Raw genomic sequence first — 72,089 nt, 5'->3', positions numbered from 1 at the left:
AGGAATTGGAAATTGGAGCAGTGTTCCTTAAGAAAGGTGAGAAATTCTTAAACCAAGGTCTTTTTTTTTTTTTTGAAAGGCACTATAATATTACTTCAAACACTCAGAAGTAACTGGGTTATGTGTACCGTATGCATCAAAAGAAATTGCCCTATTTTACTGTTGGATGTAGAAGGATGGTACATTCTTCAGGAAGCTGTAACTTGTTTGTTCATGCCAAATTTAAAAGGCAAGATCAAGAAAAACCTCTAAATAGATCTGTGCCTCCAGGAAAGAGTTCTGAGTTGTTTATAGACAACTGGCAATAGTTGGTTATGTCAAATATCTTGGGCAACTCTAAAAGAAAGGCTATATGTCTTTGGTAGGCTCCACAACTTTCCATGTTGAGGTTTTCCAGTGTGTGTGTGTGCTCATATAACATGAAAAGTTGTTGCAGTATATAATATCAGTCTAACCCATCAATCATAATCCCCTGAGCTGCCAGAGTCATGTAACTGCTTAAAGAGCTCAGCAGCCCTCTACTATTTATAAAGGGAGATTCCCCCTCCTCATCTAATTAATCACGGGTGAAACTGCTTGGCCATCCTCCAAAAACCCTTGGAAGACCTGCCAAGCTTTGATGCTAATTTTCTTTCTAAATAACCCCCTAAAGAAATTTACGATTAAGTAATTAAAGTGATGAATAAAGAAATGCTTAGTAAATGGGAAAAGGATGGAAAGGAAGGGAAGAAAAAAAAGTTCAATCCATTTTATCTTCTCAAATAAAAGCCCATTCTTCTTTTTAAAGTATATCTTATATATGTAAAATAATTACTAATACAAAGTTTAGTAGCCTGTTTTGGTCAGTATGCTGCAGGATGCATTTAAACAAATGGTCAAAAATACCATATTTTTCGGTATATAAGATGCACTTGCCCCCCCAAAAAAATTAAGTGAGTGGAAATGTCTGTGCATCTTATACAGTGAATGTTGCCGAAGCTCCGCTCATCCGCCAGCCCCCACCCTTTGGCCTCTGCCTCCCAGCAATTTACCTCCCTGCAGCAAACAGCAAAAAGTCTGGTCAGCTTCAGCATAGCCTGATTTAGCACAAGCAGCTGATTGGCAGTTGGATTGGCGTCCTGGAAAACCGACTATCAGCTGTTCCAGGCTTCAGGGATCGCCACCACCCATCGCCGCCATCGCTGCCCATCACTACTGCCACCTATTGCTGCCTCTGCTGGCCCCATTTTCAGTATCTGCGCATCCCATTTTTGGCCCATTCCAGGCAGCGGGGATAGGCAGCTGCAGCGATCCCCACCACCTGGAACAGGTCAAAACCAAGACACTGAGGCCAAAAACGGGATGCACAGAGGCAAAAAATGGGGCACCTGGAGGCGGTGATAGGCAGCAGTAGCGATGGGTGGCAATGGGGGCGATGGGTGGTGGCAATCCCTGCAGCCTGGAACAGCTGATAGGTGGTATTCCAGGAAGCCAATCCAACCGCCAATCAGCTGCTTGTGCTAAATCAGGCTGTGTTGAAGTTGACCAGACTGTTTGCTGTTTGCTGCAAGGAGGTAAATTGCTGGGAAGTAGAGGCAGATTTTTTCCCCTTTGTTTTCCTCCCCAAAAGCTAGGTGCGTCTTATATTTTGGAGTGACTTATAGTCCAAAAAATATGGTACACAGTGGCCAAAACAAGGAACTGAGAGAAGCCACATCAGAATTACATTTGTTTTTCAAGATGTGTTTGATTCATCCAGTGACTTCATATACATGACCATCGCAATAGAGAGCTGATATATCATTGCTTTTTTTTTATGTATTGTTATCATCCTAGTGTAATTTGTAGGCCAGGGAATTTCTGATTTCTTCATGAAATATGATCTGGCTTACTTTTTCCAAGGTTAGATGTTGCCACTTAGACCTATCAAAATATTTTTTTATGTATCAAGGATAGTCCTTCCCTCTTTTTAAAAATCTTCAGCTGGTAAATTTTCAGCTGGTAACTGGGCTTTCTTAGTTTTTTTCTTGAAAACATTTCACTTCTCATCCAAAAAGCTTCTTCAGTTCAGAACTGAAGAAGTGTCTTGGATGAGAAGTGAAATATTTTCAAGGAAAAAAAAACTAAGGAAGTCCAGTTACCTTTTGAAAAGCATCTTTGGGACAACCATGTTTGAGAATCTCCATAGACAGTTTGCCTTTGAAGAATTTTGAAATACAAAAGAAAATACAATGGAAAAAGAAGCAGGCTGAAAATAGACAGTCGGTTCCTATGCAGAAGGTTAAGATTTAACACCTTACATTTGATGTTGGTTAGCAGGCAGATGTGACATGGGAGATTACGTTCAGTTTAGAGCTTGAGAACCTTGGTAAGAATTTGCTAAGGTCATACTTCTTAACTCAAGGATAGTTATATTGCAGACATGCCCAAAACTACAAAGAAACTTCTGTCAAATTATTGTTTACTTCAAAAACATAACTGAATTGAGGTCTGGAAACATGTAAAATTGAAATGGACAATTTTAATTGTTTGTTCAGTGGAGTTAGCATCATTTTTCTAGTGAGCCCTTTATTTCAGAAAACATGAATTTAGGGTTCTGGTTACCTTCCTTTCTGTAAGCTTATAGAAATACTATTGCAAAGTAAGGGAGGCAGTTGACAGCTTCCATATTTTTAGAATATACCATATTTTTCGGAGTATAAGACGCATCAGAGTATAAGACGCACCTTAGTTTTTGGGGAGGAAAAAAGCTGATTGGTGGGTTGATCAGCCTCCCGGAATACCCCCAATCAGCTGTTCCCAGAGGTGAATTTTAGCAACAGGTTCATTGGTTGTGAGCTCTGTGCCTTGCTTTTTTTTCTGCCTCTGAAACTTCTGAAACTCCTGAAACTCTGTTTCAGAAAAAACTTTTTTTTCTACCTCTTAAAGCCTCCAAAACAGAGCTTCAGAAAAAAAGGCTTTTTTTCTGAAGCTCTGTTTGGAGGCTTTTTTCTGAAGCTTTTTTCCGAGGCTTTTATTCTGAAGGACTATCTGTACCCCGTTCAATCTCCTTTCTTTGGTATTGGTATATAGATCTGGTGGTTATTGTGTCATTCTCCAGATTTGTTAGCATAGTTTGGTTAGAACCTTTACTGATTCTTCTTTTGTAGCTTGCCATATTATTTTAGATAAAAGCCTTTCAGAGGCTTTTTTTTCTGAAGCTCTGTTTGGAGGCTTTTTTTCTGAAGCTTTTTTCAGAGGCTTGTTTCAGCCTCTGAAATCTCCATTTGCGAGGCTGGGTGGGGCTACATTCAGAGTATAAAACACACCCAGATTTTCACCCTCTTTTTTGGGGAGAAAAGGTGCGTCTTATACGCCGAAAAAATATGGTCTCCCCAAGATATAGCTTAAATCATAGATCGTGGGAACTGTATGCCAAAGAATTCTTAACAGGGACCTTATTAGAATGATAAGGATGGAAACAGGTGAAGTCCTATGCCAAGGGAAGGCTTTTTCATGTCAGAAAATGAGAACCATAATTTTGGTATGCAAATAAATTCAGACTGTCAATATTTTCAGCTTCAACAAATAAGTGTTTATTTTTCTTAAATATTTCTTTTATCTGCCACCTATTGCGATTTGCAAAAGTACAAACTTCAAGAAAGAATTAGAAAGGGAAAAGTAATTATGAGAATGTATGGCAATCGTATGCTTCTTTACATACAAACAACAGAAAGAGCTGATATGTAAAACCTATCAATCACAATTTAATTTTTAAAAAGTTTATTTTGCAGAGAAGAATTAGATTCTACTGTAAGTCAAGGTTCCTTCAATTTTATTGGAAAAATGGTGCTATAAATCAACCAGGATTATCTGATAACATTAATTTAACATCCATAACTTGCAGACTACACTAGTCCTGTGGAGACAATCTAGGTTGACTATGATCATTTTGCCCTAAATGAAATTTCAAAAATGAAAAGAATAAAACCAGGTGCTCTAAACATTCTTGCTTTGTTTACACATATGTTACTTTTTTCGTAGTAATTGATGGTTTTTACTCAAGGATTGTCCATTGTTATGAAACCAGCCAGCTTTTTTACAAATAAATGCAAAAGTATTTTCATATCAACAGTTCACTTTCATGGATTCTTGAAAAGCAGATGATTCACCAAAGGAGTATTATATAGCCTAACATCCTTTATTCTCGAAGGGAAGGAGGATGTCAACCCGTTTCTTTAATTGTTCCTTGAAATTTACCCTCTACCTAAAACAAAATACACTTTTTCTTTCAAAGGGACCTTGGCTTGCCTTTGTAGCCAATGAATGGAACAGCAGTGAAATTTCTGTGCATCGCTTCTGCCATACCTTGTTCTATAGAGTAATTGTGAAATAAGTGAACTCAACCTGTTATATTTCTCTATAACAGGACCAGCAAAACAGAAGTGCCACACCATTATGAGACAGTAGAAAACTTTTAATTCTTTTCCCATCTCCCTGAAAAGCCAAAAAAGTTCAAGAATAACTGGCCTGAAGTCTGATCAACTCATAGAGTTTTTCCAAACTGTTTTTTATTTAAACAAGCAGCATGCTGGTTTGACTTCTGTACTTCACATCAATTTTGTTATCTCCCCAACTGGTGCCTTCCAGATGTGCTGGAATTACAACTGCCAGAGTTCCCTAGCCCGATGTCAGCCCTTCAGAATAATCCAAGCAAGAAGTACAACCAGAAGTACTGGCTCTATTTTTATCGTTAACTTAACATTAATAGAATCTTGCAAGACTGAAAGCATTCATCCTATGTTTTCCTTTTACTCTCTGGAAAACTTGGGAGGGTCCCTTCTGAAACATTTCTCATGCCCTTTCTCCTTTTGGGGTTGAGATAAATTTTATACATCAGTGGCCCAGTCTGAGTTTCTTTCTCCTGTCTCCTGAGGTCATTCTCACAGACTATTACATCCTATGACCAAAAACCTCTGGGAACTGTATCCCTCCATTTCTACAGGGTACCATGCTGGGATGACTACAGTACTACTGAAGCCAACATTGCACTATTCTGTATTTTATTTTTCCATTTAGTTTTTTTTTTTAAAAAAAAAAAAACCCACTGGAAATTTCTTTGTTCCCTCCATCTAAAACTCAGGGATGCAATTCATTGCATTCTGCACAAATTATTCAGGTTGCTATCTATTGCTTCCCTCTAGTTCTTTAGAGATGTTACTATCGAATATATCACCCAATATTAAAAATATAATGCAATTGGTTAGTGGATTCCACATATTACATTCTGAATACAACATTCAGATAAGTTTGAATAATTTGCCAAATGGCCTTTTTGCTTAAGTTTGCTATAACTGTTGCTGATAGGCATGAAATAATGTTAAAATAAACTCTGCTTAAAGTTCAGCTGGGTTTCTGGTCTTCACAGTCATAACATGGAAGAAATTTACTCTTGTCTTCTGGGAATTTTTTTTCCAATTTCCAAGCCTAGGGTTCAGACTTGGGATTCTTTGATGCCTCCTATTGAAGTTCTAATCTGATCCAAATCTGCTTAGTTTTTTGACATTAGATATATTAAACATGGCTGCAGAAATCTGATGAATCCAAATGTACAAACATAGATATATAGATGATAGAAGATAGATAGATAGATAGATAGATAGATAGATAGATAGATAGATAGATAGACAGACAGACAGACAGACAGACAGACTGAGTGACTGACAAAACACTCTCTCTCTCTCTCTCTCTCTCTCACACACACACACACACACACACACACATATATTTTTGACAGTTGCCAGATTCAAACTAACTTGACTCATCTTGGCCACTGTTCTTTCTGATGAAGACTAAAGGAGTTGTATTCCACAATATCAAATGGCCCACTCCTACTTTTTGACCATATCAATTGAGGTCTTCTATATCATGATTATTTGTTTTCCTAATTCCTTTTGTGTTATCACAATCACCTGGCTGTACTTAGAACACTCTACCTATTCCTAAATAGTAACATAAAATGATACTCAAAGTAAGGCTGTCCAGATTTAATGGACTGTTTGACCCCTGGAGGTGATATTTCTTACCATGTTGAGGTAGTAAGGTTTTTGGGGTGGGGGGCAGGAATAGTGAGAGAACTGAAAACAGCGATAAAAATATTAGAGGAGCAAAGGTTGGGTTTTATTTTGAAGTTCTCCTGATTTTTAATGGCCATATACTTTATAGTTTTAATAACAGCAATTATAATCAGAATGGGTCATTTCTGGGGTCTTAACTGTAGCACAAGATAAAGAACAGTATAAGGCACTTGCTTCCCTGCTAATGAAACTGTACCCCATGCTTGTGAAACCCAGCAAGCTACAAGATCCTTGAACAGGGTCAATTAGCTCTTGGACTGATCATATCACCTTGGGGAAGGATTTAGAAAAAGCAGGGATTTAAATTTTCTTCCTGCACAAACACTTTTTCTGCCTTTGTCCAGTTTTCTCTCTCCTCCCTTCCCCTTTTAATGATTCCTTTCAGATGAATTTGATCCTTTGTGAGCCATGCTCATCAAGGAAAAAAAAACAGCTTATATGCATTAGTGCTTTTGATGCACACCTTGGTTTATCAACAAAAGCAGGGTGGGCAAGATTCTAGGAGACACAGCAAAGGGGAATTTGTTAGATCGGCACAGGAAAGGAAGACGCGACCAGCGTTGGTCTATTCAGTACCTTTATTTCAGCTCTGAATGAAGGTGGACGGCTGTGCTGCTGGAGCTCTTTTATACGCTACGGCAGACTCAGCCATCCAATGACAGTTGTTTGAATTTTCCGCCGGTGGATTAGCCAATCCCTGGCAGATGTCCTTATAAGGACATAACAGAATTAAAGACAAACGTATTCAGAGTTTTAGGTCTGGGGTTAAACTAAGTAAAAAGAAATGGCATTTCTTCCTTGTATTTGGCCGGAAATTGTACTGCAATGGATCTCTGTTGAAAGTCAGGGCAAGAAGCAATGGATAAGAAATTAATCAAGGAGAGAAGCAAACTAGAACTAAGGAGAAATTTCCTGACAGTGAAAACAATTAACCAGTGGAATAGCTTACCTCCAGAAGTTGTGGGTGCTCCACCACTGGAGGATTTTAAGAAGAGATTGGACAACCATTTGTCTGAAATGGTAGAGGTTCTCCTGCTTGAGCAGTGGGTTGCACTAGCAGACCTCCAAGGTTTCTTCCAATTCTGTTATTCTATAAATTGGCCAGAACAAATCTATACCAATTTGTAAGTTTATCTTCAGAAAAATTCCACAAGTCTGATAGGGATTTTAGTTTTTCTCTAAAATTTGTAAGATGTCTGTGAGTCTCATGTATATTTGTTGTTTACTTTTCAAAAGCCCAACATGTTTATACCACATCATAAGTTTATTCCTTATTGTTCTGACCTAGGCTTCCTGATATAGTAAAAAGCACACAATTAGGCCCCAAAACCCTTTTTTTATTTTAACGACTGTGAATTCCTTTCATTCACAGCACGTGCTGAATCACCAAGAGTTTATAAATAGTCCAACAGAACTCTGCCACAGTCCTTCGGATAAGGCTGGTAAACACCCACCTTTATCTTCTTTGACAAGCTGCCAAAGACCTAATTGGCAATTATCTTGGCAAGGTTACACAGAAACAAAGAGTCAAAAATGGAGCTTCAAAGTACAAACCAACACCATCCACAATGTTGCTTCCTGCAAAAGCCCACATGCCTTTGCTCTTCCTTTATGTCTTATGGGAGGGGCCAATCATCTCCAAGTCTTACTCCCAAGTCATCCCTTTTGTTTTAACTGTTCTTGCCTTCTGGCAGCTCTGTGCATGTGTGCACTAGGAACAGACTCCCCCTGCTCCTCTGGCTCTCTGATGTCCGATTCTGGAGGTTCCAGAGTCCGTACATAACTCCCAGATGGCCCTGGCCCTATCTCTGCCTCTGACACAGAGCCCTCGTCTGAGCCTTCCCCAGGCTCCAGGACTGGCCCATGTTCCTCCCCAGCCTCCTCACTGTCCAACTCTGCTGCCAGCTCCACAGGCTGCTGGCGGACCACAACACTTATTAGGAATGGGTGGCGAGATGTTACAGGGTTCAAAAGGAATTGTTTTATGAACCATACACAATTACATAAAGTCATCCATGTCTGATGATGACAAGCAAGGATGAAAATGGTCAAATGGTTCCTCCTGGTGGTCAATGTAATTAAAAATACCACATGGGATTATACACTGTAAAAATGAAGAATTTCCTCCTCATTCAGGGAAGCATGTGTGGAAGTCATTTAAAACCTGTAGATAGGGGAGGACATCCAGGGTGACATCATGGTGGTGCAGTACAGGAGAACGGGGCTCTGCTCTCTTTGTACAAATTTTGTGTCTGGAGGCCGGTAGAGGCAAAGCTAGACCCTGGAGGGGTTGGTGTTATAGAGGGGACACTCTGGGGGTGACAGGGAGAAGAGTGATCCCTATTGCAGCAGGAGGAACCCTTCGAATCCGGTGCAGAAGAGACTGGCTGCTATGGCCTGGTCCAGAGGTGTGACAGCCTGATCAAATGGCAGAGGAAACAAAGAGTGAGAAACAGCGATGAATATCGGTGGAGAGTGACAAGGCAGAGTGAGTTACCGGGTTGTTTTTCTAAGCTGGTGAAACCTACAAGTTGGTAGACAAGAGAGCCTCTAAGGTGGGAAAAGTGGCGCCTTAGCGGTGAGACCAAAATCATGAGAAGACAGAATTAGTATATATAGCAGAAGGAGAGGAGGGTGTGATTGACAATTCAAACAAGCGCTGGGCCGGGGAATTATATATTTTGACTGAATATTGAGACTGAATCTGGCTAATTATTTGGACAGACCGGCTACTGTGGTGAGTGGTTCAGGAAAGGACTATTTACAAAAAAAAGAGAGCTTCTGATAGAGATGGAGACGTGGATGTTCTATGAATGAAGAGAAGTGACCGGGACTGTGCAAATTAGAGGGTTGCTGACATCTTGGATTTGAAGAATGGAGAACGTGCAGAAGAAACAGTGAGATTTAGGAGTAAAGAACTTTGGTGAAAACTTTGAAGTACTTTGGATTGGATATACCAGCAACCGTGAATATTTAAATATAGCTATTATTTAATTTACTTACTGTATTGATTATATAACTACATATAACTATATACATATATACATATATATACTGGATATATTTATAAATATTTTTTTTAAATAGATTAAGAGATAATATTATTGTGATCTTTGTACAGAACTTTAAGTTTTATATAGTTAACATAGCTTCCTAAGTTTGTAAAATTTGGAATATATACTTAACACATATTTAATTGATATAATTAAGTGATATAATTTATATTTAATATAACCTATATGATTGCATATATGTAAATGTACTTAGATTAAGAATTGTGGATGTATAATATTAACTATTAACTAATTATTAATTTTAGAGTATATTTGTATTGTACTATGAAGTAATTTATAAAGGTTTAAAACAGGATAATTCAGAGTATTGTAGCTATTCTTCTTGAAATAATAATGGACATATGACAAATGTGTAGAGTAGGAGAAACTTTTATAAGAGCAGAGGACATCTGAGAAAGTAAAGAATAGGTGATTTATAGTACTGTGGAAGAAGTTGTTTAAGGGTTTAACTATGACAAGCACAACGACGATTACAAAAACTGCAAAGAAAAGTACGCTGATAACACCCTCCCCATCAGGGCAGAGATCAATAGGAGATATGCTGGGGGGTAAGAAAGCAGGATCCTCACTAAGCTTACAGACTATGCAATTGATGTTGAATATGATCCAAGAAGTGATGTTGAAATCTCTGTATTTCCCACACTTTCTGGAAGTTCCACTATAAAATGCATGGTGATTTCCTCCCAAGGCCGGCTGGAAATGGCTACTTGCTGGAGGAGCCCAGGAGATCTCCCTGATCTCATTTTCATGATTGAACAAGTGGCACAGCTTTTTACACAATCCTCTACATCAGCTTTCATCTTTGGCCACCAAAACTGTCTCCTGGCCAGATGCAGAGTTTTCAAGAACCCAAAGTGGCCGGCCAGTCGTGAGTTGTGGCTGTAGTACTTCCAGCTTCAAACTGGCAGGGACATACAAGTTGGAGCCCATCCAAACCAGCCCATCCCTCGAGGTCAAGACATCTTTATCTGTGAGCCATGGGTTTGTGGGGAGCACTGTTTTCAGTGCTGCTGTCAGTTTGTCTCATCCAGAATTGGGTAGCCGTCTGGCTTGGCCTCTGGTGGTGACTTGTACAGCTGATTGTGAGGGGGGGGGATGATAGCGTGGACAACTTCTTTCCTACAGCTATCAAATTGCGGTTTTCTCAATATGGTATTGGCTAGTGGGTTTTTCCTCCTGGAATGTATTTCAGTTCGAAGTTGAACTGCCTAAAGTATTGCACCCAGTGGATTAGTTTGGGAGATAGTTTTCTGGGGGTTTTCAGGGCTTCAAGGTTTTTGTGATCAGTCCAGACCTCAAAAGGCACTTTGCCCCCTTCAAAGAAATGTCTCCAGGAGAGGAGGGTCCAGCAGACTATGTAGGCTTCCTTCTCCCAGAGTGCCAACCTCCTCTCCATGTTGGTGAGCTTCTTGGGCACATAGGCGCAGAGCAGGAGTCATCCTTATTGGGTGCTGGAGGATCAGCTCCTCAGCAAAGAGCTGTTTTAATTTCTCAAAGGCTTTTTAGCAGTCCATCGACCAGGTGAGCGGCTGACTTGGTCGTGGTTTTGCGGGAGGAGGCCCTGTTTTAAACAGTTCTGTTAAGGACAAGGTGATTTCTGCAAATGCTGGGATGAATTGCCTATAAAAGTTTGCAAAATCCAGGAAGCTTTGGAGCTGTTTGTGGGTGCATGGGGGTTTCCAGTCTAGCACCTCTTTCACTTTCCCTGGGTCCATTTCTACCCCTCTGCTCAATATTCGGTAGCCTAGGTAATCTAGGGAGGTTTTGTGGAATTCACATTTTGACAGCTTTGCATAGAGCTTCACGGCCAGGAGTTTCCCGCACTAGCTTTACATGTTCCTTGAGAGTTTCGCTGAATATACTGTAAGAATGTAATCTAGGTAAACTAGGACTCTTTTGTATAGGTGCTCATGTAGCACCTTATTTATCATCTGTATGAAAACTGTGGGGGCCTGTTGTAGGCCAAATAGCGTGACTTTGAATTGAAAGCTGACAAGTGGACAGGGAAAGGCGGACTTCCATTTATCTCCTTCTTTGATCCGTATGCAGTAATAGGCTTCCCTCAAGTTCAGCTTGGTGAACACCTTGCCTTTGACTAAATGACTTAGCATGTCCTTCATGAGGGGAAGGGCGAGGTGTTTTCCATGCACACGGCATTAATTCTATGAAAATCCATGCAAAGCTTCATCGCCCCATCTTTTTTTTTTCTTGAAATAGCACAGGGGCTGCCACTCTGGATTTTGTGAGCTGGATAAAACCCCTTGCTAAGTTGGCATCGATGTACTTCCTTACTTTCTATTGGTGTCATGGAGTACATCTTTGGTTTAGGCAGCTTGGCTCCTGGTACAAATTCGATCATGCAGACTGTTGGGTGGAGAGGGGGGAAGAAGTTGCAATCTTCCTCACTGAAGACTCCCGACAGGTCTCAGTACTCCCTTGGCACCTGTGGGCTACCGGGTGGTCTATCTACAGTGAGGGCTGCAGTTTCAGGCTTGCTAAGGCTGCTGGGGTTTGTGGCCTTTTGACAATGGTGTGGCTTGATGGGCAGTAGTGGTCCAATGCCTATCCTTAGTTTTTGGTAGCCATCTTCCCATGTGATGGTCAGTCCCCATTTGTCTAACCAAGCGAGGCCCAATATAATTGATTCAGTCATTTTTGGAGCTATGATCAGTGGTGGGTTCCTCCCGGTTCGGTCCGGTTCGGCCGAGCCAGTAGCGGTGACGATATGACATCACCGAACAGGTTCCCCCCCCGCCCTCCCCCCCACCCACCCACATTATTCTTACCTTTTATTTGGTCCCACCCCCAATCTATTGCTGCCTCCTGAGTCCCAGCTGATGTCTAGAGGGAAAAAAACTGTTTAAACTCTTGCTGCGGGGCTTCAAAGGGCCGTCCTACAGCTGATCAGTGTTAAAAGCAAACAAATGAGTTGGGTCATAAGTGCGAGGACTGGTCGTAAGTGCAAGGACCTTCCAGAAATGACTCTGACCAGCTAGCCACACCCATCTAGTCACATGACCTCCAAGCCACACCCACAAAATAAGCCACGCCCACAGAACCGGTAGTAAAAAAAAATTAGAACCCACCCCTGGCTATGATGAATAGGATGAGTTCTCAGTGGCGGCCTATCTCCAGACTAACAAGTTCTGTGACCAACATGGCAGGGGCTCTGCCTATTAGTGTCCCATCAATCTGCTTAAAGCAGATGGGACACTCCAGGGTTCTTGTGCCTATCCCTAGCTGTTGAATTATGGGGAGGCTGATTAGACATCTGGTGCAGCCCGTGTCTATGATGGCTTCTACCTCCTCCTGGGCCCCCGTTTCTGGCACTACAATCTGGGTTTTGATAGTGAAGGGGTGGATGGCTTCACTTACCATTGGGTCGTCTTCACTGCTGCTCCCCTTGGCAGAGCCTGGAGGGGTTTCTCTGGGTGGAGTTTCCTTGTTCCCAGTTGGGAGAAGAGAAACTTCAACAGCCTGCTTGGTGATTTTCCCTTTATCCAGTGGCTCCTGCAGGGTTCTCGTTGCCCGGGGTGTGGAAGGGGTCCAGACTTGAGGGATTGGGGCAGGGGCCAGGCATTTGGATGCTCTGTGCCTGTGCTGGCCATACTGATAGCACTTGATCATCCCAGATGGTGTAGGTTACAGCACATCAGGTGGCTTAGCCCAGGGGTCTTCTTGCTGGTTTTTCTGCAGTCGGTTTCCTATGGGAGGTGGATTTCCAGGTCCATGGCCACCGCTGTGTTGTACCAGGCTTGTATACGCTCTGGAACTCCCCTGATGCCACAAGCTTGTCTGAGGTCTAGGTCCAATCAATTCCCTGTCCCAACTGGAGAAGCCTCTCAGTCATCTCCAGTTGCAGGGCAGGATGTCCTTGACTCTCAAAGAAAAGAATGTAATTATGGCTAGGTATCTCTCCACTCCATACATTCTCCCTTCCCAGCTTCCTACAGCACTAAATGTGGCAGCCCTGAAGATCGAAAGTAAAAGATGTCTTCCAGGACTGACAGAGAGAAGGCAGCAAGGAAGAAGCAGGCAGCAGAGAGAAAGAAGAGCTACTTAACTCATTCTTTGCATTGGTCTTCACGCAAAGTATAGTCCAACCTATCAAAAACGTAACTGTAAATGACAGACTAGAAATAAAAGTTAAAATAAGCAAAAAAAAAATCGTAAGAGAACACCTGTCTGATTTTGATGAATAGAAATCACTGGGACCTGATGGATTACATCCCAGAGTTCTGAGAACCACTGTACCACATCTTTCAAAAATCCTGGAGCACCAGGGAACTACTAGAGCACTGGAAAAGAGCTGATGTGGTTCCCATCTTCAAAAAAAAAAAAAAAAAAAAAGTGGGAGGGAAACAAACCCAGGAAACTACAGACAAATCAGCCTAACATCAATACCTGGGAAGATACCGGAAAAAGTAATAAAAAAATAGATCTGTCAACATCTAGAAACGAGTAAAGTAATAACTAGAAGTCAGCACAAGTTTGTTAAAAACAGATCATGCCAAACCAATCTTATTTCATTCTTCAACACAGTAACTAAATTACTAGACCAGTAAAATACTGTGGACATAATAGACTTCAGCAAGAAATTCGACAAAGTAGACCACAACCTATTTCTTGATAAGATAGAAAAAAGTGGGATAGATAGTATCACCATCAGATGGATTTGTAACTGGCTGACAAACCATACCAAATGAATAGTCCTTAATGTTACTATGTCTACACGGAGGGAAGTAAGCAGTGGGGTACCACAAGGTTCTGTCTTAGGCCCAGTACTCTTTAATATCTTCATAAACGATTTAGATGAGGGACTAGAAGGGGAATTTACTGTATTTGCAGATGATACTAAACTGGCAGTAATAACCAACATCCTAGATGATAGGCTCAAGATCCAGATGAATGTTGACAGACTTGAACACTAGACAAGAAAAACCAAAAGGACACATATAGACTGGGATCTTGGAGTCTTAGTGGACAATCAATTAAATATGAGCCAACAGTGTGTGGTGGCAGCCAAAAAAGCTAATGCAATCCTAAATTGCATTAACAGAGGGATACAATCAAGATCAAGTAATACCACTAATACCACTCCTAAACAGGCACAATGGGCCCAACACTTTTGTCACTTTAACTTTACCTTGCACTACTTGCCAGGAGGAAAAAAAGTTCCTGGCTGATGCTTTGTGAAGGATGCCTCAGTACAACAGCTTTAAAGTAGAAGTAGTCAGACCTATGCTCCAATTGTGCCAGCCCAAGCGACCATAAGAGCACATGGAAAAGAAAAATCTCCTGTCGATGGGGCCACAGAAGCTGCTTTTAAGGTCACTCTAAAGGATGACACCTGGTTTAATACCCATAAAAATTTTTGTTCCATTCAGGATGGGCTGTCTTGGGTAGGGGCCAAACCAGGGGTGAAATGCTCCCGGTTCGGACCGACTCGGGCGAGTAGATAGCGATGGCGGCGGGCAGTTTGGAGAACTGGTAGCAAAAATCCCTCCCCCCGCCCCCAGCCTCCAGCTTGCTTACCTTCACTCTTTGGACTGAATCCTGAGCCGCTGGTTGCAACGCCTGCCTTGCTTCGCTTGCTGTAATCCCTGCAATCCATTGCATCAGCAAGCAATTGAATCTCCCTGCCTGCAATCAAGCTCATCGGTGAGCAGCTCTATCTGCCTGTCTGCCTGTAAGATTTTTTCCCCTTCGGGAGCTTTAAAAAAATAGTTAATTGGGGTTTTTTTTAGTTGTTCTTTTTTTAGACCTAGCCATTTAAAGTTTAGGAAGTTTTAAATTTAGCTGCTTTTATATAAAAATAAAATAAAATAAAACAATATTTGTGCAGCTTTCTGAGATTTTGTGTGTTTCTGTAGTGTTTCACTCTAACTACACAAACACACAAAATCTTACAAAGCTGTATGTGGAATTTTGTGTGTGTAAAGTGTGAAAGTTGGTTTTTTGGGCTTTTTGTGGCTGTGTGAGGTTCCTGCTTGTTGCAGGGGCCATTTTGGGTCTAGCACAGCTGCTTTTACATTGTGGGTGAGCCAGTTGTGTTGTGTTGTGTTTTGTGTGTGTAAAGTGTGAAAGTTGGTTTTTTTGGGCTTTTTGTGGCTGTGTGAGGTTCCTGCTTGTTGCAGGGGCCATTTTGGGTCTAGCACAGCTGCTTTTACATTGTGGGTGAACCAGTTGTGTTGTGTTGTGTTATGTGTGTATAAAGTGTGAAAGTTGGTTTTTTGGGCTTTTTGTGGCTGTGTGAGGTTCCTGCTTGTTGCAGGGGCCATTTTGGGTCTAGTACAGCTGCTTTTACATTGTGGGTGAGCCAGTTGTGTTGTGTTGTGTTGTGTTGTGTGTGTGTAAAGTGTGAAAGTTGGTTTTTTGGGCTTTTTGTGGCTGTGTGAGGTTCCTGCTTGTTGCAGGGACCATTTTGGGTCTAGCACAGCTGCTTTTACATTGTGGGTGAGCCAGTTGTGTTGTGTTATGTTTTGTAGATTAAAAAAGGGCAAAGAAGTGACGTTGACTTGACCACGCCCACCTGACCAACAAGCCACGCCCACCCAGTCACCTGACCACCAAGCCCCACCCACTAATTAAGTCACGCCCGCAGAACGGTAGCGAAAATTTTTAGATTTCGCCCCTGGGCCAAACTATATGTGCCTGCCAGTCAAAGACTTAAAGTTATTCCAGCATGCACGATGCCAAACAGGCGGGACATTTCGGGTTTGTAAAATATTTACACCTCATAAAAAGACAATGTTGGTGGCCTTCCCTCAAAAAGGACATTGAAAGCTTTGTCTCCAGCTGCCCTATTTGTGTGTCAGCAAAGTGAGGGCAAGGGAAAACACCAGGCTATCCCAAGTCCTGTCCAGAACCCACATGTCCATCACATGGTCCAATCAAAGCACTGTCCCAACTGGAGATGCATCCCAGTAACATCCCTCCAGGTACAGGGCAAGAAGTCTTTGACTTTCTGAGAAAGGAATGTTATTATGACTATATATCATCCCTGCTCCATACAATCCCCCCTCCCAGTTTCCCACAGCATTAAATGTGGTCCTGGATCACAGCTTGAGAACCACTGTTCTAAAACTTTTATCTAGGGAAGAAAAAAACAGGTAGTCCTCAACTTATGACCATAATTGAGCCCCAAACTTCTGTTGCTGAATGAGAAATTTAAGTGAGTTTTTCCCCCTTTTACAACTGTTCTTATTACATTTGTTAAGGGAATCACTGCAGTTGCTAAATTAGCAACATGGTTGTTAAGTGAATCTGGTTTTCCCATTGACTTTGCTTGTCAGAAGGTCATAAAAGGGGATCACACTGCCACCATCATAAATATGAGTTAATTGTCAAGTAGTTGAATGTAAATTATGTGACCATGGAGATGCAATGACCATTTTTCACATTTTTCACATGACCACTGCAGCATCTCCATGGTCATGTGATTAAAATTCATTTGGGATTTGGGGTGCGGTGCCATCTATACGCTGATACTCAGCTGTACATCTCCACCCCAGACCACCCGAACGATGCCCTTGAAGTGATGTCCCAGTGCCTAGAGGCCATGTGGGTCTGGATGGGGAGGAACAGGCTCCGACTCAACCCCTCCAAGATCTAGTGGCTGTGGCTGCCGGTGTCCCGATATAGCCAGCTGGTGCCATCGCTGACTATTGGGGGCGAGTCATTGGCCCCCACAGAGAGGGCTCATAACTTGGGCATCCTCCTGGATGCACAGTCTTTAGAAGAACATATGACGGCCGTGGCCAGGGGGGCTTTCTATCAGGTTCGCCTGATACGCCAGTTGTGTCCCTTTCTGGATCGGGACTCCTTATGCACGGTCACTCACGCCCTTGTCACTTCTCGCCTGGACTACTATAATGCTCTCTACATGGGGCTCCCCTTGAGGAGTACCTGGAGGCTCCAGCTGGTCCAGAATGCAGCCGCGCGGGTTATTATGGGGGCAACATGGCGCTCCCATGTAACACCTCTCCTGCGCAAGCTGCACTGACTCCCGGTGGTCTTCTGGGTGTGCTTCAAGGTATTGGTTCTCATCTTTAAAGCGCTCCATGGCTTAGGGCCCGGGTATTTATGAGACCACCTTCTGCCACCGATAACCTCCCACCAGCCAATCCGCTCCCACAGAGAGGGTCTCCTCAGGGTGCCGTTGGCCAAGCTATGTCGACTGACGACCCCCCAGGGGGAGAGGCCTTCTCTGTGGGGGCACCCGCCCTCTGGAATGAGCTACCCCCAGGAATACGACTGATCCCGGACCTCCGTACTTTCCATCGAGCTTTGAAGACCTTCCTATTCCAGCAAGCCGGGCTGGCTTAAAATTTTAATGGGTTATTTTATGGGCAAAGGGTTTTAAATTTTGGGAAGCCAATTTAATTTAATTCTGTTTTAATTTATTTTAATTTTTATATTGCATGTATTTTAATCTTGGCTGTTCACCACCCTGAGTCCTTCGGGAGAAGGGCGGTATACAAATTTAATAAACCTAAACCTAAACCTAATGAGAAGGAAGAACTCACTGGAGAAGAGCCTAACATGGTATGGTTTGTGTATGGTTTGCCAATTGCACATGGCAGATAGGACAGCACTCCAGAGGTTCAACGTCATTGACCAGAGAATCATTGGTTGTCCTCTTTCCTCTTTGGAAGAGCTGGAATGCTGCATCCAGTTTTGGTCACCACCACTATAAAAAAGATGTTGAGGCTCTAAAGAAAGTACAGAGGAGAGCAACCAGGATGATTAGGGGACTGGAGACTAAAATATATGAAGAACTGTTATATGAACTGGGCATGGCTAGTCTAGTGAAGAGAAGGACCAGGGGAGACATGATAGCAGTGTTCCAATATTTGAGGGGCTGCCCCAGAGAGCAGGGGGCCAAGCTGTTTTCCAAAGCACCTGAAGGCCAGACAAGGAATAATGGATGGAAACTGACCAAGGAGAGATTCAATCTAGAAATGAGGAGGAACTTTCTGACAGTGAGAACAATCAAGCAATTGAACAGCTTGCTTTCGGAAGTTGTGGGAGCTTCATCACTTGAGACTTTCAAGAAAAGATTGGACTGCCATTTGTCAGAAATGATATAGGGTCTCCTGCTTGAATGGGGGTTGGACTAGATGACCTATAAGGTCCCTTCCAACTCTGTTAAACTGTTATCTGTTATCAGCTTTATACCTCCTGCTGCCTTAAGAAAGTTCAAAACATTCTTAAAGACCCATCTCATTCTGGGTACCCTTTTTTTGAACTATTACCATCTGGCAGATGGTACAGGATAATAAAAACAAGGACAAATAAGCTGAAAAACAGCTTCTATCCCAGGGCAATAACCATATTGAATTCTACAGTATAGTGCAATATTGGGTTTTCAATTTCAATTATATAGAATGTAAAGTATGTATGTTTGTGTTTTTACTTTTATAGTTATAATGTACACTGAAGATGGCATTTAATTTCATTGTACCATGTACAATGACAATAAAGTAAACTAACTAACTAATACTGGGAACGACTGAGGGCAAAAGAAGAAGGGGACGACAGAGAATAAGATGGATGGATGGAGCCACTAAAGCAGAAGGCGTGAGCTTAAATGGACTCCATGGAATGGTAGAGGACAGGAAGGCCTCGAGGAACATTGTCCATGGGGTTGCAATGGGTTGGACACGACTTTGCGAATAACAACAACAAAACAGGGATGTCAAACTCAATGTCCACAGGCCTGATCAGGACCTGTGGGCTGCTTAGATCTGGCCTTTGGGGCTGCCCTGGAAACAGCAGACTGGCTTGCGGTACATCTGCCAGTGAAAACAAAGCTCAGGAGGGCCACAATAGCCACCTGCGGTCCCTTGCCAATGAAAACTGAGTTTGGGGAGACTGTATGTGGCCCACCAGGGCTCCATTTTCAGCCACAACAGCCTCTTGCAGCCCTTTGCCAGCAAAAATGGAGTCCAGGGAGGCTGCATTTTCCTTGGCAGAGGGCTGCAGGAGGCCATCATGGCTGAAAACAGAACCTCAACAAGTGACATTGAGCTGGCCACACCCACCCTGGTCACGCCCATTCTGTCTGCACCCTTCCGGCCTCTTGAGGTCAAACACAACCTTGACACGGCCCTCAATGAAATCAAGTTTGACATCCCTGGACTAAAACATCCATGGTAAGGGGAGAACAGTTAAAGATGCCAAGATTGTTAGCTGGAAATCTGACTGCCTTGGTTTTTGAGACCTGAGTGCCATGCAATAGGGTGAGTTCCCATTACTTGCCCCAGCTCTTGCCCATCTAACAGTTTTAAAGCATTCAAATGTGAGTAGATAAATAGTACCACTTTGGTGGGAAGGTAACAGCTTCCGTGCGCCTTTGGCTACATGAACATGGAAAATGTCTTCAGATGACTTCCGGTGGCACCGTAGGAGTTGATGGTCACTCCCTTTGGAGCGCTAGCCCCACGATCGCATTAAAGCTGCTAGAACAGCGTTAATCAGCTGTCTAGCGGCTTGGAAACTTTCCCCTCAAGAAAAGGGGGAAAGAGAGCAGCCGGGCATGGGTAGAGCTCCCCAAGAGCCCCAGGAGTAATTCTGGGGCTTAAAGGGTGAGAGTTCCCTGGAAGCCCGACAGAGCTCCGGATCTGGGACGCTTCTGCTTTAAGCAGAAAAAGATGCCGCGACTACCCCTGCAACAATCTTTCAAAATACTGGATACAAATACTGGATACAAAAGCAGGCAGAGCAAAGGCAGGAGTGATCATAATTGCAAGTACCAAACTTTAACTCTGAATGTGTATTATATACTTCCTTCTGGATTATTAAGGGAAGAAAGAGAAAGGAAATGGCGCCGGAGCCTTAATGGGGCGTGAAAGTGAAAGTTAAGAACAAAGTATCATCTAGCGCTGACAGCCCCTGTTTAAAATTATTGGATTTTACTTTAAAAGAATGAAGATTTAAAATTAACTTCAGACGAATCAAAAATTTACTGAGGACTGGAAATTAACTTGATTTAGTGGACTTATTGTTTTGGCTGTTGCAAAAGTTTAAAATTAAAATTAAAAATTAGAAAATGGCTTCAAGGCAAATAAAAACTGTTGCAGCTAAAAGTGCTGGGGGATCACCAGCCCACCTACCTAAATTGCAATCTTTGTCAGTTCCAACGGAACCACAAATATTAACACTGGAAGTTTTGCAGGAAGCTTTAAAGACACAAGCCTCTGTTTTAGAGGAAAAAATTACTTCTGTCTTTGAAGATGGATTGACAGCTGTTTATTATAAAAATTTGCAGTTAGAAATGGTGGAACCACTTAAGGAATTATTTATTAAAATACAATCTGGAGGAGATGTACCCTCATCTTGGAGAACAGCATTTATTTCTTTGATTCCAGAAGAGGATCAAGACCATAGTCAGCCAAAGAACTATAGGCCTATATCGCTTTTAAATATAGATTACAAGATTTTTGCTAAAATACTAGCAAATAGGTTAATGCTAGTTATGCAACAAACAATTCATAATGATCAAACTGGTTTTATAAATGGGAGACAAATGAAAAGTAACATAAGGCAAATAGTTAACATATTGGAATATTTGGGGAAGAACAACCAAGTCCCTGCGGCGCTTATATTTTTGGATGCGGAGAAGGCATTTGATCGATTGAATTGGAATTTTTTATTGAAAATAATAGAAAAAATGCAGTTTGGAGAGTATTTTACACAATCTATTAAGGCAATATACCAGAAACAAACAGCACAAATAATAATTAATGGTAGTTTAACAGAAACTTTTAATATCGAAAAAGGAACAAGACAAGGATGTCCTTTGTCTCCATTACTGTTTATTTTGACTTTGGATTTTTTGCTGAATAAAATACGTGGTTCAAATAAAATAAAGGGAATTAAAATTAGGCATTATGATTATAGATTACGAGCATTTGCAGATGACTTGGTTGTTACTTTAACCCAACCAGTGCAATCGGTTATAGGTTTAATGGATATAATTAATCAATATGGACATGTATTGGATTTAAAATAAATGCAGAGAAAACAAAGATAATAACTAAAAATATGACTATAAATCAAAAAGAAGAAATAGAAAGAGTAACAGGATTTGAAATAGTAAAGAAGGTTAAATATTTAGGACTTCAAATGCAAAATTATACAAGTATAATTACGAACCGTTGTGGCAAAAAATACAGAAAGAGATGGAAAATTGGAAAAAACTACAACTGTCTTTGTTGGGAAGAATAGCAGCGGTAAAAATGAATGTTTTACCAAAGTTTTTTATTTCTTTTTCAAATGATACCAATACTTAAAAAAGATGCAAATCTGAAGGAATGGCAGAAGGGTATCAGTAACTTTGTTTGGGCAGGAAAGAGACCGAGAATAAAGCAAAAAATAATGCAAGATATATGTGAGAGAGGAGGCTAGGACTAGGTCTCCTGGTTTCTAGCCTGATGCCTTCCCCACTAAACCAAAGTGGCTCTCAGCTAAATTATAACCATCTTCAAATGGAGTGCTCCATCTTTTTGTTGAAAGATCAATGGGAAATTAGTGAGGCCTTTGCTACACATTACTGCTACAAATATCTTACACAGTTCAGCTTCCCAGTATAATGGAAGATACAGCTGCATCTCTGTCTGGTCAGCAACAAGCTTCCAATGAATTTATGGCACTGGTGTTCTAGTTTGCAATAAAGTTCTCAGCAGCTGCATCCGGCACCCTCTGGCACCTAGCATATCCACTCATCTTCCCTTTTGCTTTGTTCTGCTTACGCATAATGTCAACTCATAAACCTTTCATCAAGTCAACCAGGTGGAAAAAACCCATTACTGAAAGAAGTGTTCTTTCAGGTTTGGGGGCAGAGAAAGATGGGGCCAAAGGAGGCTGAGAAAGCTCCCTGGTGGTTTAAAAAAATAGCTGTGTGTGCTCTTAGCTGAAAAGCTGGCTTTGCTATGCCCCCCTCAGGTGCTGCCGAGCTTCTGAGAAGCTTGACACATCAGTCATGCTAGTGACAGGACCTGGAATGTGCTATGTACATAGCTAAAGAGGCAGCATTTTCAGCTTAATATGTGGTGATGAAAGAAAGATTTCAGCATGAGTAGGAATGCCAGTAAGAGCACAAACACTTGTCCCTTTATGGGGAAGCATCGTGATTTGGGGAGGGTTCATCCTGCTCTGCAAAAAAAAAAAAGAAGTGTTCCCATGTTTCTGGCTCCAGCAAACCTGTTGACAGATACCTAGGTTAGTCTATTTAAGCAGGTTCTGATAAATGAGCAAGGTGCGAAATATGAAGATCAGATTTTAGCCAAACTTTCCAACTGTTCCTATTTACCAAAGAGAATCTGTTTTTAGGTACAGTGCCCAATCAATCCTTGTCCTCATTTGCCTTTTTCAAGATGAATGTTTTTAAGTAACAGCACAAACTTTCCAATAGATTAGGAAAAAGTAACCGCTATGGTTACTATTTATTAAATATATAGGATGAGAGTACAGTCAGTTTTATAATGGTTAAGGCATCAGGATAGAAACCAGGAGACTATGGATTCTAGTTTCCCCTTAGGCAAGAAAGAAAACTACTAGCCAGGCAAGAGGGGGGATCAAGTGGCTTTGAGTCATTGTGCAGCTGCAGGAGACATAGGGATGATCCTCCTGAGTCCCATAGGAGTCATCTATTTGTTCCCAAGAGAAAGCAAGCAGTCTGAGGAGATTCCTAAATTATGGGCAGAATGCAATAAAGTAGTTAGCTGGAGCCCTACATGCGTGGATATGATTCCTTGCACTCAATATAAGCCATCTGGGTGACCTTGGGCCACTCACTGTCTCTCTGCTCTAGGAAGCAGGCAGTGGAAAACCACTTCTGAAATCTTGCCAAGAAAACTTCTGGGTCTTGTCCAGCAGTCTCTCAAAATTGGACATGATTTAATGGAAGGGGGGAAAGGGTGAGGTTCAGATCATTGGTTCATTTGGCCAAATATTGGTAGTGGTATTTTTCTCTTACACACCTCTCCAACATGATAGAGCTCCCCATTATATCCTCATGTCTTCCGCTAAGATTTAAGTAAAGTGGCTGAATTTCAAAAGGCTGAAAACCATGGAAAAGAAGTTGACACAATATTATGTATATCATTTAGACAAAAGACAAAGTGTTGCTTGTTTTTGAGTATCTTTCATCCAGGAGGCAGTTTTATCGTGTTCCACTGGGTTTCCCCACAGTTGTTTCCAAAAGTTCAAACTTTTTTCTTTACATGGATGAACGTTAGTATGGTCTCGACTGTTGGTTCTGCCTGGTAGTAACATTTGATGATTTCTCAATTTTCTTCGGTTGTCCAAGTTTTGCACTTTTGTCCCAGTTGCTTTACAGTTGCATGCCCTGGTTCCCCAGCAGTAGCAACTGAGCCATGTTGTCTCTTTTCTGATAGATGTCCAGGAGCCATAGCATGATGTGGTCCTTGTTGACCTGGGCGATGACCGATCCGGTATGGAATTTTGTTGATTTCTTCTCATCATTGGTGATGGTAGGTGCCTGGGTTGGTTCCCAGTGGCTAAGCCATTACCAATCCAAAGACCGGCAGTCCCATAACCATAGGGACCACACCTGATAGCCATCCAGGCCCAGCTACGGGATGATGATGATGATGATGATGATGATTTACTTTATTCATTAAACATGAAACTCAATCAACTGAACATTAAAAAATGCATCACAAATACCATTGACTGGTGCTAATGGTTGATACAGGTTGCTGCCAGCATCCTAGGTATCAACCAAGTACCTTCTTAAGATGTACAATGTTCCAAGTAGCGCAGTTTTTTGCAGTTCCACCGGTGTTATTGCAGGAAACTGCAATTTGTTGATGTATCTTATAAATTTCTTGGACATGGTACTAAGTGCCCCAATGACAATGGGTATCACGGTTTCATCCATAGCCGTGTAGTTTCAGTAGCCAGGTCACGATATTTCATGATTTTTTCCAGTTCTTTTTCGTCGACTCTGGCATCTCCTGGTACCACGATCTCAATAAAGTGTACGTTTCGGTTTTCGACAACTGTGATATCTGGCGTGTTGTGTTCTAAATGACTATCCATCTGTATTCAAAAGTCCCACAAAATCTTCACCTTCTCATTTTCAACAACTATTTCTACTTTATGTTCCCATGACTTTTTGGATACAGGTGTCGTATTATATTATTATTATTATTATTATTATTATTATTATTATTATTATTATTTAATCTTTAGTGAGATTCACAGCCTTTGAGGCTGGTTAATAGCTCAGCAGCTCGAGTCCTAACCAAGGACCTAGGAACTGTTAAGGTATCGTTGGAGGATGTAAGCTGTTCCGGGTAAGGTGGTTTTTTGTAGAGTCAAAATGTTCAAGTCCGGCAAATGTAGAATTTCTAAATAGCGGGGTAGCCCTTTGGGTATTGCTCCAAGAGCTCAAATTACAATTGGGACAACACACAATTTCTTTTTCCACAGTCGCTCAACTTCAATTTGCAAGTCCCGGTACTTTGTGATTTTTTCTTGCTGCTTATCTTCAATCCGTGCATCACCAGGTATTGCAATGTCAATGAACCATATTTTTTCTTTTCAACTATTGTTATGTCAGGTGTGTTGTGGACCAAGTGCCTGTCAGTCTGAATCCTAAAGTCCCACAAGATCTTGAGTTTCTCATTCTCTAAAACTTTCTCAACCTGATGTTCCCAATGGTTTTTGCTGTATTCAAATCCAAACTTCTGGCACAATTTCCAGTGAATGATCTTAGCAACACGGTCATGGCGTTGTAGGTAGTCAGTTTGTGAAATTTTGCTGCACCCACTGATCAGGTGGTCGACTGTCTCATCTTTCTCATTGCAGAGGCGGCATTTGCTATTGGTGGTAACATGTTGAATTTTTGCCTTCATGCAGTTTGTGGCTACAGCTTGTTCTTGAGCTGCCAAAATAAAGCTTTCTGTTTCTTTTTTCAGTACTCCTGATCTTAACCAGTTCCAAGTTAATTTCTGGTCAGCTTTGCCTTCAATACTTTTCAAGTGTTGGCCATGCAGAGCTTTGCTTTTCCAATTTTCAGCTCGCTGCTCAATTACTTCTTTCTTATATTCTGCTTTTGTTTTAGTTGTGTTTAAAAGGCCTCCTTTATTTACTTCCTTAATCATTGGTTCTTCATTTTTCTGGATGTAATCATTCAAGCTGTGTTTTTCTTCTTCCACAGTCTGCTTTACTTGTAGGAGTCCTCGACCACCCTCTGCTCTTGGTAAATATAATCGGTCAACATCACTTTTAGGGTGCAAGGCATGATTCATTGTCCTAAACTTCCTTGTTTTTCTGTCCAAATTGTCTAACTCCATCTGGGTCCAGTCAATTATTCCTGCAGAGTATCTAATCACAGGTATAGCCCAGGTATTTATGGCTTTTATGATGTTTCCTCCACTCAATTTGGACATTAATATCTTACGAATTCACCGAATGTACTTGGCTGAAGTTAATTCCTTGACTTTATTATGCATTAAGTCAGAGGCTTCTAAAATCCCCAAGTACTTGTAGCCTTCTTCTGATTTTACTGTCTTTATCATTTTTTCATTCTCTAGTTCTATTATTTCTCTAGTTCTTATTCTCTAGTTGTTGTTGTTGTTGTTGTTGTTGTTGTTATTATTATTATTATTATTATTATTATTATTATTATTATTATTATTATTTACTTTATTCATTAAACATGTAACTCAGTCAATTGGACATTCAAAAATGCATCACATATACCATTGACTGGTGCTAATGGTTGATACGGGTTGCTGCCAGCGTCCTAGGTATCAACCAAGTACATTATGTCAGATTATTCATGAACTGGCAGAGACATGGTAACAAGGTCAGCCAATGAATAGGCATAGCAACTAAGTCAGCCAATTGGGAGCTGAGACAGACTGGAGCCAGGGCATGTCTTAGTCTGCAGTGTGCAGAGAATTGAAACTGAAACTAGGCAGTTGTTGTGGCCCCGCCCTCTGAGCCTGTCCCATTGGAGGAAGAAAGCTCCGATCATGAGGAAGAGGAGTCAGCCAGGCCTCCCTCTCCAGGCCCCTCCCCTCTGGCATTGTCTCAAGTGCCGGTCGAGGGAGAGGAGACAGCTGATTCGAATCAAAGTGATAATGAAACATCATTCCTGGACGCACGCCTCCGAAGGCGTGATAAACGTTTGCAGCAGCTTGGGAGGCGTGCTAGGGATTAGAACTGAGTCACTGGACCACACCCCAGAGACTATATAATAGAGGGTGGTGGTCAAGGATCTTTTGTGACGAACAAAGTAAACCTTGGACAGTCACTAAAGCCTCGTCCGGAACTGCTGGGAGGAATATTATTTCTGTTTGGACTTTCTTGAACGTTCGTATCTTATCTGTCTGTTTGTGAAAATAAAGTCCCTTGGCAGACGGTGTGTCTATCGCTGCCAAGAGGGAGATAAGAACTGGGTGCGTTCCAAAGTGTTTCCTTAACCCTCGGCTGGCTGTGTTGTGTGTGTGTGGGGACGGGGACAGATCAGCAGTCTGTGCATGCTGTCTGCTCTGCTGAAATGAAACTAACTGTTCTCTCCTGCCTTGTGTTTTGCTTGTAAAAAGAATTTATATTGGTATTGTAAAATTTACTTCATCTGTTATTATGTATATAAAGAGAAGTTAATGAATCCTGCTCAATCAGTTAGCTGTGTGTGCTTTCTGGATTTGATTTTTGCAAGAAACTTTGACAGGTTATGGGCCCAGAGCACACAGAAAGACTGAATCGTGATTAAGATGAGAGATTGCCTATGTGAGAAACCAGTCAGAGATTGCAGGATGGCTGCTGTTAAATTAAAGGAGACTTATCTGCCTCGTTTGGGACAGAAGAACTATATAATTTGGACTGCAAAGATGGAATGTTTCCTGAAGGCAAAGGAGCTCTGGGATATTGTTAATCCACCACAGGTGCAATTAGCTGCACCAGATCAGAGGCAACATGATAAAGCAATGGTTTATATCATCTTGAGTTTAGAAGATGAACAGTTTCTCAATGTAGCTGATTTAAAGACTGCAAATGAAGTCTGGCTAAAATTAAGAAACGTGCATGTGAGTGTGTCTGCATGCAATATTGTACAATTATCAAGACAATTATACAGAGCCTGTTTGCAACCAGGTGAATCTGTGGAACAACATTTTGTACAAATGCAAACTTTGTTTGTGGAGTTAGAGCAGTGTGGGATGCAGTTTCTTGAGTTTTAAAAGGTACTGCTAGTGTTAAACAGCCTTGATGAAACATGAGACATTTCTGCAGTATTTGAATACAAACCAGAGCAGGAGTTGCATTTGGAGACTTTAAAGGCTTGTTTGATTGATGAAGAGCAGAAACACTATTATAGAAAGAGCCACGAGGAGGAATTCCTGAGGTGGGGGCCCAAGGAGCAGAGTGAAAAGAGTGGAAAGTTCCACAGACTGGCTAGCTGCAGAGAGGAGAAAACAGCAGAAGATATCAGATTACAGCCCAGCAAAGACTTTGCAAGCAAAAAGCCCAGCAACAGAGGCGGTGTATTCTTTGTGGTGAAAAAACACATTTAAAGAAGGACTGTTTGCAAAGGAAATGCTGTTTGGAAGGAAGAAATTATTTGCAAGGAAAATTGCAAGATGAACAGGTTTCTGTTGTAAACATTGGCTATTGCAATAGCAGAAACAAATGGTTACAAGACAGTGGGGCAAGTCAAACAATTGTTAATAATTTTAAATTGTTTTACAAGTTGGATCCAGCAGCTGGAAATAAAGTATCCTTGGCAAATGGCCAGAAGGCTAAAGTCATTGGAAGATGCAGTGTGCAAATTTTATATTTTGAAACAAGGTTTAATGATATATTACGTCAGTGGTGGGTTGCTCCCGGTTTGCACCGGTTCGCAAGAACTGATAGTAAAAATTTGTAGTAGTTCGGAGAACCGATAATAACATTGGCTGGCCACACCCCCAAATCGGTCCCCGGCCCGGTTGCCACTCACTTACCCCACCCACCTCATCAGAGGCTTTTTTTTAAAAAACTTTTAAAAGCATTTTTTCTACAACCTCTTCGGCCAAAGAGGCTGTAGAAAAAAAATGCCTTTAAAAGCCTCTGACGATCCCAGCTGAGTTGCCTGATCTTCAGAGGCTTCTAAAAGCATTTTTTTCTGCAGCCTCTTAAGGTTGTAGAAAAAATGCTTTTAAAAGAAAAAAAAAGTTGGCCATGTCCACCCAATCACATTACCCCCCACCAAGCCACACCCACAAAATAAGCCACGCCCACAGAACCAGCAGTAAAAAATTTTAGAACCCACCCCTGTATTACGTGTCCCTGAAATAGAGCATAATTTGCTGAGTGTCTCTATTTTAGACAAGCAAGGATTTGAGATGACATTTGCAAATGGGAGGTGTCTCATAAAGAAAAATGGGAATGTATGTGCACAGGGCATAAAGCAGGATAATCTTTATGTGTTGCAGGGACAAAGGTTCAATGTGCACAAACATTTGGAAATATGGCACCACATGATTCATGTATTCATTTCTTACACAGGAAGCTTAGCCATGCCAGCTTCAAAGTTATGCAAAGGATGGACCAGTTTGCAGAAGGATGTAAGGCATATTTGGACTGTGCAGTATGCAAATCATCAAAGTCCAAAGCATTCCCAGTAAGCTTTTGGAGAATTCTGGTTTGAGCAGGTCATATTAGGGTGAAGCCATGTTGACTGCTAATTATTTAATTAATAGGCTGTGGAGTTCCTCAATTAATTATACTCCATATGCAGTGCTATATGGGAGAAAACCATCTCTGGCACATTTAAGAGTTTTTGGAAGTAATGTGTGAGTGCATATTCCAAAGGCAGTTAGAAGAAAGGGACAACCAAAGGCTTAAAAGCTCAGGTTTATGGGTTATGAGCCAGGCTCAAAAAGCTATCACTTTAGCGATGGGAGCAAGAGAATAGTGATTTCAAGGTCTGCAAGCTTTTCAGAGCAAAATTGGAACAGAACTGATAGGTGGCTGGTGTGCATGTACACGCTGGAAACCAGAAGAGCAGCCGCCTGGTGCACGCATGCGATTGCTCTTCTGGTTTCCAGCACACGGACGTGTGTGGGCTCCCATTTCAGTATTTGGTGCCGAAAAGGTTTGCCAACACTTCTAAGTAGCCACTTTGCCCATACCCATATTAGTGGACACCCAGACCATATGGCAAAGCCATGTTTTCAGGCAATTCAAAAAGCTCAAGGGCCAATCTCATCTCAGGGGGAATGATGTTCCAAAGGGTCCTATCAGATGACATTCCTTTATGGAAGGGACCCATAATATGGAATGGGACAACTTGGTGCAACCAGTTCGCCTTAGACAACTTGCCACAGCCAACTTGCCATGGCCAAATTGCCATGGCCAATTCATTGCAGGATAACTTGCTGTGGGACAATTCAACAATTCAATTTAAGTATTTAAAATAATTAAAACATTATTTTAATTTTTGTTATTCATATTTCATTTTGTCCTTCTTTTTGCATCCTTTCTTTAAAGTTTCCATTCCACCATTTCTTTGATATTAATGTAACTCTTGTCCTGAAGCAAGTTGCCACACGGAGTTGTCCTAGACATACACAAACAAATATGCCCTTCCTGCTGGACCTGGTGGAACAGGCAGATGAAATTGGGAAAAGATATAAATAACTGGGTCAAATAACTAGGCCTCATACATATAGATCTTTGGAGACATTGTCTATAAATAAGAGCAAGAAATTACATTCTATCTGTGAAATTTTCTATTAATTTTTCTTCTCTTTGAAAACAACAACAACAACCTAATACAAGCTTATCTTTCATCACATTTCAGGAGAATTTCTGTTCCTGTCACTGACTGAGACTGATGAGGTGTTTTTATCCCTCTTAGCATTAGCACTTTTAAGACACCTCTTTCATTTGAGTGACTTCTCTTGATTAAATCATGGTTAAGATAATCATGGCAAACTTGTGCAAATGAAGTCTGATATATCAGTGTGTAGCTTTTGTGTTAGCCTGAATATATCCCACTAAATATGACCTTAGAAGGAAGACAAGAAGATAGATTACTTAATTGTTCAAAATAACAATATTTCAAAATCCTATTCAGACAGAATTGTGACACAACTCTCATTGTTTTGCGACAAAACTTTTTTTTTCAATATTTGGTGAAGCAAAATATTTTGAAAATGTCAAACCTGAAGCACATGTTTTGTGACTGCACGAATGAACATGATTTTAAATGTCAAAACATTTCATTTAGGCATTTTTGAAATGCTTTGTTTAACCACTGGTAAGCTAACTAGTTCCAGGTCTTTATTGGGCCCCACATTTAAAAGAATTAATTTAGAGACTGTGCTATAAATTGGATGGCAATTTGAAAAGGTACATGTCTGAACTTCTAAGCCAAACTGGGAAAGTTCGGAAGTTCTCCAAGGCAAATCAAGGTTCTTCAATCTAGATTCTGTTCAAGCTTTGGAATCTATTTTATTAAAGGCTGCTTTTTTAGTAATGTCTCTCTTTAAATTGCTGCTGCTACAATTGCTGCTGCTGCTATTTAAATCTTGTTTTGCCTTTAGCATTTCAACTTTCAGAGTAATTTTGTTGTTGATCTCTTAGCATTTTGTGGAGAATAGACAGGATCTAAATGTTTTCAGTAAATAGAAAACTTAGAGAAGTATAAACAGAATATTTGCAACAATTTAGAAGATCCCCCCACCACCAGGTTTTCATAAAAGTTGAAAGTGATTTACATTTGGTAGAGCAGCCATGAAGGTCTTGGAAAAGTTATTCAAATTCTGTGACATATCTATGCCTACAAAGATGGAAATTGTGCAAGTTATGGTATTCCCTCTGATATTCTATAGAAACAAATGCTGAACTTTGAAGAAGATGGATAGGAAGAGTATTGTAAAAAGAGTTACAAGAGTTATTTGTAAAAACAACAATAACAATACGACTTACCTGTATCCGAAAAGTCATGGGTGTCAGCGTTGGAAGCCATATTAGGCCGGAGGCTTCCATGCTGCCACCTTCTCATGTGTGGGAAAGAAGGAGGGGAGGATTTAGTAGAGGGGTTATTTGTAGACATAATAGCATTCTTTCTGTTGGTCAAGGTCAGGGTGATCCGGCATCTGGAGAAGGAGTGGTCAGAGTGTTGAGTCAAGATGGGATGGACGTTGATTGGAGCATGTGATCGACTGAGGAGTGAGGGGATGGTTTAGGGGGTTTTGATTTACTGAGGGAAAACCCGGACCTTTCAGATTTGGGTTTTCCCAGGTGTGCCATTTTACCTATTCTAGTAAGGAGAACTTTGGAAAATGCTTGCTTCCACGTCTTTGGGTTTTTCTGGAACGATAACAACGAGAACACAAAGTGGAAAAAGTTGTCAAAAATGAGAAGGTGAAGATCTTGTGGGACTTTCAAATGCAGATGGATTGTCATTTAGAACACAACATGCCAGATATCACAGTCACCAAAAACATAAGCGTACAATTTATTGATACTGCTGTACCAGGAGATGCCAGAGTCAAAGAAAAAGAACTAGGAAAAAATCATGAAATATCATGACCTGGCCATTGAAACTACCTGATTATGGATGAAACATGTGACAGTGATACCCATTGTCATCGAGGCACTTGGCACCATGTCCAAGAATTTTACACAGTACATCAAGAAATTGCAGCTTCCTGCAATAACACCAGCGGAACTGCAAAAAACTGTGCTACTTGGAATATCGTACATCTTAAGAAGGTACTTGGTTGATACCTAGGACGCTGGCAGCAACCTGTATCAACCATTAGCACCAGTCAATGGTATTTGTGATGCATTTCAAAATGTTCAATTGACTGAGTTTCATGTTTAATGAATAAAAGAGATAATAATGATGATGATGATAATAATGATAATGATAATAATAATAATGTGTCAGAGTTTCTTGCAAAAATCAAATCCAGAAAGCACACACAGCTAACTGATTGAGCAGGATTCATTAACTTCTCTTTATATACATAATAACAGATGAAGTAAATTTTACAATACCAATATAAATTCTTCTTACAAGCAAAACACAAGGCAGGAGAGAACAGTTAGTTTCATTTCAGCAGAGCAGACAGCATGCACAGACTGCCTAGTTTCAGTTTCAATTCTCTGCACAGACTCAGAAGCTGCAGACTAAGACACGCCTTGGCTCCAGTCTGTCTCAGCTCCCAACTGGCTGACTTAGTTGTGATGCCTATTCATTGGCTGACCTTGTTACCATGTCTCTGCCAGTTCATGAATAATCTGACATTCCTTCCTTCATGACTGGAAGAGTCATAAATTCAATTACTTTAATATTCTTCAGATATCTGCATTTGAAGACCCACATTCACAGTTCCCTTCAAATACCTGAGAACTCCTTTACTGTGATACATCCTTTGCAATGAAACAAAGATCATTCCACAAATGCTAATAATTGACAATCCCCACCTTGTAGCTTTCCAGGATATATGCAACCATCAGCCTTGCAACTCTTGAACCCAAGACCTTTCAATGCCTTATCTAGACATATATTCCAATTCCTGGCTGTTTGTTTCAGCCCATAAATGGCCTTGTTCAATTTGTACATTGTGTTAGGCTTTTTACTTTCATCCCCTGGTACTTGAAACATGTAAATTTCTTCCTCTAATTCTACACTGAGGAATGTAGTGGTTATGTCAAAATGCCAAATTTTATGGCCATGTGCTGCTGCCAATGCTATTGTGAGTCTTATGCTTTCACTCTTTACAGTTGGCGCAAATACCTTGTCATAGTGCACATTTTTCATCTGTAAAAAACCTTGTGCCACTAACACTGCTTCATATTGTATGTCATTATTGGGCAGTACTTTCTTCTTGTATACCCACTTGCATCCTACAGCTTTGCTACCCTATGGCAAAGTCATAGATGTGAACACTTTATGGTCATCCATGGATTTCACTTCTTTGTCCATGGTTCCTTTCCACTTTACTTGTTAAATTTTAGGTAATGCCAATACTTCCTTATAGTTTCTTAGCTCATACCATACATTACCCACCTTTACTATATTAGCAGAATACCTGTCAGGTGGAATCCCCTTGTTCCATCGCTCTGACCTGCGTGGCATTAACTGCTCCTGTGTTTCAACCCTCTCTTGCTTCATATCTTTTTCAGCTTCTCCTTCCTGAATGCTGACACTATCACTGAGTTACCATCACTAAGTGGGTTACCATCACTAAGTGGATCATTGTTACTAAGTGAAACATTCCAAAAATTTGCATCAATTCTGTTCCAATTTTGCTCTGCAAAGTTTGCAGACCTTGAAATCACTATTCTCTTGCTCCCATTGCAAAAGCGATAGCTTTTTGAGCCTGGCTCATAGCCCATAAACCTGAGCTTTTTAGCCTTTGGTCGTCCCTTTCTTCTAACTGCCTTTGGAATATGCACTCACACATTATTTCCAAAAACTCTTAAATGTGCCAGAGATGGTTTTCTCCCATATAGCACTGCATATGGAGTATCATTAATTGAGGAACTCCACAGCCTATTAATTAAATAATTAGCAGTCAACATGGCTTCACCCCAATATGACCTGCTCAAACCAGAATCCTCCAGCAGTGAGTCCTTCATGGTTTGTAAGACTCCATTTTGTCTCTCAACAACACAATTCTCAGCTGCTGTGTATGGATTTGTGCGTCTGTGTTTTATTCCTAACTGTCCCAACCATTGTTGAAAACTTGCTGACATGAATTCTGAACCTCTGTCATACCTGCTGTTTATATCTCCTTTCAACAAAGCTTACCCATTGCTTAAATTTCTGTAGTGTCATGATAAATGCCTAACTATTACTTCTCCCTGACCACCCGGTCCTTCAAGGGTTAACTAACCACATATCCCATAATCCCTGTAACCACTCCTTACCTCTTGACCCCTCCTCCTGGGTACAAAAGGGCCAACCACATGTTCCACAGTTGATTCCAGATGTATACCTGAAAGAGAAAGGTACAAGGTCAGTGACCTCCAGTACCAACAGATCAACAATAAAACTACTGAAAAGAATTGGGCTATGTCTTTGAGTTATTGGGCTAGATCCAGTTTCTAACAAAATGGTAGCAGAGGATGGTTGCCCATAACTCCAGACAATGACTGAACCCAACACCTATCCTGAAGAAGCAAACAGAGCACAGACCAGAGCTCTTACCAAGAAGATGGCTGAGAAGCTTGCAACCGAAGCCACAGCCATGGAGGAGACAGAAGCTGGAAGCGAACAGGACTCCAGCCTGGACTCACAATCAGATGAAGAGGGGCCATCCAAGGAAATCATCGCCCCGGAAGAAGAAACAGCACAGAAAATGAATAAATTCAAACTCTCCATCCTGAAACTGATGGAGGGAAACAGCGACAAAGAAAACCTCATCGCGGACCTTCAAAGCCTCTTCGAGCAACAAGAAGCAGCGATCGAGGCCCCAAAGACCACAGAGAAAGAAAAGCCAGCAAAAAAGGGTAAGCCACCCCAACCCGATGACCCTGAGCCGGCAGAATCCATCTCCGCGCCCCCTTCCCGGCGGCCATCTTGGGACGAGCACCAGCCAATGGGAAGCCAGGATTTGAATCACTTGGCGCGAAAATGCCCGAACCCCGAAACAGACGAGGGGGACTCAGAAAGTGACTACGAAGAGCCCAACTCTGAAAGCGACCACGAAGAGATCGCAATAACAAAAAGAAAAACGCCCACCGATCTCGAGTTGCAAAAAGCAATCGAGACCATCACCGCTGCCCTAGGCTCTGCTTTCGAGCCTCCCGCGGCACTCAATAAATCGAAGAAAAATCCCGGGGGACACAAGAAGGCCAGGACAACCAACAGAGACCAGGCAACCGAGGCACAGCCCACAAAAAACTCCGCGCGCACCAGCAACCGGCACAAAAGACCGCCCGCCTGCAGGAAAAGTCAACCGCAGAACTCGAACTCACCACCCGCTACACCGGCAACGCGAGGCCCGAGGCAGAAGAGAAGAACCGGCTACTCACCAACGCCACGACACCCATCAGGCCAGTCCACGCGACCAGGGACCAGCGACCACGAGGGAGGATCAGCCGCCGCCGCCGCCATTGCCGCCGAGCCGCCGGGAGCAGGAAGTCCTCAACCTACGACCTCCGCTGCTGCCGCGCCGCCGACCCGCAAAAGTCCTCGACTTACGACCGCGTCGCCCCCTCACCTTCTGCCCTTCTTCGCCGGGGATCCGGCCATCCAGCAGTGGTGTCCACCCCAGGGAGGGATCTTCGGACCCACCGGAGGCGGGTCCAGCCTCCCACCGACGGGCCTAGGCCTAGGCCTGGGAGCTCCAGCAACAGGAACCTCACCCGATGGACTCCAGCGCGGAATGAGCTTCGCGCATGCCCAGTACCTGCCTGTAATAAGAGAAGCAAGTTACATAGATCCAAGCAAGTACAGAATGGCCACAGACATCCCAAAGCCTTATTGTGAGTTTAATCACAACTTGGACCATGGACAGCTCCCCCCAGTAAGTAACCTTACTAACATTTCTGGGGCAAATTATGCCAATTTGCCAAAACTGCAGTTAGATGGGGGTAATATTATAGAATGGAGCCAACAATTAAGGGTTGCTCTCATGAGAGAGAATGCACTGTTCCTAGCTAACAAACCTCCCCAAAAGCCCTGGTCACTGGAAATTGACTGCATTCATCACAGGGCATTTTGCATCATGTTAACCTCCATTCCATCTGCTATGTATCCATCTATTGAGGACAATCTAACTGTTTATGATATTATGCAAAAATTATGTAACCTGTTTTATAGCCAAAGCAGAGCCACCACCACTAGACTATCCAGGGAGTTCCACTCCACCAAGCATAAGGCAGGGGTCCCCATGAGTGAGCACATCTTAAAGATGAATGCTGCAAGGACAGAACTCATGCAGAGGGGGGAAATCATCACTGAAGAGAGCATGATAAGCATAATCATAAACTCTCTTGATAGCAGCTGGGACATATTCATGACCCAACTAAATAGCCTCAACATGCAATACCTCACACTAGGCTCACTGACCAGTCAGCTTGTTGCAGAGGACACCCTGAGGAGGGAACGCCAACTAGCCAAAGGGGACCCCAGACCCACAAAGAGGGTGGATTTCCAGGATAGGGCCAGGGATACCTCAGAATGTTATTCTTGTGGATCGAGGAACCACTTAAAGAAGGATTGCCCCAGGAACCATAGGGATAGGGGGCAGCACGACAGTAGAGGGGGAAGGTCACCTGAACGCAGGTACCCAAAGGAAAGGGGGCGAGGATGGTCACCCAACCCCAAGAAACACCACGAGCGCAGAGACCACTCCAGGGAGAGTAGCTCTGGCTCCATGTACGGGATCAGGCACGATGACCCAGATGACAAACACAAAATAGAGAGAAACTCATGGCTTCTAGATTCAGGGGCCACAAGTCACACTACCTGTAACCCAGAGCTGCTAGACTCACTCACAAAAATAGACTCAGAGATAAAGGTGGCAAACCAAAGCAAGGTCAGAGTAGTGGGGAAAGGAAACGTACACATCACACAGCTAGGGGACTTAAAGGAGGTACTGTACATACCAGAGATTCCCCACAATGTGCTAGCCATCACGAGGCTAACACGAGACACAAATATAGAAATAAAGTTTAAAGATGGAAAGGCACACTTGATCAAGCAGGGGAAAGAGATAGGAAAGGTAACCATACACGAGGGACTCCCCTACTTCACACCCAATGCAAGAGAGGAAGAAGGCATTGATACCAGCACAAACCACAGGATAGATAAGTATCCAGAAACAGAGGGGGTGCAGCAGGAGGCAGGAAGTAGCCATGAGAAGACAAGCAAATCCGTATCTATCGGCAAGCCACTGCATGATAACTGCGCCCATCTCCTCCACAGGAGACTGGGACACATAAGCTTCCCCATTGTAAAGAAAATGACGGAATGTACCGAGGGTCTCAAAGTAAAGAACTGCGAAAACTACTTGGAGTGTTCAGTTTGTAAGCGTTCTAAGATCAAGGTTAAGGCCATCCCCAGGGGATCCAAACGAACCACGGAATACCCCTTCCAATTGGTGCATATGGACTTGGTAGGGCCAATGAAACCCTCTGTAGGACATAGGAAGCGGTTCTTCCTCACGATTGTAGATGACTACACCAGGTACGGGTATGTCTACTCCCTGAGACACAAAAATGAAGTGTTCCAAAGGTTTAAAGAATTCCACAGGAGAGTAGACATGCAACACAACATGAGAATAAGGCAGATAATGACCGATAGGGGCTCAGAGTTCATGGCCAAAGAGTTCACAAGGTGGCTGAGGGAGCAGGGCATAGCGCATTACACCTCTTCACCTTTCTCCCCCTTCCAAAATGGAGTCTCAGAGAGAAAAAACGGGGTGTTGCAAACCATGATGAGATGCGCCCTGGAGGATGCTGGGATGGGGCAGCATTTCTGGTCAGAGGCATTACACTACGCCAATTACACCCTGAATAGACTGTGGTCAAGCTCTATCAATAAGACACCATACGAGATGCTATACAACAGAAAGCCCAACATTGCTCACTTACACATATTCGGCGCCCCAGCTGATGTCCACATTCCCAGACAGCTAAGAAGAAAGGGGGAAAAATTATCAAAAAGGTTAAGGTTCGTGGGTTACGAACCGGGCACAAAGGGCTACAGATTTGTCGACAACAATAACCGTTTTGTGGTTTCCAGATCAGCCAGTTTCCACGAAAACGCAAACTGGTCGAGGGTACACTCCAATGACATCCCAACCAATAGGGTCACGTTCGAGCATGACCAAGGGGAAAGGGAGGTCAGAGAGGTCACAGGGCACAAAGCCAACCATCGCAAGGCAAGCGTCAAAGGTTGGAAAGAAGGGCACCCCTCACTGAAGATAGATGACCTAACGGATAATGAGGCAGACAACATGCAGGAAACCGAACCAACCCCCAGCAGGCCAATCAGAGGAACCAGAAACAAGCTACCAAAGAAGTTAGAGGACTACGTTATGACCATCCACAACACCCATTTCACGCCCAGCTCATATGAGGTCATCCTCGGGCTCCCCCAGGAAGAAAAAGAAAAATGGATGTCTGCCATGGAGAAGGAGATGGAAAGCCTAAGGAACCTCCAGGTATACTCACCTGCCCAAGTTCCAGGGGACAAAAAACCAATAGGAACCAAATGGGTGTTCAGGGTCAAGACATTAGAGGACAACAAGGTCCTATACAAGGCAAGATTAGTCGCGCAGGGTTTCGCCCAAAGATACCCCGAAGACTATACAGACACCTACTCGCCAACCGTCAGGGCGGAGAGCGTCAAAAGCGCCCTGGTGATAGCCACCATCCTAGGCTTGGAGGTCTTCCAGTTCGACGTGCAAACAGCGTACCTGCACGCCGAGTTGGACAAAGAAATATACGTCAAAGCGCCGCCTGGGTACAACAAAGGCGAGGACCAAACCTGGCTGCTGAACAAAAGCCTGTACGGACTCAAGCAGTCAGGCAAAAGGTGGTATGACTGCCTGGCCAAGGCCCTCAGATCCATGGGCTTCGAGGCCACCTCAGCCGACAAATGTTTCTTTACGAGGAGAGAAAACAACACATTCGAGGGTGTGCTCGTTTACGTGGACGACATCTTGTACATCAGCAAACACAAGGACAGATGTGACAAGTTCGCCACCGACCTGGGTAGCCACTTCTCCCTAAAGTCACTCGGGAAGATTGACAGATACCTAGGGGTCCAAGTGATAAAAACCAACAAGGGCTTCCGACTCTCCCAGAGAGAAAAGATCATCGAGCTGCTGTCCAAATGCAACATGTCCGAAGCAAAACCCAGCGAGACCCCCATGCAGCCTGAGTTCCTGAAGACCATGTATGAGGAATCTGAACCCTTCACAGACAACAAATTGTATAGATCAACGATAGGGTCACTGCTGTACATATCCAACTGGACCAGGCCCGACATCGCCTTAGCCGTCAATCTACTGTCCAGGCATGTAAGCAAGCCCACGTTAATACACTGGAACGCCATCAAAAGACTACTCAGATACTTAAAATTCAGCGCGGATGCCGTACTCTGCCTAGAACCAGAAACATCCGAGAAACCAAAGCTAACCTGCTATGCTGACGCTGACTGGGCTGGGGACATAGGATGCAGAAAAAGCACCTCTGGCTACGTGCTACTACTCAACAATTGCCCCATCCATTGGTACACTGGAAAGCAAAAACTGGTGGCCACATCAACCACGGAAGCAGAATTTGTTTGCCTATCAAAGGCCGCAAACAATTTAGTATGGTTCGATGACCTGCTCTGCGACATCTGGGCTGAACCCTCATATCCAATAGTTATCCACGAAGACAACAAAGCAGCAATAGAGATCTCTAGGGCCGATGCCATAGGTCAGCGTTCTAGACACATTGACATTAAATACAAACACGTCAGGCAGTTTTCAGAGATAGGATTCATTAGAGCAGTGCACTGTGACACAGAGGAGCAAACAGCAGATATTCTCACTAAACCCCTACCACATAAACAACATGCTTACCTAATGTCAAAAATGCGTGTTTGCTTGTAATTCATGTCTGTACTTGTGTATTTCCTGTATGTGCGCATACATTACCCCTGGTATCCAGTTAGGCATTTAGAGGGGGTTTTGTCATGATAAATGCCTAACTATTACTTCTCCCTGACCACCCGGTCCTTCAAGGGTTAACTAACCACATATCCCATAATCCCTGTAACCACTCCTTACCTCTTGACCCCTCCTCCTGGGTACAAAAGGGCCAACCACATGTTCCACAGTTGATTCCAGATGTATACCTGAAAGAGAAAGGTACAAGGTCAGTGACCTCCAGTACCAACAGATCAACAATAAAACTACTGAAAAGAATTGGGCTATGTCTTTGAGTTATTGGGCTAGATCCAGTTTCTAACATGTAGCACCTCTGTTTTTTTAGTAAATAGCAGAATCCAAACCTGCAGAATCATCTACAATGACCAGTGAATACTTTGCTCCTCCCAAACTGGCTTGCATTGGCCCAATCAAATCTGCATGTACCAGCTCTAGAGCTCTTGTTGTCTGCCTTGTGTTACTCTTGCTTACTGGGAATGCTTTGGACTTTGATGATTTGCATACTGCACAGTCCAAATATGACTTACATCCCTTTACATCCAATCCTTCTGCAAACTGGTCCATCCTTTGCATAACTTTGAAGCTGGCATGGCTAAGCTTCCTGTGCAAGAGATGAACACATGAATCATGTGGTGCCATATTTCCAAATGTTTGTACACATTGAACCTTTGTTCCTGCAACACATAAAGATTATCCTGCTTTATGCCCTGTGCACATACATTCCCATTTTTCTTTATGAGACACCTCCCATTTGCAAATGTCATCTCAAATCCTTGCTTGTCTAAAATAGAGACACTCAGCAAATTATGCTCTATTTCAGGGACACGTAATACAGGGGTGGGTTCTAAATTTTTTTTACTACCGGTTCTGTGGGTGTGGCTTATTTTGTGGGTGTGGCTTGGTGGGGGGTAATGTGACTGGGTGGGCATGGCCAACTTTTTTTTTCTTTTAAAAGCATTTTTTCTACAACCTTAAGAGGCTGTAGAAAGAAATGCTTTTAGAAGCCTCTGAAGATCAGGCAACTCAGCTGGGATCGTCAGAGGCTTTTAAAGGCATTTTTTTCCTACATCCTCTTCAGCCAAAGAGCAATCGCATGCGTGCACCAGGTGGATGCTCTTCTGGTTTCCAGTGTGTGCATGCACACTAGCCACCTTGTCTTCCGGTTTCTGGTGTGCATATGTGCTCGAAGAGCACATATACGGTGCACATGTGTGTGCTGGAAACCAGAAGAGCAGCCATTCAGTGCACATCCATGTGCCAGAAGATGATCTTCCAGTTTCTGGCAAGCACATGTGCACTGGCCAACTGGTCTTTGCACGCATGTGTGCACCAGAAACCAGAAGAGCAGGTGGCTGATGTGCATGTGCGTGCCGGAAACTGGAAGAGCAGCCACCCACACGTGAAGACCAGCTTGCCAGCGCATTAGAACCTGGAAGAGCAATGGGTGATGGCTCGCATGCCCAGAGAGATGGCTCTGTGCCACGCGTGCCATAGGTTTGCCATCATGGCTATATAGCAAAAAAATTGAATGTGTTCTGTAGATTAAAGGATGTGTTTTTTGATCATCTGTATTGTTTTTTAATGATTTTGTTGTTTTAATGATTTTGTTGGTCATTTTATTCTATTGCTTCGTGCTTTTAACTTTGTATACCTCCAAGAATCACATATGGGAGATGGGCAGATCTATATGTGTATATCCTGATTTTCACTTTACAATTCTTCCCCAAACATTCAGCACTTTCTTGGCTTGGCTTCTTACCTTCCATTTGTTCCCAAATGTCAGTTCCATGCAGAGTTCCTTCATCAAGAAGTCTGAGCAATCAAACAAGCATCAATGTGATGTAGCCTTAAGTTAGGATTTGTATTTCATGGGAGAGGTGATAATTTACTGTGTTAGTTTCTTATTGCCCAACATTTTATCCAGCAGCCCGCAGCCTCCCTGACTTTCCTACACTTACAACAAATGAGGAAATCCCACCCAAGTATAGCCTTTTTCGATACAGCAGTACAATAATAACTCTAGGGAGCATTCCTACTGTTTGTAACTGGTTGCCAAACTGATCACAGTTACCCAAAATTGGAAGCATGATTTCTTTCATAATGAGTAGGAAACAGAGAAAGTACAATATGAGCTCTAGAATAGGGTTAACGGTGTATAAAGCAAGCAATCCCTGAAATTCCCCACCAAAATTCAGTGATGGAAAAAGAAAGAGAGAGAGAGTAGAATAATATATCAACTTCAAGATGAAGCAGGACAAATATATAGTACGAATCCAGATAAAAAACGGATAGTCAAAGAATTCTATCAAAAACTTTACTCGCAAGAGGAGATCCAGGACCGGGATATAAAGGAATATTTGCGTAAAACAAACATTTCAAAACTGGAGGAAACCCACAGAGATATATTAAACAAACCAATTACGATGATAGAGTTAAAGGAAGCTCGGAAGAAACAAAAGAACAACAAGGTACCAGGCCCAGATGGAATTCCAGCTGAATTTTACAAAAGCTGTCAGTCCCCGATAGATGAGCTATTACTCCAAGTCTTAAATGATGCATTGTTGGAAGCAGAAACTCCAAAATCTTGGGCAGAAACAATTATCTCACTTATTACCAAAGAAGATATGGACCAGACACAGGTTAAAAACTATAGACCGATTTCACTGCTAAACGTTGACTATAAACTATTCATGACAGTCATAGCACAAAGATTGAAAACAGTTATACACAATTATATACACTCTGATCAGAATGGTTTTGTTCCACGGAGACAGATAAAAAACAACACGAGAACAATTATAAATGTCTAAGAATATTATGAGCAAAGAATTGATAAAAAAGTAGCCTTAATTTTTCTCGATGCCCAAAAGGCATTCGATAATCTGAATTGGAATTTCTTCATATCACAATTAGAGTTTATGGATTTCGGCGAGAAATTTCTAAAAATGATTAAGAAAGTATATTCCTCCCAGACGGCGAGAATTACAATTAATGGGGACATGACGGAAGAAATGGAAATACAAAAAGGGGTGAGGCAAGGATGCCCACTATCGCCCCTACTGTTCATAATAGCACTGGAAGTCTTACTAAACGAAGTAAGGAAGGAAGAGGAAATTAAGGGTCTGAGGATATGGACGGAGGAATACAAACTACAAGCCTTCGCCGATGACATCGTGTTTATAGTGGAACAACCAGAAACATCAGGAATCAAACTATTAGCGAAGATAGAAGAGTACGGCAAAGTGGCGGGGCTTAAAATCAACAGACAAAAAACTAAAGTTCTGACCAAAAACCTAACCAAGACACAAGAGACAAAATTGGAGGAAGAATTAGGAATACAAGTTGCAAAGAAAGTAAAATACTTGGGAATTTGGCTCACCACAAAAGCAACAACGATTAGAGAAGATAATTATATTAAACTGATGAAACAAATCAAAAAAGATCTGGAAATATGGAATAAAATACAGCTGTCATTCATGGGCAGAATATCATCAGTAAAAATGAACATACTACCAAGACTACTTTATCTCTTCCAAATGATACCAATTAGTCCAGGAAAAGATTTCTTTCAGAACCTTAATAAGATAGTAATGAAATACATCTGGCAGGGAAAGAAGGCCAGAATCAAAATAAAATGTTTACAAGATGCCCAGGAAAAGGGAGGACTTGGTCTACCGGATTGGGAGCTATACTACAAAGCAGCGTCGCTAAATTGGATTAGAGAATGGATAAACTTAAAAAACAAGAGAATGCTATATCTAGAGGGATTCGACTTGAACCAAGGCTGGCATGCCTTTTTGTGGGAAGGCACAGATAAGAAACATAGGTATTTTCAGCGACACATTATTAGAGGCTCACTATATAAAACTTGGCAACAAATTAGAAAACAACACTACAATAAAATCCCGTGATGGCTATCGACTATGGAAGCTTTAATATACCCAAACACCATAGAAATAGATAAGATGAGGAGCTACCAGGAATTATTGAATAGTGAAGGGAACTTATATATGAGACAAGAGCTGGAAAACTGAGGCATAGTTATTGAATGGTGGCCTTACCTCCAAACAGAGTCAAGATATATGGCAGACAGGACACAATATGGATTTCAAATGGAACCAAACTAAATGGATAAAATATTAAAAAGTACGGATGAGAAAATGATAACTAAAATTTACAGATACTTGATAAAGTACAAATTAGAGGAGGAAACGGTGAAAGAAAATATGATAACCTGGGCAAGAAATATAGGGCACAGCATAAAACTGGATAAATGGGATAAGTTATGGACAGAAAACTACAAACTGACACTATCGATACCATATAAAGAAAATCTTTACAAGATGTTCTACAGATGGCACCTCCCACCTGCATGTTTGGCTAAAATGTTCCCAAATATGTCTCCAATGTGCTGGAAGTGCAAGTCACAAAAGGGGTCATATTACCACATCTGGTGGTCCTGCAGAAGAGTGCAACATTATTGGCAGGAAATCAGGAAAATGATTGAAGAAATAACCAAACAGAAGGTCGAAATGAAACCGGAGTTTTTTTTATTTGGAATGACCACACCACAATATAACAAAGAGATGAAGTATCTTATTATTCACATCTTAACAGTGGCACGTATAACATACACTCAAAACTGGAAATCCGAATTATTACCGACAGAAGAAAAAATAATTTTGAAAATAACAGAATGTGCAGAAATGGACAGACTTACAAAAGAATTGCAAGAGAAGGATGATACCGATTACTATTTAGTCTGGCAAAGGTGGTACTCCTGGTTAGAGGGAAAGATAGGACCGACAAATAGTACAGTTTGTCAATCTAACCAAGAAACATAGACAAATATGTAAGAAGCAAAATAGAATGAGGATGTAGATAAAAACTTAGAAGGATTTCTAGAAAGTTATAAGATGTAGTTGATATTTTTATAAAAAGGAAACCTTGGATATGTATGAATGTCTAAATAAGTAAACATTTGAAATAGATATGTATAGAAAAGAATAGACGAAATAGAAAATAACCACCAATGCAACAGCTTTTAGAAGTCAGTCATTGGACTGAGTTAGTGTTGGTCTGTTTTTTCTTTCGTATTGTTTTAATGTATCTATGTTTGTATGTATTTTTTGTTTTATGTTTACCTTAATAAAAAATTAAAAAATAAAATAAAATAAAATAAAGAGAGGACAGGAAGACCACCCAGCTACCTCATCAACTGAAATCTGATCCAAACTTTTTTTTTACTACCACCCAAATATTTGTCTCGTTTTCTTAATCTTTAGATTTTACCCCTCTTTATAACCCATAGAAAGTTCAAGCAATATGTGTGGTTTAGGAAAGCCATAATAACACAACTAATCAACCACTATCAGTAGCCTAAATGTGTTCATTATTCAGTATTGTGATGGGGATCCAATTTGGGTAATTTTTCTCAGAAATATAATATGAGAAGTGCCAAAATATATAGAATGAATTCCAGTCCATTAATAATAAAAATGTTCTCTTGGGGAAAAAAAAAAAAAGAAAAAAAAAGGAAAAAGAAATCTGAAAATCTTGACTTTGATTTCATCATCACCTAACACCCCCACCCACCAAAACTGCAGGTTTCCTATGTTCAGCTTCCTATTCCTGTGTCCAACTCTAGGGGCGGTGCTCATCTCCATTTTTTAACTGATGGAGCCAGCATTGTCCAAAGGCACTTTGATGGTCATGTGGCCAGCATCACTATATGCCAAAGCACGTGGAATGCTGTTACCTTCCCACCAAAGTGGGCCTATTTATCTACTCACATTTGCATGCTTTCGAACTATTAGCTTGGCAAGAGCTGAGGCAAGAACAGGGACTAACTCTGTTGCTCAGGTCTCGAACCTGGGCTGTCAGTTTTCCAGCTGACAAGCTCAGTGTCTTTAACCACTGAGCCACCAAGTTCCTTAGCTCCCGACTCTTTCCACCCACAAAGTGTTAAATATAGCTCTTGGCCATCAAAAGGTGCCCCCCCACTCCTAGCTGGAAATGAGCAAGGGATGGGCATTTGGAGGGATTCTTGCTAGCAATGGAGTTACTTAGTCAGGTAATGAAATGTCTGCAAGAAATCAACCAAGTTCAGAGAGCACCAAATTCAACCATGTAAAAATGTGCTACAAATATTCCCCTCTACAGTACTGGATGGGGATTTCTTTTGCCTAAGACATAAGTGAGTCACTACCAACCAGTACTGATCATTAACGGGCAACCTGTGACCTTCCAGATGTTTTTTAACGGCATCATCCTTATCCTATTAGCCTCCTACCATTGATAGGAGCCACCACTGGAAGGCCACATTCATCCATACTGTGCTTAACAGAAAGCCAAATGAATAAATTCTTGCTCAGGGTCCACAACAGTTTGAATCTCTCTAAACCCAATGCATTTTGAATGGACCATGTGCTCAAGTGTGCTGCAAATCTTTGATCACTGTAAAAAAGCATGATTCAAACCTTTCCCCCCCCTCCCAATGTTTCAGTTTATTAAACTTGGCAACAATCACAGCTATTGGAAACAAAAATCCTTCTCATCCAGGATCCTGTCTCAACAATCATTCTGATGGACCTGTAGCAATCAAAGAGTTTAAATAAGCCCCATGCCAAGAACAAATTAAGCACAACTCCAGGGAATTGCAATACTATAGGAGGTCTAGTATAACTTCTTTAATGCAGCACAATGCATTCAATCTGTTGACTAACCCTTCTCCCAGTCATTGCTGTTGATGGAACAGTCCTGGACCTCTGGTGGCAACAGCACAGAACAGCTGAATGTTTTGCTCACACATACCCTTCGGTCTCCTACACTCCAATTGCCATGGTTTCTCTGGGGTTTTGCAGCTGTTACGGTAATGTACTATAACACCCTGCAAAAAGCAGCTTGGGAGGTCACCTAGGAATGAAGGATGAAACAAATTTTAATTAAAGCAAAACTGTTTTTCCCATTAGGGTCAAGTGAAACAGATGTTCAGAAAAAAAGACAAGGCTGGTGTTCATCGAAGATATAAAACTTTATTTCTAATGAGGGTAATAAAATATGTATTGCTTTCCTTTCATGATGTCTGTGTCAGCACCCTAGAGGAGCTGAAACCAAAATATTTCTTGCTTGGGATGTTTTTGTTCAAAAAAAGCATGCATGCACCACAGGACCCATTCATCCCCGTGTTATACAGCAGAAACAAAATTATGCCCTAAACATCCCATCATATGTCTCTCTCAACATTTGTGGACTTTTTCTATGAATATCCAGATGTTTGCAGATTGCCTTGTTTAGGCAAAGTTGTGATGCTCATGTTTATTTAATCCACCAACCAACCGCTAATACTTGGTTTTACCCTACACCTGATTTCTAAGCATTCAAACACTCTGCTTGTACAACATTTGTACTTCTATACTCCGCTGAAGCCATATAGAAGCTCTTTGTGGGCATTTGTCTCTGCATGTATAAGTCTGAGTATGCCATTTTAGTATATTTTCTAGAGATCCTCTTCATTTAAATACAAAGATCCAAAACTGAGCAAAAAGACTGAACTCCACAAAATGGACAAAAACACCAAGTGTTTTTTTTATTTCTTGCATTCAAGACTCAAATGTTTACACTAAATGCACAAAGATCTCAGTAAACAGCTGAGATGTCGAGAGGATAGCTTGCATGCACAACCAGGGTTCCTCCTTAAGGAAGCCCAACATTAGTTTAGAAGCTTATAGCAAAGACACAACTTTTTTCTTTGTTGAAAAACTGATCACCAGGGCCTTTTGGAGTCAGTGCTCATGCATTATCCCGCCCCAAACTTCCTGTCTCCTTCTCAGCAAAATTTAAATTGCAACATTTTTTTCACTCATAATGATCCACTCTTATTTATTTATTTATTTATTTATTTATTATATTTCTATACCGCCTTTCTCCCGTAGGACTCAAGGCGGTGTACAGTCAAGAAAAATATAGACACACAAACATCATAAAATTGCTAATTAAAATTGTTACTTAGTTTGGTCAATTAAATAAAACCCAGAATTAGATAACATTTAAAAAATCATTTGCATGTTTGTATGTTTAGCCCTGCCTGTTGGAACATCAGGGTCTTGAGGGCACGGCGGAAAACACGGAGATCAGGGATATTCCGTATCTCCGGGGGCAGTTCATTCCAAAGGGTTGGAGCCCCCACAGAGAAGGCCCTCCCCCTGGGAGTCGCCAGTCGACATAATTTGACTGACGGTACCCTGAGTAGTCCCTCCCTGTGAGAACGAACTGGTCGGTGGGAGGCTATTGGTGGCAAAAGACGGTCTCGTAGGTACCCAGGTCCTAAGCCATGGAGCGCTTTAAAGGTGATAACTAACACCTTGAATCGCACCCGGAAGACCACCGGGAGCCAGTGCAGCTCGCGTAGGAGAGGTGTTACATGGGCGTAATGAGCTGCGCCCATAATCACCCGCGCGGCTACGTTCTGGACCAGTTGGAGCCTCCGGGTGCTTTTCAAGGGGAGCCCCATGTAGAGAGCATTACAGTAGTCCATACGGGAGGTAACTAGGGCATGAGTGACCGTGCGCAAGGCGTCCCGATCCAGAAAGGGACGCAACTGGCGGATCAGGCGAACCTGATAAAAGGCACCCCTGGCCACGGCCGTCAAATGATCTTCTAAAGATAACCGTGAATCCAGGAGGACACCCAAGTTGCGGGCCCTCTCTGTGGGGAGCAAGATCTCATCCCCTATTGTCAGTGATGGTACCAGCTGACTATACCGGGACGCCGGAAGCCACAGCCACTCGGTCTTGGAGGGGTTGAGTCTGAGCTTGTTTCTCCCCATCCAGATCCGCACGGCCTCCAGGCAACGGGACATCACAGCAAGGGCATCATTGGGGTGGTCTGGGGTGGAGATGTATAGCTTATTCTTATTCTTACTCTTCAATCTAGATCTGCCTTGTCTTGATCTCTGAACTCAACTCTTCTGAATTAAAATTCACTTTAAAAAATGTTTAACAAATCTTCAGCAGTGACGAGTTGGGGGCTAAGCTGTCTTTTAATACAAACCAGCATACATAATAGTATTCATCACAACACACACTCTGCAAGATAGATTGCTCATTGGGCAGCAAAGGGAATGACATTCACAGGAAATTCGAAAAAAACTTTTCCTTCTTCTCTGTCTTTAACTTATTTCTGCTCTCTCCTCCTCCTTTTGCTCCTCCTGTTTCTCCTGCTCCTCCTTTCTTTCTTAAATTGCTAGGCTGCTTGATTCAGATTAATGGTGCTGTCAGGATCAGATTCCACTTGCCCGGGTAACGAGTTAGGAATGTATTCCCTGTCACAAACACACCAGATGTCAGGAGCAGAAGGGCCCAGGAATGCCAGAAACAATATATAGTTTCTTCCCAGTCCCCTGACAGGCCAATATGCTACACAGGGTCTAATTTATGTAGACAAAATGCAGGCAGGGGGCTGCACTGGTAGAAAATTCTGCCAGAAAATCTGCACTATAACACATAATGGGGTGGGTTGGATATGGGAAGGGAAACCAAATGCAGACTGGAACACTAAAGGGCATTGCTCACATTGAACACCCATAATGAGCATGGCCTAGGACTGTTTGGACTTTGTTAACCTGGGCTTTATATCATTAAGGAAATAAATCAAAGCTGGCATACAGTTCTTCTAGCATTCAATTGCTTGGCTAAAGTATTAGGTCACAACTGTCAGGTCACAAACACTTCCAACATGCCAAAATGTTTCACTCTGTGTTTTTCTACTTCCATTGCTCAACAGACTCTTTTTCCCAGTTAGTAATGATCAGGTCTTTAGTTGTGGAAACCTTTATTGAAATGTGCATTCAGGTAACATATAGCAAATCCTTATAATCTTTAATTTAATTACCTAGATCCGTGCCAATTGGGTTACAGGCCCGGTTACAACATGGAGATGGCATTGGTCACGCTGGTGGATGGTCTCTGGAGGGCTCGGGACAGGGGTTATTCCTCAGTCCTGGTCCTATTAGATCTCTCGGCGGCTTTTGATACCATCGACCATGGTATCTTGCTGCGACACCTCGAGGGGTTGGGAATGGGAGGCACCATTTTACGGTGGTTTGCCTCCTACCTCTCAGGTCATATGCAAGTGGTGTTGGCAGGGGGGCAGAGGTCGGCCATGAGGCCCCTCACTTGTGGGGTGCCCCAGGGGTCAGTCCTCTCGCCCCTTCTGTTCAATATTTACATGAAGCCGCTGGGAGAGATCATCAGTGGTTTTGGAGTGGGATATCATCAGTATGCTGATGATACCCAGCTTTTTATATCTACCCCGAACCAGCCCAGTGATGCCCTCGACATGATGTCCTGGTGCCTGGAAGTGGTACGGATCTGGATGGGGAGTAACAGGCTTCGACTCAACTTGGCCAAGACCGAGTGGCTGTGGATACCGGCATCTCGGCCCGAGCAAGAAGTTCCAACACTGTCTATTGGGGGCGAGGTGTTGCCCCCCCGTAGACAGGATGCACAACTTGGGCATCCTCCTTGACTCACAACTGAGTTTGGAGGGTCATATCACGGCTGTGACCAGGGGGGCGTTTGCCCAGGTTCACCTGGTGCGCCAGTTGTGCCCATATTTGGACTGAGATGCCCTACACACAGTCACTCATGCGCTAGTCACCTCCCGGATCGACTACTGCAATGCTCTCTACCTGGGGCTGCCCTTGAGGACTACCCGGAGGCTTCAGCTGTACAGAATGCGGCCACGCGGGTTGTTGCAGGAGGGTCCCGATACTCCCATATTACACCTCTCCTTTGATTGCCTGCTTTGATTGGTATGTAGATGCTGCTGCTGTTACTACTACTGCTGCTACTACTACTACTACTACTACTACTACTACTACTACTACTACTACTAATAATAATAATAATAATAATAATAATAATAATAATAATAATAATAATAATAATAATAATAATAATTTTATTTATATACCACCCTTCTCCCAAAGGGCTCGGGGTGGTGTACAGCCAGAATTAAAACATAAATATACAATATCATAGTTAAAATTAATTAAAATCATTAAATAGTATTGGCCAAATTTTAAAACCCAAAATTAAAACCCAATTTAAAATCATTCAGTTAGACAGCCCCGCCTGTCAGAACAGTAGGGTCTTGAGGGCACAGCGAAATACCCGGAGGTCAGAGATCTTACGAATATCCAGGGGCAATTCATTTCAAAGGGCAGGAACTCTGACAGAGAAGGCTCTCCTCCTGGGTGTCGCCAGCCAACATAACGTGGCCGATGGTACCCTGAGGAGTCCCTCCCTGTGGGAGCGAACTGGTCGGTGGGAGGCTGTTGGTGGCAGAAGGCGGTCCCGTAGATATCCTGGTCCTATGCCATGAAGCGCTTTAAAGGTAATAACCAACACCTTGAATTGCACTCGGAAGACCACTGGGAGCCAGTGCAGCTCATGCAGGAGAGGTGTTACATGGGTGTAACGAGGTGCGCCCATAACCACCCGCGTGGCCGCATTCTGGACCAGTTGGAGCCTCCAAGTGCTCTTCAAGGGGAGCCCCATGTAGAAAGCATTACAATAGTCCAGACGGGAGGTGACGAGGCCGTGAGTCACCATGCACAAAGTGTCCCAGTCCAGAAAGGGACGCAACTGGCGGATCAGGCGAACCTGATAAAAAGCCCCCCTGGCTATGGCCATCATATGCTCTTCTAAAGACAGCCATGAGTCCAGGAGGACACCCAGATTGCGAGCCCTCTCTGTGGGGGGCAAAGATTCACCCCCAATAGTCAGCGATGGCACCAGCTGACTATACCAGGATGCCGGAAGCCACAGCCACTCAGTCTTGGAAGGGTTGAGCCTGAGCCTATTTCTCCCCATCCAGACCCACACGGCCTCCAGGCAGTGGGACATCACATCAAGGGCATCATTGGGGTGGTTTGGGGTGGAGATGTACAGCTGGGTGTCATCAGCGTACTGGTGGACTCTCACCCCAAAACCACGGATGATCTCACCCAGCGGTTTCACATAAATGTTGAACAGAAGGGGCGAGAGGACAGACCCCTGTGGCACCCCCCAAGCGAGGCGCCTCGAGATCAACCTCTGCCCTCCTGCCAACACAAACTGTGAGTGGTCGGAGAGGTAGGATAAGAACCACCGTAACACGGTGCCTCCAATTCCTAACCCCCTCAACCACTGCAGCATGATACCATGGTTGATGGTATCAAAAGCCGCTGAGGGATCTAATAGGACCAGGACAGAGGCTGTCCCGAGCCCTCCAGAGATCATCAACCAACGCGACCAATGCCGTTTCTGTGCTGTACGCCCGCCTGCAGCCCAACTGGTACGGGTCCAGATAGACAGCTTTCTCCAGGTACTGGGGTAGCTGTCATGCCACCACACTCTCGACAACCTTCGCCACAAAACGAAGGTTGGAGACCGGACAATAATTTGCTAATACAGCCGGGTCCAGGGATGGCTTCTTGAGGAGGAGCCTCACCACCGCCTCTTTCAGGGCAGCGGGAAAGGCACCCTCACTCAAAAAAGCATTAATAATCCCCTGAAGCCAGCCTTGTGTAACCTCCTGGGAGGCCAATACCAACCAGGAGGGACACGGGTCCAATAAACATGTGGCAGCACTAAGCCTACCCAGAATCCTGTCCACATCCTCGGGAGCCACGGGGTCAAACTCTTCCCAGATAATATTCTCAAGACTCACCCCCGTCTCCCTCCCCGGGAGACAGGGAGTCACATAGAGATACTTATCTTATGTGACTGTAGGTGATCAATTTGTCTGAGTGCTAGGTTTCCAGGAATTATCTAGCATTTTTTGGAGTTGGCTTGATCTACAATACTCATAACAAAACTCCACAATTCAACCCCAAGCTACAATTATTCTCTTCTATTAGCCTTACTATAGTTTTTCCACCAAAAGGATACTCCATTAAAATGAGTCACATCATTAATCAACCAAGCTCAATATTGTCTATATTTGTGATGGTGAATTCAAGACAGTTTAGGAAAATTTGGATATATTAAATTGAGCTTTTCTTAATACATTTATTTCATTTGTGCAGATCATGTGTGGTTTGAAACCATTGCTTCTCAACCCCTACTTAGTTAAGTGTCCCATGATAGCTCTTCAAGGTTCCACATAGAGATCTCTTCCATTTATTCCAACCAAAATGTTGGAAATTAAACACCGGATTCTTTAGATTGGTGTTTATCAACCTCAGCAGCTTCAGGATGTATGGACTTCAACTCCCAGATTTCCCCAAAGAGCTTGACTAGGGAATTCCGGCAGTTGAAGTTCATGCATTTTAAAATTGCTGAGGTTGAGTGATACTATTTTAGATCAAAACTTTTCCTTCATCAAGATGGATTCTCTAAGCCTTTCCTCCATTAAAGGTTAACAGCACAGATGGATTAGAATTCAATTTTAAATTGTCTCTGAATCAAAGAAAACAGTAGTATATGAGGCTAAGAAATAACAACGGCAATCATATTCCAGTAAGTCCCCCAAAATACTAAAAGAAAGAAGAACCGGAGAATGCCAGGTACACGCAACCTGGTGCTTTCCAGAACTTCCAGCTGCTGGCAGGCTTGCATCAACAATGCCTTTTCTTCTAAATCATTAGCTGTTTTTTTTTTCCACCCCTCTCCAACACAGAATGTTCTCATTTAAAATTGGTTCATTCCTTCTCTGAAACCTGTTAATCAGAACCAGAGCTTCAGAGAGAGAAAGGAAGGAAAGAAAATGATATATCATTGTGACTTTCATTGTATAAGCCCAAAGCTAGGCAGGTTAATATGGGAAGAGGTCTTTTTTTTTTTTTTTTTTTTGGTAAAATTAGTTTTGTTTGTGTTCCACTGATCAAAGGACCACATTACTAAGTATGCTGTCACTCTTTCTCTCTTGTCCTATATTGCAACATTCTGGTAGTTTACCTAAGGAACAAAGAAGTCTGCCATGCTTCTTTTTCATCCTTTTTATGTTGGAAGGTCCAATCTGGATCCATCACCAGGATCAGTTTTTAAGAAGAAACTGGATAGCCACTTGTCTCAAATTTTATAGGGTCTCTGGCTTGAGCAGGGGGTTGGACTATAAGACCTCCAAGGTGCCTTCCAGCTCTATTCTGATTGATCTCCCATTTAAGAGTAATGGAAAAGGGGAGACTGTTATGGTCAACTTGGAATAGATCGTTTTTGTTTTTGTTTTAGCAAAGGAGCCTAAACAGAATTCTTTTGAAAGTCTGTTTGGGTGATGGTCATATCTCTTCCTCCTGACTAAAAACCCCATTAGAAAAAGAGATTCTATGGGAAGAAGGAAGGAGTGCTGTTAATCATGCTAAATAAAATAGCAGGTTTCAGAGTTTTAATTTTACTGAAGCAAAACAGCTTTCCTACTGTTTAAAGTTATGGCAGAACTATTATGAATAACAGCCTGGTGCCATTCCTTGTGGGTGATAAAATGAATTATTGTTGTTGTTGCTGTTGTTTTGTCTGACTTCTGAATGTTGTAAAAATTTCTAACTTTTTTTTCTAGAAGACAAGAGACTTCATGAAAGAAGAGGAACATTGTCAGCCCAGCATAAATATGTATAAAAGATGTATGTGCAATCTGTTTCCTATACAACACAGCATATGTATAATACATTCACTGCCAAATGGTGATAGTCAATGTGTATCCTATAAAAGCAATAGATGTGCATTGTTGACTTGTGAGTGCAACTCTTGTTATACATAGCTCTGATGACTGGTTGATGTTTAATGGAGAGGAATTAGAGTAAGTACAATTTCCTTCCTTCTCTTTCTTTCTTTCTTTCTTTCTTTCTTTCTTTCTTTCTTTCTTTCTTCCTTCCTTCCTTCCTTCCTTCCTTCCTTCCTTCCTTCCTTCCTTCCTTCCTTCCTTCCTTTGTTCCTTCCCTCCTGGTGACTGCCTGGTCAAGTCCCTGCAGTTTTCTTGGTAAGATATCACAAGATATCATTACCTGCTTCTTAGGGTAATGACTGGCCTTGGGCCTTGACTGGCCCAAACAATTTGTGTCTAAGGTTGGACTGGAAGTCTTTAAGTTTCTAGACTGGTGTCGTAACCACTGCACCACATTAGTTCTCTTCATTTTCATTTTCAATTTATCTGTTAATTATCTCCAGGTGCCTACCTGGAGCCATTTCTGCATTCCAGGAGGTGAATCAGAGATCAGTGTGAACCAAAAGAGAACCAAATAGCTTCAGGCAAGTTCAGGGCATGGTGAAATTGTTGTGACTTTCATGGGAAGTGATTATGTAAACACTACCAAGACTGTTGATTCAGTTGGATAGAGAAACAGAATGAATGACTGCAAAGTTAATTGAGAAAAGGGGTGTGCCTGCAAAACCATTATAGATTAACAGTCTTCTGATTCTTAATTACAAGAACATAGTGGACACAGGTTACCTTCAAATTTAATCCATATCTGTCTCTAAGTGCAACATCTCGGAGAAATTGTAGAGATCTCCATAAACTGTTTCGAGTTATTCGTCTAATATCTCATAAATTTACTGAATACTGTATTCTAGTCTCATAAATGGATAAGTAAAAATTGGAAGAAGCCTATTGAGTTGAAAAGCAATGAATTGAACCTAAAGCAAACCCAAAGGAGGATATAAGTATTTTGGAACATAAGAGGTGGTATGGAAATTGCTATATAGGCTTTGGTATGGTTGTGGTGTACATCCATACAGTTATGTTAAATAAGCCTTGCTGCTTACCCTAATCCTAGATGCAGTTTCCTATCTGCCATTGGGATCATGCAGAAGAATGGCAACAAATTTAGGAATTTGCATTAAAAACTATTAACAAAGCTTGCAAAAGAAAGATAGAAGCAGGCAGTGACAGGTGCCAGAAAAGAGGAACAGTTGGAAATTGTGCTGAACATGGTGACCTTCCTCCTCTACTTAAAACTAACATCTGAACATGTTGAATGATTTAACCTACAACCTTCTGAACTTTCAGGATGCCTTGATATGGAAGATTTATGCTTATCACAGCAAGACCTTGGCTGTTCTAACTGGTAAACTTGTCAAATGGGGTCAAATCTTGGTCAGCGTTCAATCATACCTTCATCTTTGCCAGTCCTGCTGCTGAAGAAATCTTGCAGTTCAAATGATCCTTTCATGACATCTTTTGATGAAAGCACAAATGGCACCCACCAATGAAGAACTGACCTCCTAAAGAGAACACAGCATCACTACTCAAAGGCCTTCTTAGCTGCTTTCTTTGAAAGACATATTCCAGGAACAAAACTGGGAAGACTAATTTTTAACAGAACTTCTTGGAAACATCTGGAAAAAAAGGAATCAAACATCTTGTAAGTCTGTACGATTTTATCTCCCTTTTCCAGATATTTTGATGCTCTCTGTACAGGTAGCAACAGCTAGCTGACAATGACTAATCACTAAACAAGATCAGCTTGGCTTGTGCTCAGAAGTCATCAGGAGAATAGCAATAGCACTTAGACTTATATACTGCTTCACAGTGCTTCACAGCCCTCTCTAAGCAGTTTAACAGAGTCAACATATTGTCCCCAACAATTGGGGTCCTCATTTTACCGACATCAGAAGGATGGAAGGCTGAATCAACCTTGAACCGGTCAGAATCAAACTGCCGAACTGCTAAACTGTCGAACTGCTGGCAGCTGGCAGTCAGCAGAAGTAGTCTGCAGTACTGCATTCTAACCACTGCACCACCACGACTCTTATGGTAAGATGAGGAGATAATGGCAAACGATTCCCATAATGTTGTCAGGGGCATCAAAAAATCTACTGGGAACTGAACTCATGGACCATTGCACTATGACTGTGCAATACTATATATAGTCAATCAGCTTTAAGAGCTATCCAACGTGGATCATGAATTGTGTTGTATGAACTCAAACAATTACAGTGTATGAAAGAAACTGTAATTAAACCAGTCATTGTTACTGTGATGAATGATTCCAGTTGTAACATGGGGAACAATATGTTCAAGGCCAAAGAACGTGGAGCTGTGCCAAAAAAGGCACAGGCTTAAAATTTGACTGAAGATTTGAGAAATGAATCCCTGAAGAACAAGAAATGATGAAGTCTGCTCTAATAGTTTATTCATAAAACTGATGGAATGGTTGTGGATGCAAATTTTAGCTCTCCCAAAAGCTACGGCTTCTAAATATAGGTTCTCAATGCAGTTTATTTATGGCTTTGCAATAGCATGCATTGCCTTACGCAACTGCTCCAATCAAAGATGTTTCTCCACTCCCAGAAGCCTTGCCTATGCTTGTTTGTTTGCATTTGTGAGCCTGTGTAGAACAAAGCCAAACAAATGACTACTGTGAACCTGTGTGTGGATGGCAGAGCATATTGTAAAGATCAACCCCATTCCAGCTTGTGTTCAATTTGGAAATGCCAGAGATTGTTTCATAGTCTTCTGCAATGTTCATTATAAAAAGTCCCTAGATGACAGATGGCTATTAGCTCACCATGACCTATATAAATGTCAAATGCAGAGCTATTGCCCCAGTGAAAATCTCAAAATAAATAACAACAGGAGGGATGCTGCTCTGCTGTCACTGGGATTTAAGGCTTATGAATTTATGCTAATTAATCCCAAAGTCAGCCGATGGAATGCATCTTGTCCTTTTGGTGTGTTATACTCAACACCTGTTTGCAGATGAAATCCAATCCTGTGTGATTTATGATCTCTCTTCTTGCTTACCCACTTTCTCTCTCTCCTGCACATACTGGACAGAACCAGCAGCACCTGTGATACTGTGGGCGCTGCACTAGTTGCTATCGATTCACACCAAACAATACCATTGTTAGTTCATACTGACGGAATAGGCCGGCTTTTGTGTGCTAGCTTTATGCATCCCTCACATGGACAATGATCTCAAATTGCCTGTGGTTACCATTTATTGATCCCTGCTCCTCCCCAAATTCTCAGAAAGCTCCAGGTTTATTAAAAGAAGAATGATGTGACCAGATGAATCTGTTTCATCTTCATTCCTCTGTGGTGACTTGGTGGTTTTAGTTTTCCATGGGGTATAGGATATGTAACTGATCCACAACACTCAAGTCTGCCATGATTGTAGGAAAGGAATCACCTGTCTCCATTTATGTTATGTTTTTGCATTTAAAATCCCCTTGGAGTAGCATTCCCTTAATGTTCTACCCTATCCATTTTCCCTTGGGTGATGTCTGCCTTGAGTCAAATTCAACTGCTTTTGATGATATAGACACATTCTGTTGGGGAATTGAGGCAACAATCCGTAAGTAATTGATCACTGTCTTCTCCTAGGAGGCATGTTTGTGTTCTCCTTTTCTACATGCAAATCAGAACCCCACCATCACCAATAGATCTGCTAAGGTTCTATTTAAAGCAATTTCCCTAATTTAATCTTAGAGTGATACTATTATTAAAAAACAGCTTTTATTTTTATTCTATTTTGTTCTATTTCTATTTTACCTTACGTTTGATATTCTTCTGCCATATTTTCAATCAATTTTCCACTTATTTTGTTTTCAATTTTTAAGGTTTATATGACTCTTATAATCTTGTTGCTGTATTCGATCAAATATTAGCAAAAAATAAAAAAGAGTTTTTAAAAAATGGATAAATCATACATTTCTTGAATCTAATTGTTTATTACCTGGATCACAGTACTTTTTCAGTTTCAGAATAATATTCTTGCTATTCTTCATGCCTGCTATAACCAAAGTTCCACAAAAATTAAAGATTCCACAATCTGGCATATATACATTCTAATATACATACAAAAAGAAACCAGAAGTGGACATTACTATTCTTTGCATAATAGGTTTAATCCATACCCTAAATAGACCTATGTTTTGATATGGCTGCCACTTTCCTAAACATGTTAAGTGAATCAGGCTTCCTCATTGACTTGTCAGAAGGTCACAAAAGGTGATCACATGATCCTGGGACACTGCAACATCATAAATATAAGTCAGTTGTCAAGCATCTGAATTTTGATCAAGTGACCATGGGGATGCTGCAATAGTTGTAAGTGTGAAAAACAGTCATAAGTCACTTCTTTCAGTGCTGTTGTAATTTTGAATGGTCACTAAACAAACTGTTATAAGTTGAGGACTACCTGTACAGTTTTTATAGTAATGAAAAGGTGAAAACTTGAATATAAAGGGAGCCATCTTGTCTTATGCATTTATTTAATTATACTAACATACCTTTAAATAAACCTGAAACCATTTCAAAATAAACAAAAATCAATCAAATGTAGCTTTGTCATTATTTTGTTTACTCTTTGGAATGCAAGAACTACACCAAAGCTAAGAATGTCTCTTGGCCACTCTCCCTCCCCACTTTCCCCACCCCCAAAGTTGAGTATGCAGCTTCAAGATCCTTGGAACCTGTACAAAAAAATGAAATTCAAATATTTTGAGTAAATAAAGAAATGAAGAAGCGTTTGATCTTCAGCAAGTAGACAATAAATGATGACAGAATACTCAGGTCCATTCTGTTCCCATCCACCCTGCACTGCTTTAAATCAACTGGCTCTTGAAATCAGACTTGAAAATTAATTTCCAGAAAACCTTTTCCTGACAGTTGACAGATGGTTGTAATGTTTTATATATTTCGCTGGGGCCCTCCTGAGAGCAGAGGTCTTTGAACAGAGCTTCCCCCCTCCTTTTCTTTTCTTAACGTGTGCCATTTGGCAACCCTTTCAAACAATATTAGCACCATCAATGGGAGTAGAACTGTTATTTGCAGATTTGCACCAGTTCGCTCTTTGCCTCTGTAGCACCCAATATCGGCTAGACAGCCAAGGGAGCAGCAGATCTCTTGAGCAACAGGAGGAAGGTCTCCAAAATGCCATGATCCATTGTGGATCTCTTGGTAATGGTACAATAATAATGATATCTAATATGATACCTTTGTGCATCTATTTCCTAACTGTTTGACCAGAGGAGCCAGTAAAAGAATTCTTTACTCATGTCAGAAAGGAATCCCTGGGGATTTTAGTCCACTAGTAGTTATCGACTATAGAGGACGGTGCTTATCTCTGTTTCAAGGCCATTCAAGCCAGCATTGTTCAAAGACATTTCTATGGTCATGTAGCCAGCATGAAATCACGGAGCATTATTACCTTCCCACTGAAGTGGTACCTATTTATCTCCTTGCATTTGCATGTTTTCGAACTGTTTGGTTGGCAGGAGCTGAGGCAAGAATGAGAGTTCATCCCATTGTGTGGTGCTTGGATCTCAAACCTAGGCTGCTGACTTTCCAGCCAACAAGACCAGCTCTTTCCAGCAAGACCTTAACCATTGCACCGCCCTATTCATATCAGAACCACCCATAAATTATAGAAGCATAACATTTAACACTGAGCAAATAAAATAGGTAGAAGATATATAGCATGTGTAAAAAGTATGTAGAATAAATAGGATTAAAACTAAATGATTTCTCACCATTTTATCTCACCAGCATGAGGTCTTCCTCCAAACATATTGTAGGACATCATATGCACATTAAGGAATGAGAGATGTAAAACAAAGTGCACATTTCTGTCAGATGAGGCAAGGGGGAAATAGTCATGCTCTAAAGCTGATGTGCAACTTTGGTTGTATTCTACAAGCTGCTTTAATGAGAACTAAAAATAAGGACACATGTATAGTTTTTCCCCTCTCAGTGAAATCCTTGTAATAATCCTATAAAGCAGCTTAATCTCTCCGTGTGTATGCATGCTTGGACCAAATTTATCCAATCAGCTGCCTAGATGTGAATTTGATGTTCAATCTTCCTCACTGTTGTGGCCCTGCCCTCTGAGCCGATCCCATTGGAGGAAGAAAGCTCCAAGCATGAGGAAGAGGAGTCAGCCAGGCCTCCCTCTCCAGGCCCCTCCCCTCTGGCACTGTCTCAGGTGCCGGCCGAGGGAGAGGAGATTAGCAGGGAGACAGGTGGCTCGGATGAGAGTGAAGGAGAGACATCATTCCTGGACGCACGCCTCCGAAGGCGTGATAAACGATTGCAGCAGCTCAGGAGGCATGCTAGGGATTAGAACTGAGTCACTAGACCACACCCCAGAGACTATATAATAGAGGGTGATGGCCAGTGATCCCTGTGATGAACAAAAATAAACCTTGGATAGTCACTAAAGCCTTGTCCGAAACTGCTGAGAGGAATATTTATTTTTGTTGGACTCTTGTACACTGAGTATATTATCTTTCTGTTTCTGTGGAAATAAAGCACTTGGCAGACGGTGTGTATATCACTGCCAAGTTGGAGATAAAGACCTGGGTGTGTGCCAAGTGCTTCCTTAACCCTCGGCTGGCTATGTTTGTGTGTGTGTGTGGACGGGGACAGATCACTCACACTAACAGCATTTTATGCCAGATGAAGAGAGACTCCATATACAGAGGTGGTGTTTTGCTTTGTTTTTTAAGAAAAGTCATTCTGGGAGATTTCTCCTCCAAATCGTCTACCAATTTCTTTGCTTGTAAATGTAGTGGGAGATTTTGAAAGGCCATTTAGGCAAAATGGTAACATAAACTATATTCGTACAAGGAAGGGTTGAATCATTTTTGCATGAGTGACTTTCAGATGTAAATGGTGCTCCATCAGTGAAGGTGAAGAAGAGATTGCAACTTTTGCATGGAATGGTAAAGGTCGCCTGCCTGAGTAAGGGGTTGGCCTGGAAGATCTCCAAGGTCCCCTTCCAACTCTGTTATTTTGTATTCTATATTCAATGGTGCATTCATGAGCCCTATCACAAGTTAAGTGAATATGTAACTAGAAGAAGTCATAATCAATGTGTTCTTCAGTGATGGCTTCTTGAGTGGTGGCTCTAGGACCTCTTCAAGTGTTTTTGAAAAGTTGTAGTAAGAGTATCATTCTGAAATGGAACAAATAGCATCAGTTTAGGCAAGTGTGAAGCCTAAACAGAAATGTTTGTTTGTTACAAAGTTATAAACAGCTTCAAGTTTATTTTTACCAACACTGAAGGCCAACTGGCAATCTGCTGCTTAGTACAGAATTAGGAATGACAAACCTATTATGAATGTGAATATACAGTATACTGTATGTCCCAGGATAATGTTGCAGGATCCAATTTGGGTCAGTCATTAGGACCAGAGGTTTTGTCTTCTGAGCTTTTGGACTCATGCTGTAGCCTGTTTTTAGCTGGCTAGAGAGACGTTTCCCTGAAGGTGGGCTCCAGCACAAGTCCGAAAGCTTGGAAGACAAAAGATCTGGTCCTGGTGACCGACCCAGATTGGATACTGCAAACCTATTATGGTTGGTCACACAATCACCCAGATGTTTAGAATGGATTTGGCATTTTTTCCCCATCTAACAAGATCTTCCCATAGGCAAATGCTGTTGTTCAATAATATTAAAGGTATCATTGTAGGATATAAATATTATTAATTTTAGTAAAATACCATTTTGCAATGAAATAATATTTATCTCTTTACTTAGAAGGGGTTCCATGTTTTATTATACAATCATACGTATGTTTATGTAGAGAACCATGGAAATGACCTGGAGAGAAATAAGCAAGAACTCTTATCTAAGCATGAATCAGGATCATTCGTTCATAGTCTGGCAGAAAAAGAGTTAATTCATCTTTGGTCCTGAAATGAAGCAGGCTTTTCCACTTGCCTCCCTTCGCTTGCTGATTACTTTATTTGCAAGGCCATAAATCTGGAACTCTGGAGGATACAGTCAGCTAAAGGCTGCATGTGCAAGATACCATAATGTAAACGGCATATGTCATGTAAAGTTGCTAAAGGGAGCGAGCAGAAGATAATATGCCCAGAGTTGCTGTTAATAACGTTGATTTCCTCCTATCTTCTCTAAAAAGCAAGGACTCCTTCTTAATCTATTTTAGCTTTCTGTAGGCTCTACAAATACCTTTGTTTTCTCATTTTTTTTTAAAAATAGAAATGTCTTGGCTATCCTATCCTAGCAAGAACAGTTCTGCCTTTCAAAGCAAGGCCAAACTTCATAATATGCCTGGAACACACATGGATAGAGTCTGTGCATTTCCGTTTCTGCTTATTGCTCTGTAGGCAATGACATATGCTGGGCTAATGCCTGATCAAATCCTGTACATCTGTCATTTTTCCAAATTCTCCATTCTAGCCTGCCTACCTCTGTGACATGCTTTTTATAATGTATTTCTTGCAAACCAGAAATGCTTTGCACTACAAACCATTGGATGCACTACAGACCACAATATCTGGGAAATCGGAATGAGAATCTGCCTTTGCAACATGCACTTATATCCTGAGATGAGCTTATTGTGAATTCTGAAGCCACCTGTACTTGGAATTGAAGTGCCCTGAAGGAGATAATGTCAAGACTATCTTTAGAAAAATGAAAAATCTGACTGTTGGGAAGTAAACAATAAACCTCTAGATTCAATTTGCCATCTTTCCAACCATTTCTTGTATGATTATACATGTGCATAGACAAGGATATCTATTAGTCTGACTTTATTAGTGATTCTGCACCTAGATCAGATTCTGCCTATAGCGGGAAAATTGTGTCCATTATAATGAGTTAGGTTTTATTCTGATCTACTTCACTTTTTCTGCCAGTTCCTAACCAACTGAATAGTCCAGGCAATTGTTTACTCTGGGTGTCATGATCTTATGGGGGCAGGAAAGCTCATTCAAACACTTGTATGTTTGTAATTATGTTGTTGCCAAAGGAATAGAATTGAAAGTCATAAAATAATCATTCATAGCTATATACAATTATGCCTAATGTGCCAGCCCCCTGACTTTAAAAGTGTAGGATAGAAGATACAGGATACTTTGATGACCAAAGATCTTTGCTTAGATTCCATTCCTGTTTGTTCATCTTGCCATCCCTTGTCATATTCCCCTTGTTTGTTTTGTTTGTTTGACTGTTGGGCTTTTGGGTCCTACACCTTGGTCTCAAGATCTTTACATAGTTGAACTATGAATCAACTATCCTTGGTTGGTAAAATTACTCAATGCAAACCCAACAACCTATGACAACAATCATGAATGACCAACATTTAGCAATGCATATGGACATTTCAGTAGATCAATTCATTTGTGGAAAGCTCACAACCTCTATTTCAGGCCAAGTCATATTTTTGAACAGGATGGGGAATACCAATTCAGACCACCAAAGGACATCACTGCAAGATATTGAAGTAACATCATCCAAGCAGAGACAATACCACTCCAAATATGAAATTTTACTGAACTTCCCTTTGACACATTTCAAAGTAAGCCTTGCCTTGTTAATGTAAGCAACTATCTATAAGAGACAGAAATAAAAATGGAGATGCTGAAGTGTCTATTTCAGAAGCACCCATAAACTGAAGTTTGGATCTTACTTGATCTGACTTAATAACTCTTGTTTGAACTTTGACAGCTTTTGTGACCCAGGCACTATGAAATAATCAGATATTCTTATCGAAGTTGGTCATTACTCCAGTTCATCCAATTTCTGTACTGATGTGCATGCAACTACTCCCAATACATATGATCAATAATATATAATAAATCTTTTATTTCTAAATATCTTACCCTTTCTATTAAACATTTTCCCATTTTATACACATTTTGATATGTTCCTTGACTAAGAATTACATTGCAAGGTTATTTTTTAAAAAATATATAAACTACAAAAGAAAGCTGGACTTCTTAAATTAATCCAAGAAGATCTCAATATTAGGAATGTATGTATGCACTACTTATTTATTTTTCAATTAAAATAGTACAATATTATCAGAAAATTCCTAATGACCCAAGAGGATGAAAATCTTCAGAAGCCAAATTAGCTATATTATTAGATAGATAATACACCAAAATAGGTTGTGATATTCGTTGCTGCCCTATTTCCCTATTATGGTACTTTATGTACCATGTTTGCTTGTTTGTTTTTTCCATTCTCTGGGTTCATTGCAAGATTTTCAAGAGTGCTTTCATTAAAGGAAAAATAATTTCATTTGCTTTAATAATTTGCTATTGTTGGTTTTACTGTGTTATTTAGTTTAGAGCCCATCAATCATATTTAATTTTTAGAAGCCCCATTAGTTTCTTATGGATATCATGTTGATTGTTGGAACTTGGTTAATTGAATATACAGATAGTCCTTGACTTATAACAGTTCGTTTAGTGACTGATCAAAGTTACAGTGGTACTGAAAAAAATGAATTATGACCATTTTTCATACTTACAACCTTAGTAGCATCCCCATGGTCATGTGACTTATATTCAGATGCTTGATAACTGGTCCATATTTATGATGGTTGCAGTACCTAGGGTCATGTGACCACCTTTTGCGACCTTCTGACAAGCAAAATCAATGGGGAAGCTAGATTCACTGAATGACCATGTAATTTAACAACTGCAGTGATACACTTAACAAATGTGGCAAGAAAAATAGTAAAGTGGGACAAAACTCACTTAACACATTTCTTCCTTAGCAAGATAAATTCTGGGCTCAATTGTGGTCATAAGGCAAGGAGTACCTGTATATACTAGGTAGTGGTTGAGACCATCACTTTTTCTAGCAGGTGATTTTTCTAATTCTTTCTCCATGGAAAACAGGTCTCTCTCTTCATACCCCCAACACCCCTTCCTCATCCCATTAAGAAAGGAACTGCCACAGATGAATGTGATAGCTGACATTCCTTTTATTCCCTCCAAAGAGGCTTCTTCTTATCCAATATTGCCAGTTCCCTAAGATTGAAATTTGAAAGCATGGGACTGTTCATCTGAGAGTGATTAAAGAGTCTAATTTTTTGGAAGAGTCAGTAGTCATCATCTGCCATGATGAATGAGCATCTAACATCCCCTGATCTCATTATATCGTGATTAATTGTGCCAGTTTAAGTCAATAATTCATTTGTTAAAAATAGGTTTGTGAAGTATCATTTGTCTCTCGGGAGCAATCAGAATATTTTTAAAAAATCATTTGCTACTTCTCCTTAAATTAGTATCGGGAGTCCTACCAAAGGGTTCTGTTCATTAAACATTTATTACATACTTATTTGATAAGAAGTTGTATTTGTCTAAAATTATGTCAGCTAACAGACATAATTGCTTACATTTTCCCAACATTAACGCAAGGGTTATTAAAATAAAGGAGGAGGAGGAGGAGGTTCGTTAGAAAAATGTTCAGCTGCAAATGTTTTTAAACAGGAATGTATCAGGAATCTCACCTGGTATCCTGCTAGTGATTGTGACCATAACCAAGAAGATACTTGTTTAAAGCTATCCGTCTCTCTATTTATTTAGGCCATTTATCTGCTGCCTAAATCCCACATCTCTAATCTGTGCTTCTTTGTGCTTTGCTCAATATTGCTGGGCATGTGTTGATGCACACAGATGAGATGGTCCTGTCTAGTGGTGGGATTCAGTCAGTTCTCTCTGGATCGTATGAACCAGTAGCAGCAACTGTGGGAGACTCCGCCCACCCACCCGGACATAATGTGTGACTACTACGTATGCGCAGAAGGCCATGCACATGCGCAGAGGTGGCACATGCGTTCACATTTGAGAACCGGTAGGGAAGGTAAGTGAATCCCACTTCTGGTCCTGTCCAAAATCTGTAAGGAGAAATTTCAGCCTGGCAAGTCATACGATGAAATAATTATCCCATGAAAAGGCACTACTAGCACAGGAATGCAAACATGTCATGCAAATTCTACTAAATCGTAGTACTTGAATTGACAGAAGTTACCAACTGGTAGTATAAACAACAACACAAAGTGGGTTCTAACCTCAAAGAGATCTGTAGCAAAATAACAGAACAGAATAACAGAGTTGGAATGGATCTTGGAGGTCTTCTAGCCCAACCCCCCTGCTCAATAGTGAGTACAAAACTTTTCCCAGTAGAACGTTATGGTGGCCTTGGAAGAATGTGTCAGGAAGGACATCCTCCAAAAACTGTAGTTCCTCAGATAGCTGGGCTTCACTTTCATTCATTGTAATTTCAGTGATATTCATACTAGCCTCATCCCACCATCACTGCCTAAATACCCAGGGCAGACAGGACAATTTTATACTTCCTTGTTACTCTCAAATACCAACCTACTACAAGATATACTGTTGGTGGTACTACACAGAAGTCATTAAAATCTGTCAGATGATGATATGGGCCACAAACTAGTCTTACTGAGCATCTAGTTTGCCATTCTAGAGTGCATTATATTGTGATAGCTTTATGTCTATGGAGATTCTCAGTCAGCCACGTCTTAGTTATCTCAAAGGTGCTTTTTCAAGAGGCAATTGGACTTTCTTGTTTTTCTTTGAAGGTGTTTTGCTTCTCATCCAAGAAGTTTCTTCAGCTCTGACTGGATGGTGGAGAATGGAAGGATTTATATTCCTGGAAGACAACTGGTCATTTGCATTCTTTTAGAGAGTAGTTGAGGCCACTTGGAAGTTTATCTGCATCCTCAGAGTCACCTGAGTAGTGCAAATGGGTGTGGAGCCTTCTTGGAACTGCTGAAAGGACTGTGTTGTAGACTGGATAGCTTTAGTCTGCCATATACTAAACTTTATGCATGCCTACATCCATCTAATGCCCCTACCTCTCCTTCTAAATTCCTTGTAGATGTTTGGTTTTATATATATCAACCAATAAAACCAATAAAATGATTTTAACCAATAAATTTAACCAACAATTCTACTTTATATTGTTTAGCTTTTTATTATTTTTTAGACTTTGATGCATTGTCTATGCTTTTAATTAACTGTAGCCCACACCATTAAGCAGGTCTTTAACCATAATACAGATTTGATTTGATTTGATTAGTAACCTTCTCATTTAAGCAGGCATCGCACAGGAACAGATAAATAAAACTGCCAGCTAATCATAGAATTCATCTGGCACCAAGAGGGACATTGAAGATTTAGCACATCTTTGATTTGATTTGTTTTGTTTTACTTATCCCCTTCTGTTTTATTGTACACTGCCCAAAGATCTCCTTTAAGGGAAATAGGCAGTTCAAAAATGTGATAAATCAATATGCACTTTTGTCAATCAATCAACCAATTTTGTGGAAATACCTACCAGTATTTGAAAATAATAGTGTGAATGATCTACTTGGGAAAGTACAGCCTTATCAGGAGGAGAAATGTACAGTCTTCTTGAATGGAAGAGAAAAATAGTTGAGGACCAAGAAAAAGTAGTAGCTGGAGATGTTTATATAAACCTGCTAGTTTTTGGTCTGGACATTTCTTGTTTGTTTCAATCACAGTAGCACTGGAGAACAAGATACTCTGGGTAAACTCTAGTCTTGTTTTTATAGATTTTTTAATGTTTTTAATTATCATTATAATTGTTTAATATTTATTAACTAGCTAGGTCAGCAGTGAAATCCACTTACTTTCGCTACTGGTTCGGTGAACCGGATAGAACCGGGGGGATTTCACTGCTGAGCTGGGTCTTTTTGTTGTTACTGTAATTGTATTGTAACATTTGTGAGATGCATGGCTATATAAGTTTGATAAATAAATAAATAAATGTTATAGATCACAGAGAAAGTCTGGTAGGTCGAAAGGTAGATAAGTAGATAAGTAACTTTAATGTTATGGTATCCAAATACAGCAATAAACCTATTTGAAAACTTTGCAATAATTAGATAATATGATTTACCTTACTGAAATCAACTTGCATACTAACAAAAAAAAAAAAGGAAGTTTAACATTTGAAGGTTTGGGGCACAGTAAATAAGAATTTAGGGAAATATCCAATTCTGAATTGTATCCACCCCAGTGGTTTCTACCTATACAAGATGAAAAACAACAGAGAACCATTCAGATATATACATAATTGTTTCTAATACACATTTTTAGCACAGTCTTTTAAGTATCTACTCAGAAATAATTCCATTCAGTGGTTTTATTCTGGAGAAACTGGAGACAGGATTAAATATATTTCCCCCACCTCCAAAATAAAAGCAAAATGCATCTCTTTCTGAGTACAGTTAACTTTTTTTAAAATGCTTTTTTTATGGCAGCATAGTGGTTGTAGGATAATGGGTAAGTTTGCTCTATTGAACAGGATTCATGATTTGCCTCTGAGCAAATCATGGAAGAATAAAATAAAATGTCAAAGGAAAAGAATATCCGTGAGTTCAAAAAATGGAATTATCACATCCTTTAAGGAAATGTGTATCCTAAGGCTTGGAAACAGTAGGCAACCCCAGATCAGACAAAGTGAAACTTAAAACAAAATTGCTAACTACAACATTTGCTTGTTGTTTTGATGGTGCTTTCTTGATAGTCTGGAGTCACCAGGAGCTGAGGTTGAGTTGAGGGAAACTTGGTCTTTTACCATGATATTTTATAGGCCTTGTATCAGATTTCTTGGGAATCTGCCCATCAGCAATGCTGAGCTCCAGACAATACCTTTATTATTGCAGTGACTGAGGTTTGACAGCAAATTCTATTAATGTGACAAGCTTGACCCAAAAATGTGTCACTGGTACAGTGGAGCTTGGGGCCCAGGGAGTCTCACAACTTTGATGTTTGAGTGACTGGTTTCATATGACTGTGGCAAGCAGAGGAATGTGATCTTGGGCAACAGCCTGAGGAGAAGGAAATGAAGATGATGTTGATAATGTCTAATAGGGGCGTTTGTGTGTAGTGTGTGTGTGTGTGTGTGTGTGTGTGTGTGTGTGAGAGAGAGAGAGAGAGAGAGAGAGAGAGAGAGAGAGAGAGAGAGAGAGAGAGAGAGAGAGAGAGAGAGAGAGAGAGAGAGAACAAGAGCGCACATGACTGTTTGCTTTGGGTTTTCCTTTGAGAAAATAAATGATTGCAACATTCTGTCTTTTGCACAAGATCTGGCTGTAAGAAATACCTAGCTCACAAATCATACCAACCCATAATATTTAGGAACATGGGGTGAAAGGGTCATAGTGTGTTATGTGAACTCCAGCAGTTGTGGTTTATTTAAGAAATCAGAACTGAATAAACATGGACTTAATACAAGGTGTGAACAGAGTATTGACATTTACCAGTTTTCCATTTCTAAGCTTATATCTGAGCTGGAACAGAGTCATACACCAAAATCTACATTTCAAATTTATGTATGGGAGGAGGGCTTTGCCGTTTTCTTGTTCTCTGTCTTGGATTTTAGTGGGGGTTTCTTTTTGGATTAGGTTGGTAATCTTATTTCTTTGGAATCCGTTGGATGTTAGTACGTTAGTGAGAGTGTGTAGTTCGGTTTTTAGGTGTTGTTCGTCAGTTAAGCATTTTGTTCTGGAGATGAGTGTTTTGGCTACGGAGTTGATCTGTACTGGGTGGTGGTGTGAGAGTGCGTGCAGATAGCGATTTGTATGTGTTTTTTTCTGGTAGATGGTGTGTCCTAGGGAGCCATTGGATTTCTTGTAGACTAAGACATCCAGGAAGGGAAGTTGGTTGTTCGCTTCTGTTTCCATGGTGAACGTATTTTGGGGTGTAGGCTGTTGAGATGTGTGAGGAAGTTGTCCAGTTTTTCTTTCCCATGTTGCCAGATTATGAAGGTGTCATATCTGAGCCAGAGTTTGGGTTTGTGATCAGATTTTTCTAGAGCTTGGGTTTCAAAGTGTTCCATGTAGAGGTTTGCAATGACAGGTGAGAGGGGTGATCCCATGGGTGCTCCTTCTATTTGTTTGTATTTTTGTCCATTATAGATGAAGTATGTGTTGGATAGGCAGTGGTTGGTCAGATCTAGGATGTGCTTGGGGGGGTTATATTTGTTTTGGATAGCTGTCAAGGCTTCTTTGATTGGCACTTGGGTGAAGAGGGATATGACATCGAAGCTCACGAGTAGGTCGCTGGGCTGTAAGTTTTGTTTCTTTATGATCTCTACGAACTGGAATGAGTTTTTTATGTGTGAGGTGATGGATTCTGCATAGGGCTGTAGTTGTTTGTTGAGAAATTTGGCTAGGTTTTGTAGAGGTGAGCCTATGGAGCTGACTATGGGTCTAAGTGGGGTTCCTTCTTTGTGTATCTTGGGGAGACCATAGAGCTTAGGGCATCTGGATGATTTCTCTCTGGGAATGATTCTTTGCTGGATCTCTTCGCTGATGGGAGAGGCTTTTATTTTGGATCTAGTGGTTTTTTCCAGGTAGGTGGTGGGATCTGTATTTAGGGGTTTGTATGTGGAGTCTTGGAGTTAACGAAGACTCCACCATTAACCAACCTACTCCAGATGTACTCAGAGAAGCCATCGAGATAGAAAAACGCCCACACAGCATGAATAAATGAGATGATACCTCCCGCTTACCAGCCATTTGGAAACCCGCCCTTATTGACAAACGAGTCCCTAACACAAAGAATGACACCAGACCCACACTCACGAAAACCACACAGGATGTCACCACCACACATCCACGCAAAAAGCAAACCCACACCAATGCGGCACGACCACAAACCAGAAGCCAGACCACAGCTGCATCATTAGCCACTTTAAACTCCTCCAATCCATACATGAAGCAAACTGACACCCACCATGAAGATGGGGCACGACCACGAACATGAAGCCAAACAACAGCAATGCAGCTCACCATCTCAAATCCCCCTGCAACTCAGACTAACCCGAGCACAACCAAGCCCCCACCTAAACAGAACACACCCCTATCCAATCAGAGCACAGCCAAACCCCCAACCAATCAGAACACACCTCCACCCAATCAGAACACAGCCAAGCTCCTACCCAATCAGTTCACACCCCCTCTGGCAGTAAAAAGGAAGAAACAGCTGCGATCACACATTGCTCCTAGAAGCACAAAGCCGAAAACACCAGCCTGAAGATGATGAATGAGACTTCGTCGAAACGTCACCAAGACACTTCCAATTTTACACGGGAGAGCCAGCAAACACTCTGCTACCCATTGGGCGACTAAGTCTTTAGTCTCCTTAGTCTCCCAATATATATATAACTCAAAGTGGCAAACATACTTAACACTCCTTCTTCCTATTTTCCCCACAACAACAACTCTGTGAGGTGACTTGGGCTAAGAAGAAGAGAGACTGACCCAAAGTCACCCAGCTGGCTTTCATGCCTAAAGTAGGAGGAGAACTCACAGTTTCCTGGTTTCTAGTCTGATCCTAAACTAGCTTTTCCTGAACAGCACATTAAAACATCTGTATAACTGGAATCCAAGCAAACCCAAACTTGATAAACAAAGTAAGCTACCCCTCCCAATACACACTACAATGGTTTAAGTGGCAGTAATAGGAAATCTAGAGAACTTTGTAAGAGTCACGTAAGACTTATTGCTGTTTGAGGTGAAGGTGTGGTCC

Source organism: Pituophis catenifer, unplaced genomic scaffold, assembly GCF_029215685.1.
Source record: "Pituophis catenifer annectens isolate HBS135680 unplaced genomic scaffold, rPitCat1.0.hap2 SCAF_12, whole genome shotgun sequence".
Classification (NCBI taxonomy): Eukaryota; Metazoa; Chordata; class Lepidosauria; order Squamata; family Colubridae; genus Pituophis; species Pituophis catenifer.
The sequence above is the reverse complement of the archived record's forward strand: the minus strand, read 5'-3'. Positions refer to the sequence as shown.